At 45.3% G+C, this 72,089-nt stretch overlaps 1 protein-coding gene, 1 long non-coding RNA gene and 2 pseudogenes across 11 annotated transcripts; 3 read left to right on the forward strand and 1 right to left on the reverse strand.

Annotated features, from left to right (window-relative positions):
* Positions 1-574: 574 nt before the first annotated feature.
* LOC125516700 lies at positions 575-4,016 on the forward strand (annotated as a pseudogene).
* A 16,547-nt stretch (positions 4,017-20,563) lies between these two features.
* Positions 20,564-37,164, reverse strand: LOC125512404. Of its 7 annotated transcripts, none has more exons than XR_007285372.1 (9): positions 36,871-37,162; positions 24,925-25,158; positions 24,512-24,814; positions 24,346-24,404; positions 24,056-24,230; positions 23,808-23,956; positions 21,167-21,378; positions 21,002-21,046; positions 20,564-20,881 (listed from the first exon to the last, which is right to left on the reverse strand). It is a non-coding gene; the product is annotated as an uncharacterized LOC125512404 (long non-coding RNA). The 7 variants fall into 7 exon arrangements; XR_007285370.1 differs by having other exon boundaries at positions 20,564-20,900; XR_007285371.1 differs by having other exon boundaries at positions 20,564-21,046; positions 24,056-24,223; positions 36,871-37,164.
* On the forward strand, positions 24,411-26,586 carry LOC125512402 (cysteine synthase-like). Of its 4 annotated transcripts, XM_048677497.1 has the most exons (7): positions 24,411-24,561; positions 24,650-24,777; positions 24,887-25,089; positions 25,156-25,284; positions 25,587-25,745; positions 25,885-26,078; positions 26,191-26,586. In XM_048677497.1, the coding sequence occupies exons 1-7, from the start codon at positions 24,481-24,483 to the stop codon at positions 26,308-26,310; spliced, it is 1,014 nt and encodes a 337-aa protein (XP_048533454.1). In that variant the 5' UTR covers positions 24,411-24,480; the 3' UTR covers positions 26,311-26,586. The 4 variants fall into 4 exon arrangements, with proteins under 4 accessions (XP_048533454.1, XP_048533453.1, XP_048533457.1 ...); XM_048677496.1 differs by having other exon boundaries at positions 24,887-25,284; XM_048677500.1 differs by lacking the exon at positions 25,587-25,745.
* On the forward strand, positions 26,721-36,857 carry LOC125512403 (annotated as a pseudogene).
* Positions 37,165-72,089: the final 34,925 nt, after the last annotated feature.

The raw sequence follows: 72,089 nt of genomic DNA on the forward strand, positions 1-72,089 counted from the left end.
AGGAGGAATCTAACAGACTAGACAGAAGTGACCACCGCAGTAATGCGGTTCATAAACTTGAATCATCCATTTGGAGTCTGCATTCTTGGCCAGTGACAGTAAAATGGCTGTCAATTTTCCCGGTAGGCGGTATGAACGAAATAAACTTTGCAAGCATCTTAAGATTCCAAGTAGGGTGCTGTTGATGTCTTATCGCCATCAGGATACTTGGGCAGCCGGTATTTTCCATCCTGTATTGAATGGCTTCATGCACTACAAGTGTCACTTCCCTGTCAGATTGAGCTCATTTCTGCTAACTTACTTGTCAGAATGGTAGTGAGGGGAAGGTCGTTCATCAACGGGTCCCCCTCTTATAGAAGAAAATAAAAATATAATAAATGAGAGAAATGACAGAGTTCTATAGGCGTTTCATCAGTGCCAACCGTAATCACTAGTAAGATAAAGGCCGAGGCCAACCTGTGGGGTATGGCGGGCGCTAAACATGGGGAGTGCTTCGGTACAACCCCTAAAACGTATAATGACCAGGATGATCATTTCACATTAGGTCTAGGAATACCCATCCGACGCCGTACGTATGCGCGCGACGTCGTACGCCCGCCCGTGTATGCCGCACCCGTTGCTGTACGTCGCGCCCGTCGCCGTACGCCCGCCTGCATATGCCGCACTCGTCGCCGTACATCGCCGTTGTACGCCCGCACGTCTCCACATTGGCGTTTATGGAAGAAAAAAACGTCACGGGAGCCGCCGACGCCCGCCGTCGTAACCCTAAACCCTAAACACATCCATGCCGTCTCCACATTGCCGCCTGTCTCCACGTAGTCGCCGCGCGTCTCCACGTCGCCGCCCAAATAGGCCGCCGCGCGTGCCCTGGCGCCGTTGCTGCTGCCGCCGCGTTCCTTTGCCGTCGCCCAGATGGCCGCCCACCCGTGATCTCGGCCACCATCCTGACGCCGTTGACACCTGCCTCGGCCGGTCAGCAACATCACGTCGTCAGCGCATTGGTCATCGGACAAAATGGATCCAGCTGACATCCTCGCTGCCATGCAAGAGGTTGGTTTGAGACGTCGTTGTGCTTGATGAACTACTTATTTTAGGGATGATGTTACACGGTGTTCGATTGATCTTAGAATTTTCTTAAACATGTATAGATAGACGAGGAGGGCGATTATGATGGCGATGATTACGGCGACGACAACGGAACCTTGTCAATGAATATGGATGAACCTGCTAAGGAGAATTACATGAGTTTGGATGAATCTTATAGTGGAAATCTAAGTTTGACCAATATTGATAAAAACAATAAATACGATAAACCGCACGGACAATTACATGTTTTTTTGCATCATGCAGCGACATGGCGATAATGATGATGATATGGATATAGATAATTCATTTACTGAAAGTGCACTCCGGGTATGTTTTAAAAACAATAGGAGAAGAAATGACATAATAACCGTATGAGCGCTTACATGTATTTTTTTTAAATGTGCGCAGATGGACGAGGACGGGGACTTTGTGAGGAATATTGTGGACGATGAAAGTGACAAATCGTATGTTGATGCATCTCATGATGACAGCTCCAGCAAAGTAAGTTTTGAAACTCACATACATTACATATTAAAATAATAACTGACTGACATACATGATTTCATGCCTTAATTTACAGGGGGATGTAGATGGTCCTAGCGGGAAGGATGAGCATGTTGTTGATGATCTGTTTAATTTTGACATCGGATTTGATGAATATCAGCAAGATTCATTAGACACGCATTGGAAGGTCATGAGGAAGACGTTCGGGTCACTAGGAGAGGCTTACATTTTCTATAACCAGTATGCTACGGAGTGTGGTTTTAGCGTAAGAAAGGACTCGCTGAAATTTTCGAAAGGTCCTGAGGGAACTATGCGCTTGAGAAAGTATTTGTGTGCGAAAGCTGGGAAACACAGGCAAAACTTTGTACAATGGAAGGCAGGACCCACAGGCTCAGAGCGGAGACTCGTTGCTTCTGCGATGCGCATATAACTTTGAAGCTTGATAAGGAGCGTGACGTTTGGTATGTCAGCAGTTTCAGTGATGATCACAATCACGTTCCAGCTAGACCAGATGAAGTCACGTTTCTTCGGTCTCATAATCAGATAAAAGAATTTCAAAAAGCTGAGATCTTAACTATGGCAGGTGCTGGAATCAGGAAATATATGATTTATGATAACGTCGTTGGTAGGTATGGGTCATATCCAAAGGCTGATTTTGGGAGGAAGAAGCTTTATAACATGTGTTATAGAGAGAAAAATGAAGTTGCTTGCACAAGGTGATGCAGACACTGCCATATTGGGATCATGATAACCAAAAGAGAGAGGGATCTAGATTTCTTCTTTGAGCACACCGTCGATGATGAAGGAAGGCTGAAAAATCTATTCTGGTATGATTCTCAATCACGTCGAGACTATATTAACTACGGTGATGTGTCTGCCTTCGACAACACATACAGGATGAATAGATATGGCATGCCATTTATACCTTTTGTCGGTCTGAACAACCACCGTTGCACCACGGTATTTGGTTGTGCTCTTGTGTCTGACGAGACGGAAGATACATATATCTGGGTGCTTCAAACGTTTTTGAGGGCTCATTGTCAGAAGAGGCCCAGGTCAGTAATTACCGATGGAGTTGCATCTATTATTAAAGCCATCAGAAAGGTACTTTCGGAGGTTTGGCACCGTCTTTGCTCGTGGCATATTGAGAAGAACATGCAGAAACACCTTCATCATAAGTCTCTAAAGGAGTTCAGGTCTCTACTTTATTATGCCACTTCAAAAAAAGTATTTGAGGAGAGATGGGCAGCGTTTACCGCCAAATGGCAGTCGGAGAAAACAATAACATGGTTACGTAGGATGTACAAGAAGAAAAGGCTTTGGGCTGCATCATATCTATCTGGTGGGTCTTTCATAGGTATGCGAAGTAACCAGCAAAGTGAGAGTCTGAATGCATGCCTTCACTTGCATCTAGACTCCGGTATGACTATTGTTGATATGATTGTGCACTATGAGAACTGCATAGTTCGTCTCCATGAGAACGAGGCGCGTGACGATTACACAAACTCACAAACATACCCAGTACCAGTATTGGACGAGTGTAAACATATTGAGAAATTAGCTGCCCATGAGTTCACGGCGACAAACTTTTATATCTTACAGGAAGATATGAAGAAGGCACGGGAGCTTGAGGTCCTTGAGAGACTGAGAGGAGCAGACACTCACAGGTTCATACTGACATGGAAAGAAAATAGGGATATCAAATTCACACATGTACTAAGTTTCCGGTTAATACAATTCTAGCATGAATAATAAACATTTATCATGATATAAGGAAATATAAATAACAAATTTATTATTGCCTCTAGGGCATATTTCCTTCACAATTATAGTCCCTAACAGGACGAGAAACGCCATCCAAACAAATTCATCGTCCGTATTTTTATTTCTCACAATCTTTTGAATGAGATCATCAATCAAGATTTTACCAGTCTTTTTGTTAACAAAAATAACTGGAATTTTCTTTACTGCTTTCCCTTGGTCCATACTCAAAAAACTAGAAACATCCACTCCTTCATTCTTCAAACCAAATATAGGGAACACATCATCAGGCCTCAGTGAAATCAACCCTTTCTTTCCGGCTGCCTCTTGGACCATGGATTTTTTTAGTACTTAGATTGAAACCTTGAATCATAAGTGCAAGAAAATTATCACCCATCTTCACTGAAGGTATTCGTAACATGCCCTCCATCTCCGTTTCGTAAAATTTGAATCGCTGACTTGGTGTTAACTTATTAACAAGTTTAACCCACTTTTCTAACGAACATGCAATCACGCCATCGATGTCCATACTGCATATAATAATATCTATGTGACGTTGCATGCAGCTGAGATGTTATATTACAATGAAACATATTCAAAGAAATACCTATCTGACGGCGACCAGTGTGGGCGGCGGCGAGGCTGACGGCGACCAGTGCGGGTGACGGCGTGTGCTAACGGCGACCAGTGTGCGTGACGACGGGCGCTGACATCGACCACTGCGGGTGACGGCGGGGCGTTGACGGCGACCACTGCGGGTGACAGCGGGCGTTGACGGCGACCAGTGTGGGGTGGCGGCGGGCGCTGGGGGTGACGGCGGGCGGGATCAGATCTGGCACGTCGTCGACACGTACGAGGTCGAAAGTGCATGCATGATGTGATTGGGCACCGACGTCCGAGATTGTCGGGAATATTCTCTCAGGTAGCGATGGCTCGTGGAGATATTTACGGCGTCGGGCCCGCGGTGATCAGTTTGCAATCAATACACGCGGCGTGATATAACCGTCGGTCGTGCTTTAGTCCTACTCCGGTCGAGATTTTCTAATTCAATTTTAATAAGCGTCTATCTATGATTAACTCTATTTGAAGGAGATGTAGTGTCAATAGAGTCAGTGCATCTCTCCTTCGCATCCGCCAAACGGGCCCATTTTTTTCTACGTGCTACAGTGACCATGCAGAGCGCGCACGCAAAATTTTGTCGCGTTTCGATCCTGTATGAAATTTCTACGATTTTCCGGGCCGAAAACCTCTAAAATACTGCTCGGACGTGACGCAATGTGTGTTCGTTGTCGGATTTCGTTCATTTTTGGCGTGAGGTGCCTGGGTGGGGCCCCACATGCGGTGCCAAAAGTTGGGTGCATTCCATGAAACTGTTCAGGTACTTGGTGTGAAAGGTCGTGGTTTCTGTATGGGCGAAGGGGACCCTCAGTCGCACGTCTCTCCTTCGCATCCGCCAAATGGGTCATTTTTCCACGTGCTACAGTGACCATGCAGGACACGCACGCCAAATTTTGTCACGTTTCAAGGCTGTATGGAATTTCTACGATTTTTCGGGCCGAAAACCCCTAAAATACTGCCCGGACGTGACGCAATGTGTGTTCGTTGTCGGATTTCGTTCATTTTTGGCGTGGGGTGCCCGGGTGGGGCCCCACAAGCGGTGCCAAAAGTTGGGTGCATTCTGTGAAACCGCTTAGGTACTTAGTGTGGAAGGCGGGTGGTTTTGGTATGGGCGGAGGGGACCCTCGGTCGCACGTCTCTCCTTCGCATCTGCCAAACAGGCCCATCTTTTTCCACGTACTACAATGACCATGCAGGGCCGCACGCCAAATTTTGTCGCGTTTCGTGGATGTATGGAATTTCTATGATTTTCCAGGCAAAACCCCCTAAAATACTGTCCGAACGTGACACAACGTGCGTTCGTTGTCGGATTTCGTTCATTTTTGGCGTGGGGTGCCCAGGTGGGGCCCCACACGCGGTGCCAAAAGTTGGGTGCAGTCCGTGAAACCGCTCAGATACTTGCTGTGGAAGGGGGTGGTTTTGGTATGGGCGGAGGGGACCCTCGGTCGCACGTCTCTCCTTCGCATCCGCCAAACGGGCCCATTTTTTCCACGTGCTACAGTGACCATGCAGGGCACGCACGCCAAATTTTGTCGCGTTTCGAGGCTGTATGGAATTTCTACGATTTTCCGGGCCGAAAACCCCTAAAATACTGCCCGGATGTGACGCAACGTGCGTTCATTGTCGGATTTCGTTCATTTTTTGCGTGGGGTGCCCGGGTGGGGCCCCACACACGGTGCCAAAATTTGGGTGCATTCCGTGAAACCGCTCAGGCACTTGCTGTGGAAGGGGGTGGTTTTGGTATGGGCAGAGGGGACCCTCGGTCGCACGTCTCTCCTTCGCATCCGTCAAACGGGCCCATTTTTTCCACATGCTACAGTGACCATGCAGGACACGCACGTTAAATTTTGTCGCGTTTCGGGGCTGTATGGAATTTCTACGATTTTCCAGGCCGAAAACCCCTAAAATACTGCCCGGGCGTGACGCTACGTGTGTTCATTGTCGGATTTCGTTCATTTTTTACGTGGAGTGCCCAGATGGGGCCCCACACGCGGTGCCAAAAGTTGGGTGCATTCCGTGAAACCGCTCAGGTACTTGGTGTGGAAGGCAGTGGTTTCGGTATGGGCGGAGGGGCCCTCGGTCGCACTCTCTCCTTCGCATCCGCCAAACGGGCCCATTTTTTCCACGTGCTACAATAACCATGCAGGGCACGCACGCCAAAATTTGTCGCGTTTCGAGGCTGTATGAAATTTCTACAATTTTCCGGGCCGAAAACCCCTAAAATATTGCCCGGACGTGACGCAATGGGCGTTCGTTGTCGGATTTCGTTCATTTTTGGCATGGGGTGCCCGGGTGGGGCCCCACACGCGCTGCCAAAAGTTGGGTGCATTCCGTGAAACCGCTCAGGTAAATTGCTGCCGAATTTCAAAAACAGATTTGAAATAATATTCTCGGATTTCAAGAAATGTTAATGAATTTAAAAATTCTCGGATTCATAAAGTTGATGAATTTAAAAATATTCTCTGATTCATAAATGTTAATGAATTTAGAAATATTTCAGAAAATATTAATGAATTAAAAATTCTCGGATTCATAAATGTTAATGAATTTAAAAATATTCTCTGATTCATAAATGTTAATGAATTTAAAAATATTTCAGAAAATGTTAATGAATTTTAAAATATTCTCTGGTTCATAAATGTTAATGAATTTAAAAATATTCTCTGATTCATAATGTTAATGAATTTAAAAGTATTTCAAAAATGTTAATGTATTAAAATATCTCACTTTTTTATTTTATTTTTGTTTATTATTTCATATATTTTTATTTCAAACTTTTAGTTTTTTCATCCACCCGGCTTTATTATATGAACATATTTTAACACAATCTGAACATTTGTAATACACTTTATAGAATTTTAGATACACATTTGACATTTTATTTCAGTTTTGTTTTATATTTTTTGTGCTATGTATATTAGTTGGAAATTTTTGAAATATATTGTGAACATTTTTATGCATGGGTCAGAAATTTTTCAAATACATACTGACTATTTTTTTCAAATTAACGTTGAATATTTTGCTAGTTTTTCAACAAACTTTGAAGAGACATTAAAACAGCATTCAAAAAACTACATTGAACATAGAGATATTTTACATAGTTCATTCAAACCTAAACGAGTTCATCCAAACCTAAACGATTTCATACATAGTTCATACTTAGAATGATTTCTTTAAAACAACTACTCCTCGCCGTCGCTAGCCGCGAGATCGATGACCTCCACCTCGCCGTCACTGCCGCTGTCGTCGTCGTCGCTGCTCCGGGCTAAGCGGTCCCAGGCGATGTCGTCTTCCTCCGAGGACTCCTTCGCCTCCGCCTGCGGGACCACCGCCGGAATCGCCGCCGCCGCCTGGATCGTTGTCGCCTGCTCGGCGGCCTCCCTCGCAGAAGCCGCCGCTGCAGCCACCGACGCCCGTAGTGCGACGAGGTAGTCCGGCGTATCGTCGGGATCGCCGTCCTCCCGAAGAACGACCTGCTCCGGCGGCAGTTCCACCTCCGGCGGGGCGGGGGGATCGGCGGGCGCCGGCGCAGGTGGTGGAGAGGTCCGACGGCCGCGCGCTCCTAGATGGGGGCGTGGGGCAAGAAGGCGGCGGCGGTCACCGTTGAGGTCGGGCGTGAAGACCATCCTACCCTTTTAAGTTTTCAGGTGGAGGGGTATAAGGCGTGGCAGATGTTTCGGGATCGCCTGCCCTCCTCTAATAACATCGCTCGTAGGAACGGGCCTTCCGATGGCTCTTGCGCTCTATGCGGGCATCACGAAGATGCCAACCACATCTTTTTCAACTGCTACCTTGCACGCTTTGCTTGGAGTGCGGTTCGGGAGGCTTTTGATCAGAACTGGAACCCGCTCTTAGCTTCGGACCTTCGCGCTATTCTTGTAGCTCATAGGGGCGGTTTTGGTCATGTGTTCTGGAGATGTGTGGGTGCTTTGTTGTGGGCCATCTGGACTACACGCAACAAGATGACTATTGAGCACAAATTTCCTTCTCACCCGGCTGACATTATTTTCAAATGTCACTTGTTCCTTTAGACATGGACGCCGTTGGGGAAACGGCATGATGCGGATCGCATGACGGAGGCTATGGAGCGGATTCAGTTGATTCAGATCGGCGCCCGCCACTAGCTTGCCGTTGGATGCGATCTTTTGGACTGGCCGTCTGCACGCTGCTACTTATTTTCATTTTCTTTTCCTCGCAGGCTTCGGCCGGTAGCATGTAATGTACCTTGGTTGCGTCCGTTTTACTTTATGTGTTATGTGGTTAACTTGTTGGACTCTGCCTTGTGTGGGCTTTATTAATTTAAAGTTGGACGCCTTCGGCGTCTTTGTTCTAAAAAAAGGGGTATAAGACGATCTGGACCATTGATGTGTCCAGGGGTTGTACCGAAGAAGAAGTGCGTTAAACATTCTAGATATTTGATGGCGCAAGAGTAGACATGTTGTGCCCGACCATTTTTTTTTGAAAAGGAGGTCATCCCCCAGCCTCTGCATCGGATAGATGCATGCAACCACTTTATTAAAAAGACGATAAAACAAAGTCTGGAGTGCAAAGGACTGCTCACAAAAGGAGCCAAGTGAAAATAAAAACAAAAAATTACAAGTCTCAAAGCCGCATCCGGCTTAACGAGGATCCACTAAGGACCAATCCTATGCAGTGATCGCCATCCAAACCGGTTGAAGAAAACCTAAGCTGCCATCTCCCATCGGTTGCACCCAGTAGCCAGCTGCTCTCTGGAGGCCGTAGGAGTGATTAATGACCAAGTATGGATCCATGCCGTAGCCCGGAATATAACCTGCAAGAAATTAGTCATAGGTTTTCTCTTAAAAATTATATCATTCCTATAGTTCCATATAACCCAAATAAGTACGCATATTCCAATCCAAATATTACGCGCGAGATGTACATTCACTCCATCAAGCCACCTCCCAAACAAAGTCTCTATGCTATTAGGAGGTGAAATATTAAAGGCTACATGCACCGATCTCTAAAGTAACTTCGCAAGCGGGCAATCAAGAAATAGGTGTTGTATTGTTTCATCCTGATCACAATAGCAACACCTCGAGCCACCTACCCATCTCCGCCTAAGTAAGTTATCTTTGGTTAGGATCACTTGTTTGTGGACAAACCACAGAAATATCTTAATTCGTAGGGGTACTTTAACTCGCCAAATATGAAGCGATCGCGGGATTGGGCCAAAGTTGATGAGATCTAAGTACATAGACTTGACTGTGAACAAGCCATTATTCGTGAGCTTCCATCTAAAAGAATCCTTCTCATCGGAAAGGTGTACCTCCATTAGCCTCCTCACTAAGTGCAGCCAAGAGGTCCAGTGTTCCCCAACTAGAGATCTCCTGAACTGGATATTCAAGGTACTGTCTGCATCGCCACGTACTCTTCCTTACGTTGAGCAATATGAAGGAAATATGCCCTAGAGGCAATAATAAAGTTATTATTTATTTCCTTATATCATGATAAATGTTTATTATTCATGCTAGAATTGTATTAACCGGAAACATAATACATGTGTGAATACATAGACAAACAGAGTGTCACTAGTATGCCTCTACTAGACTAGCTCGTTAATCAAAGATGGTTATGTTTCCTAACCATGGACAAAGAGTTGTTATTTGATTAACGGGATCACATCATTAGGTGAATGATCTGATTGACATGACCCATTCCATTAGCTTAGCACCCGATCGTTTAGTATGTTGCTATTGCTTTCTTCATGACTTATACATGTTCCTATGACTATGAGATTATGCAACTCCCGTTTACCGGAGGAACACTTTGTGTGCAACCAAATGTCACAACGTAACTGGGTGATTATAAAGATGCTCTACAGGTGTCTCCAAAGGTACATGTTGGGTTGGCGTATTTCGAGATTAGGATTTGTCACTCCGATTGTCGGAGAGGTATCTCTGGGCCCTCTCAGTAATGCACATCACATAAAGCCTTGCAAGCATTGCGACTAATGAGTTAGTTGTGGGATGATGGATTACGGAACGAGTAAAGAGACTTGCCGGTAACGAGATTGAACTAGGTATTGGATACCGACGATCGAATCTCGGGCAAGTAACACACCGATGACAAAGGGAACAACGTATGTTGTTATGCGGTCTGACCGATAAAAGATCTTCGTAGAATATGTAGGAGCCAATATGAGCATCCAGGTTCCGCTATTGGTTATTGACCGGAGACGTGTCTCGGTCATGTCTACATTGTTCTCGAACCCGTAGGGTCCGCACGCTTAAGGTTTCGATGACAGTTATATTATGAGTTTATACATTTTGATGTACCGAAGTTTGTTCGGAGTCCCAGATGTGATCACGGACATGACGAGGAGTCTCGGAATGGTCGAGACATAAAGATTGATATATTGGAAGCCTATATTTGGATATCGGAAGTGTTCTGGGTGAAATCGGGATTTTACCGGATTACCAGGAGGTTACCGGAACCCCCCGGGAGGTATATGGGCCTTAATGGGCCTTAGTGGAAGAGAGGAGAGGTGGCCAGGGCTGGGCCGCGCGCCCCTCCCCCCTTAGTCCGAATAGGACAAGGAGAGAGGGGGCCGGCGCCCCCCTTCCTTCTCTCTCTCTCCTCTTTCCCACTTAACGAATCCTATTCCAACTAGGAAAGGGGGGGAATCCTACTCCCGGAGGGAGTAGGACTCCTCCTGGCGCGCCCTATGATGGCCGGCCGCCCCCCCCCCTTTTGATCCTTTATATACGGAGGCAGAGGGCACCCCTTGAGACACAAGTTGATCCACGTGATCATATTCTTAGCCGTGTGCGGTGCCCCCTTCCACCATAGTCCTCGATAATATTATAGCGGTGCTTAGGCGAAGCCCTGCGACGGTAGTACATCAAAATCATCACCACACCGTCGTGCTGACGGAACTCTTCCCCGACACTTTGCTGGATCGGAGTCCGGGGATCGTCATCGAGCTGGACGTGTGCTAGAACTCGGAGGTGCCGTAGTTTCGGTGCTTGATCGGTCGGGCCGTGGAGACGTACGACTACATCAACCTAACGCTTCCATTGTCGATCTACAAGGGTACGTATATCACACTCTCCCCTCTCGTTGCTATGCATCACCATGATCTTGCGTGTGCGTAGGAAATTTTTTGAAATTACTACGAAACCCAACAGTGGCATCCGAGCCTAGGTTTTATATGTTGATGTTATATGCACAAGTAGAACACAAGTGAGTTGTGGGCGATATAAGTCATACTGCTTACCAGCATGTCATACTTTGGTTCAGCGGTATTGTTAGACGAAGCGGCCCGGACCGACATTACGCGTACGCTTACGCGAGACCGGTTCTCCCGACGTGCTTTGCACAAAGGTGGCTAGCGGGTGACAGTTTCTCCAACTTTAGTTGAACCGAGTGTGGCTACGCCCGGTCCTTGCGAAGGTTAAAACAGCACCAACTTGACAAACTATCGTTGTGGTTTTGATGCGTAGGTAAGATTGGTTCTTGCTTAAGCCCGTAGCAGCCACGTAAAACTTGCAACAATAAAGTAGAGGACGTCTAACTTGTTTTTGCAGGGCATGTTGTGATGTGATATGGTCAAGACATGATGCTAAATTTTATTGTATGAGATGATCATGTTTTGTAACCGAGTTATCGGCAACTGGCAGGAGCCATATGGTTGTCGCTTTATTGTATGCAATGCAATCGCGCTGTAATGCTTTACTTTATCACTAAGCGGTAGCGATAGTCGTGGAAGCATAAGATTGGCGAGACGACAACGATGCTACAATGGAGATCAAAGTGTCGCGCCGGTGATGATGGTGATCATGACGGTGCTTCGAAGATGGAGATCACAAGCACAAGATGATGATGGCCATATCATATCACTTATATTGATTGCATGTGATGTTTATCTTTTATGCATCTTATCTTGCTTTGATTGACGGTAGCATTATAAGATGATCTCTCACTAATTATCAAGAAGTGTTCTCCCTGAGTATGCACCGTTGCGAAAGTTCTTCGTGCTGAGACACCACGTGATGATCGGGTGTGATAGGCTCTACGTTCAAATACAACGGGTGCAAAACAGTTGCACACGCGGAATACACGAGCCAAGCATATACAGATATGGCCTCGGAACACGGAGACCGAAAGGTCGCGCGTGAATCATATAGTAGATATGATCAACATAGTGATGTTCACCAATGAAGCTACTCCATCTCACATGATGATCGGACATGGTTTAGTTGATTTGGATCACGTAATCACTTAGAGGATTAGAGGGATGTCTATCTAAGTGGGATTCTGAAGTAATATGATTAATTGAACTTAAATTTATCATGAACTTAGTCCTGATAGTATTTTGCAAATTATGTTGTAGATCAATAGCTCGCGGTGTTGCTTCCCTGTGTTTATTTTTGATATGTTCCTAGAGAAAATTGTGTTGAAAGATGTTAGTAGCAATGATGCGGATTGGATCTGTGATCTGAGGTTTATCCTCATTGCTGCACAGAAGAATTATGTCCTTGATGCACCGCTAGGTGACGGACCTATTGCAGGAGCAGATGCAGACGTTATGAACGTTTGGCTAGCTCAATATGATGACTACTTGATAGTTTAGTGCACCATGCTTAATGGCTTAGAATCGGGACTTCAAAGACGTTTTGAACGTCATGGAGTATATGAGATGTTCCAGGAGTTGAGTTAATATTTCAAGCAAATACCCGAGTTGAGAGATATGAAGTCTCCAACAAGTTCTATAGCTAAAAGATGGAGGAGAATCGCTCAACTAGTGAGCATGTGCCCAGATTGTCTGAGTACTACAATCGCTTGAATCAAGTGGGAGTTAATCTTCCAGATAATATAGTGATTGACAGAATTCTCTAGTCACCATCACCAAGTTAGTAGAACTTCGTGATGAACTATGATATGCAAGGGATAACGGAAACGATTCCCAAGCTCTTCGTAATGCGGAAATTGAAGAAGGTAGAAATCGAGAAAAACATCAAGTGTTGATGGTAGACAAGACCACTAGTTTCAAGAAAAGGGCAGAGGGAAGAAGGGGAACTTCAAGAAGAACAGCAAGCAAGTTGCTGCTCAAGTGAAGAAGCCCAAGTCTGGTCCTAAGCCTGAAACTAAGTGTTTCTACTCCAAAGGGACTGGTCACTGGAAGCGGAACTACCCCAAGTTATTGGCAAATAAGAAGGATGGCAAAGTGAACATAAGTATATTTGATATACATGTTATTGATGTGTACTTTACTAGTGTTTATAGCAACCCCTCAGTATTTGATAGTAGTTCAGTTGCTAAGATTAGTAACTCGTAACGGGAGTTGCAGAATAAACAGAGACTAGTTAAGGGTGAAGTGATGATGTGTGTTGGAAGTGGTTCCAAGATTGATATGATCATCATCGCAGACTCCCTATACTTTCGAGATTAGTGTTGAACCTAAATAAGTGTTATTTGGTGTTTGCATTGAGCATGAATATGATTTGATCATGTTTATTACAATACGTTTATTCATTTAAGTTAGAGAACAATTGTTGTTCTGTTTACATGAATAAAACCTTCTATGGTCATACACACCAACGAAAATGGTTTGTTGGATCTCGATTGTAGTGATACACATATTCATAATATTGAAGCCAAAAGATGCAAAGTTAATAATGATAGTGCAACTTATTTGTAGCACTGCCGTTTAGGTCATATTGGTGTAAAGCGCATGAAGAAACTCCATGCTGATGGGATTTTGGAATCACTTGATTATGAATCACTTGATGCTTGCGAACCATGCCTCATGGGCAAGATGACTAAGACTCCGTTCTCCGGAGCGAGCAACTGACTTATTGGAAATAATACATACTGATGTATGCGGTCCGATGAGTGTTAAAGCTCACGGCAAGTATCGTTATTTTCTGAACTTCACAGATGATTTGAGCAGATATGGGTATATCTACTTGATGAGACATAAGTCTGAAACATTTGAAAAGTTCAAAGAATTTCAGAGTGAAGTGGAAAATCATCGTGACAAGAAAATAAAGTTTCTACGATCTGATCGCGGAGACAAATATTTGAGTTACGAGTTTGGTCTTCAATTAAAACAATGTGGAATAGTTTCACAAATTCATGCCACCTGGAACACCACAGCATAATGGTGTGTCCGAACGTCATAAACGTACTTTATTGGATATAGTACAATCTATGATGTTTCTTACCGATTTACCACTATCGTATTGGGGTTATGCATTAGAGACAGCTGCATTCACGTTAAATAGGGCACCATCTAAATCTGTTGAGACGACACTATATGAACTGTGGTTTAGCAAGAAACCAAAGTTGTCGTTTCTGAAAGTTTGGGGCTGCGATGCTTATGTGAAAAAGCTTCAACCTGATAAGCTCGAACCCAAATCGGAGAAATGTGTCTTCATAGGATATCCAAAGGAAACTATTGGATACACCTTCTATCACAGATCCAAAGGCAAGACTTTTGTTGCTAAATTCGGAAACTTTCTGGAGAAGGAGTTTCCCTCGAAAGAAGTGAGTGGGAGGAAAGTAGAACTTGACGAGGTAACTGTACCTACTCCCTTATTGGAAAGTAGTACATCACAGAAACCAGTTTCTGTGACACCTACACCAATTAGTGAGGAAGCTAATGATTTTGATCATGAAACTTCAGATCAAGTTACTACCGAATCTCGTAGGTAAACCAGAGCGAGATCCGCACCAGAGTGGTACGGTAATCCTGTTCTGGAAGTCATGTTACTAGACCATGACGAACTTGCGAACTATGAGGAAGCGATGATGAGCCCTGATTCCGCGAAATGGTTTGAGGCCATGAAATCTGAGATGGGATCCATGTATGAGAACAAAGTGTGGACTTTGGTTGACTTGCCCGATGATCGGCAAGCAATTGAGAATAAATGGATCTTCAAGAAGAAGACTGACGCTGACGGCAATATTACTGTCTACAAAGCTCGACTTGTCGCAAAAGGTTTTTCGACAAGTTCAAGGGGTTGACTATGATGAGACCTTCTCACCCGTAGCGATGCTTAAGTCTGTCCGAATCATGTTAGCAAGTGCCGCATTTTATGATTATGAAATTTGGCAAATGGATGTCAAAACTGCATTCCTGAATGGATTTCTGGAAGAAGAGTTGTATATGATGCAGCCGGAAGGTTTTGTCGATCCAAAAGGAGCTAACAAAGTGTGCAAGCTCCAGCGATCCATTTATGGACTGGTGCAAGCCTCTCGGAGTTGGAATAAACGCTTTGATAGTATGATCAAAGCATATAGTTTTATACAGACTTGCGGTGAAGCCTGTATTTACAAGAAAGTGAGTGGGAGCACTACAGCATTTCTGATAAGTATATGTGAATGACATATTGTTGATCAAAAATAATGTAGAATTATTTTGCAAAGCATAAAGGAGTGTTTGAAAGGAGTTTTTTCAAAGAAAGACCTCGGTGAAGCTACTTACATATTGAGCATCAAGATCTATAGAGATAGATCAAGACGCTTGATAAGTTTTTTCAATGAGTACATACCTTGACAAGATTTTGAAGTAGTTCAAAATGGAACAGTCAAAGAAAGAGTTCTTGCCTGTGTTACAAGGTGTGAAATTGAGTAAGACTCAAAGCCCGACCACGGCAGAAGATAGAAAGAGAATGAAAGTCATTCCCTATGCCTCAGCCATAGGTTCTATAAAGTATGCCATGCTGTGTACCAGATCTATTGTATACCCTACACTGTGTTTAGCAAGGGAGTACAATAGTGATCTAGGAGTAGATCATTGGACAGCGATCAAAATTATCCTTAGTGGAATAAGGATATGTTTCTCGATTATGGAGGTGACAAAAAGGTTCGTCGTAAAGAGTTACGTCAATGCAAGTTTTTGACACTAATCCAGATGACTCTAAGTCTCAATCTGGATACATATTGAAAGTGGGAGCAATTAGCTAGAGTAGCTCTATGCAGAGCATTGTTGACATAGAAATTTGCAAAATACATACGGATCTGAATGTGGCAGACCCATTGACTAAACTTCTCTCACAAGCAAAACATGATCACATCTTAGTACCCTTTGAGTGTTGGTCACATGATGATGTGAACTTTGGGTGTTAATCGCATAGAGATGTGAACTAGATTATTGACTCTAGTAAACCCTTTGAGTGTTGGTCACATGATGATGTGAACTATGGGTGTTAATCACATGATGATGTGAACTATTGATGTTAAATCACATGGCGATGTGATCTAGATTATTGACTCTAGTGCAAGTGGGAGACTGAAGGAAATATGCCCTAGAGGCAATAATAAAGTTATTATTTATTTCCTTATATCATGATAAATGTTTATTATTCATGCTAGAATTGTATTAACCGGAAACATAATACATGTGTGAATACATAGACAAACAGAGTGTCACTAGTATGCCTCTACTAGACTAGCTCGTTAATCAAAGATGGTTATGTTTCCTAACCATGGACAAAGAGTTGTTATTTGATTAACGGGATCACATCATTAGGTGAATGATCTGATTGACATGACCCATTCCATTAGCTTAGCACCCGATCGTTTAGTATGTTGCTATTGCTTTCTTCATGACTTATACATGTTCCTATGACTACGAGATTATGCAACTCCCGTTTACCGGAGGAACACTTTGTGTGCAACCAAACGTCACAACGTAACTGGGTGATTATAAAGGTTCTCTACAGGTGTCTCCAAGGGTACATGTTGGGTTGGCGTATTTCGAGATTAGGATTTGTCACTCCGATTGTCGGAGAGGTATCTCTGGGCCCTCTCGGTAATGCACATCACATAAAGCCTTGCAAGCATTGCGACTAATGAGTTAGTTGCGGGATGATGGATTACGGAACGAGTAAAGAGACTTGCTGGTAACGAGATTGAACTAGGTATTGGATACCGATGATCGAATCTCGGGAAAGTAACACACCGATGACAAAGGGAACAACGTATGTTGTTATGCGGTCTGACCGATAAAAGATCTTCGTAGAATATGTAGGAGCCAATATGAGCATCCAGGTTCCGCTATTGGTTATTGACCGGAGACGTGTCTCGGTCATGTCTACATTGTTCTCGAACCCGTAGGGTCCGCACGCTTAAGGTTTCGATGACAGTTATATTATGAGTTTATGCATTTTGATGTACCGAAGTTTGTTCGGAGTCCCGAATGTGATCACGGACATGACGAGGAGTCTCAGAATGGTCGAGACATAAAGATTGATATATTGGAAGCCTATATTTGGATATCGGAAGTGTTCCGGGTGAAATCGGGATTTTACCGGATTACCAGGAGGTTACCGGAACCCCCCGGGAGGTATATGGGCCTTAATGGGCCTTAGTGGAAGAGAGGAGAGGTGGCCAGGGCTGGGCCGCGCGCCCCTCCCCCTTAGTCCGAATAGGACAAGGAGAGAGGGGGCCGGCGCCCCCCTTCCTTCTCTCTCTCCTCTTTCCCACTTAACGAATCCTATTCCAACTAGGAAAGGGGGGAATCCTACTCCTGGAGGGAGTAGGACTCCTCCTGGCGCGCCCTATGATGGCCGCCCCCCCCCCCTTTTGATCCTTTATATACGGAGGCAGAGGGCACCCCTTAAGACACAAGTTGATCCACGTGATCATATTCTTAGCCGTGTGCGGTGCCCCCTTCCACCATAGTCCTCGATAATATTATAGCGATGCTTAGGCGAAGCCCTGTGACGGTAGTACATCAAGATCGTCACCACGCCATCGTGCTGACGGAACTCTTCCCCGACACTTTGCTGGATCGGAGTCCGGGGATCGTCATCGAGCTGAACGTGTGCTAGAACTCGGAGGTGCCGTAGTTTCGGTGCTTGATCGGTCGGGCCGTGGAGACGTACGACTACATCAACCTAATGCTTCCGTTGTCGATCTACAAGGGTACGTAGATCACACTCTCCCCTCTCGTTGCTATGCATCACCATGATCTTGCGTGTGCGTAGGAATTTTTTTGAAATTACTACGAAACCCAACACAATATGATACAGAGAAGGATACTGGAGAGCTAGCGGCCTATCACCTAACCACGTATCCTCCCAAAACCTTATTGTTGAGCCGTCCCCAACAGTAAACTTCACCCTATGGAAGAAAGTATCCTTCACTCGCATGAGTCCCTTCCAAAAGGGTGAATCATTAGGTCTTATAGCAACCTGGGCTAGAGTTTTGGAGTGTAAATACTTGTTGCATAGAATCTGGGCCCACATTCCTTCGGAATGCAGCGATAATCGGTATAACCACTTACTCAACAAGCATTTATTTTTCACCTCGAGGTTTTCAATCCCAAGACCCCCCTGGTCCTTTGGTCGACAAATAATATCCCATCTTGCCAGACGATATTTTGTCTTAACCTCGTCTGATTGCCAAAAGAACCGAGATCGATAGAAGTCTAATCTCCTGCGTACCCCTTTGGGTACTTCAAAAAAAGACAAGAGGAACATCGACATGCTCGTTAGTACCGAATTAATTAATACTAGCCGTCCTCCATATGACATAAGCTTACCCTTCCAGCAGCTACGTTTCTTCTCGAATCGATCCTCGATACATTTCCATTCTTTATTAGTCAATTTCCTATGATGTATTGGAATGCCAAGATAACTAAAGGGCAGCGATCCCAGTTCACAACCGAACAGTTGCTTGTATTCTTCTTGGTCCTCTTTGGCCCTTCCAAAACAGAAAAGCTCACTTTTGTGGAAATTAATCTTCAACCCCGATAATTGCTCGAAGAGACATAGGATGAGTTTCATGTTACGAGCTTGAGCAAGGTCATGTTCCAAAAATAATATTGTGTCATCCTCATATTGTAAGATGGATACCCCCCCCCCCCCCCCCCCCCCCGTCCACCAGATGGGGGACTAGTCCACCAATCAGCCCCTTTTCCTTGGCCCGGCCTATGAGTACTGTCAACATGTCCGCCACAATATTAAACAGTATTGGGGACATTGGGTCACCCTGCCTCAGGCCTTTATGCGTTTGAAAATAATGGCCAATATCATCATTAACCTTTATTCCAACACTGCCTTTCTGGACAAAAGAATCCACCTAATTCGTCTAGGACTCATTGAAACCTTTCATGCGCATAGCTTGCTGTAAAAAAGGCCACTTGACCTTATCGTACGCCTTCTCAAAATTCACTTTAAATATCACTCCATCGAGTTTCTTCGAGTGGATTTCATGTAAGGTTTCATGTAAGACAACTACCCCTTCTAGTATGTGTCTTCCAGGCATAAAGGCAGTTTGACTTGGTTGCACCACCGAGTGTGCCACCTTTGTCAGTCTGTTGGTGGCCACTTTCGTAAAGATTTTGAAACTGACATTCAATAAGCATATGGGTCTGAATTGTTCGATGCGGATAGCCTCCTCCTTTTTAGGTAGAAGAGTGATCGTGCCAAAATTCAAATGAAACAGTTGAAGATGCCCATTAAAAAGATCATGAAACATAGGCATAAGATCATCTTTCACAATATGCCAACATTTCTTATAAAATTCTGCCGGGAACCCATCTAGTCCCGGTGCCTTGTTTGGTTTCATTTGATCTATCGCCTCGAACACCTCCTTCTTAGTGAAAGGAGCAGACAGGATCTCATTCTCCTCTAACTGCAACTGAGGGATATCTGCCCGTACACTCTCATCTAGAGTCACGGTGTTATCTTTCGGAGGACCAAACAACTGCTTGTAATAGTTGGAGATATAAAGCTTCAAATTCTCGTGTCCAACAACCGTTTCCTCATCATGTTCTAGCTGAATGATTGTTTTCCTCCTATGCTTGCCATTCGCAATCATATGAAAAAATTATGTATTGTCATCCCCTTTTACCATCTTAAGAACTTTGGCACGCAATGCCCACTTCATTTCTTCTTCTTTAAGTAACGAATGTAATTTGGCCTCGGCTTCCGACTTGCAAGCTTGCTCGGTCCAGCAAATTCGTTTCCGCCCGTATATCTAGCGTCTGAATTAACTGGAGCAGCCTCTCCTTCTCTTTTTTTCCTCCTGAATTAACTGGAGCACGCAATGCCCGACCGTTAGTTGGCCGTTACTTGGCGACGATGAGCGTATTCAGGACCTCCATGACGGTGACAAGAACATTGGGGGCACTGAATCGACCAACACAAACGAACAAAATGGAAAAGGATGGCTCACATTCTGTGGATATTGGTTCAAGGGTTGACATGTTTTCTCCGGTGGCCATCCCCATCAAGGAAAGATTCTCTCCTACTACCAGGTCGTACCTTTCTCCGGAGGTTGTTAGCCAATGGAACATGGCTGCCATCTTACCGCGGTGATGAAATGAACATGGACCCCAGCCTGTTCTTTTCCACCCAAACAGGATTGCGCTTCTTCTATTTTATGTTAATATCGCGGTGCTTGCTTTCTTTTCATGTATCCAGCCTCGCTAACGAGTTAGCACAGATGAACAAGGGCTGTCTAATTCAAAACTTCGGTTTACCAACAGATGAATGAAACTATTTTTCCTTTCACTACTACATACATATGCAGGCGTTAGCACAATAAAATTCACAACTCCATGATTTTGTTTATGCCATAACTGCTCTCTGCTTGATGAGTTTGGAGCACAGTAATGTTTCACCAGTTTCAAAATCTTAAAGAAATATGGTTTAGTTTGGCATAAATTATGTGTTAGCGACTACCATCAAATGGGGATATAAGTGCAGAACTATCTACTCAAGAATAAGGGAAGAGTTTCGTACAAAAAATGAATAGGAGAAGAAGAAGAAGAAGAAGAAGAAGAAGAAGTGAAAGATAAAGCTATCATGAAGAGAAAATATCTTTTGGAACCTGTTCTTGCCATCCTCCCCTTCCCGGAACTTCAGGAACTCCAGGAACTTCTTAGGTTGCATCGAAGGTGGAAGAAGCAACAGCATAATATGATCGAGGTAACCTAAGAAGTTCCTGGCGTGCTATTATGATCGAGGTAATCATCAACTCCAGGAACTCGAAAAGGAACCCAATGAAATGAATCGAATGGAGAATAGCACACCAGTTCGCATGCCACTCTTACCCTGATTAACTCGATCATAAGCGCTGTGCAAAGATCGACTTGCCCCTGCACAAACATCAAATTAGGATAGTTAACAGAAAGCACCCCTGGAGATATTTTATAGGTTGATAGGCTCCACCAAGAACTTCAAATATACTTGCGCACCGACAAGAGGCAGGAACATACCCCTACTGCACATTATTCTTCGTTAGAAATTCCGATGAGGCGATGCACGAACCACCAGAGGTGACATAAAAACATGCCACCTTTTGACCTGATGCGCAGTAGTACCACACTGAATTGATCAATGATCATCACAGTTAGATAAATCCCAACTGGAGCAGTCTCTTGTGAACAACCTCTTGATTGTGTGCTACAAGTCTACAAGTGTCCTGATGCTAAAACAGAGTTCAAAACTGAGCAGAGTAAGTGCTGCTTCATGGTTAGTTAACATAATTGACGGCGCAATGTTTCCATTACCACCCCCGAGTAACAAGTGAACTTACTATATGAAAATTACCGTAGAAGAATTGTTCTATAGTTCCGGGCTTAAAAAAAGCATTTTTCTGCTACTATGTTAAGCTCTAGAGCAGAGCTGCATGACATTGTTCTAATGTTAAGTTTCAACGTAGCATCAATATTTCAACAAAAAGATTTTGGTCGGGTCTCACCAAAAAAAAACTATATAGCATGCTATGGTAGCAGTTTATAGACGTTCCTTCCAAAATTAGGGTTGATGGATACAGTAGGACTAGCCGGACAACTATTGCTCCATCGCACGAAGAGCTGCCTTTCTGCATGCCATGTGACTTGTGTTCTGTGATGTGTATTAATACCCTGAACTTTTGCGCCTTCTTCCTTTTGTGAAAATGATGTGTAGAAAGAAGAAACCCTCATTTCTGGACATGCAACCTGATGGCTCAGTGTTTGGAGGCGATTGCTGGGGAGGCTCAGTGGATGTATCTCGGCAGGTAAGTAGCCAGGTAGGCACGTACAACTTCGTGTGGATGCCAAGGACCGAGGCCTGATGACTGAAAGTGAAACATTCATCATATAATGTGATGGCATTTCGCATCGGCTTCTGTTGTGGGACGATATTTGATGTCCATTTCCATTCGTTTATCGATTTTGGCGGTGCCATCAGAAGTGGCCAGATTGTCTGGGGCCTGTTTGGAACATAATAATTTCACAGGAGACACAAAAAGCCCTCCAAAATCCGCACGCAAATCATTCATTCCCTATAAGAGGTCTAAGGCTACCAGATCAATGATTTCGCAATTTGGATGGACAAAGGAAACTGTGGTACAGTTACCTTACAATTATTTGTTGTTGATGTTTGAAAAGACTTTTGTTATCGATGTGACTTCTATTAAGAACCTAATGTGCGAGCATGTCCTAAATGGATTCGAAAGTGAAAAGTGGACACAAATCTAAAGTTTCCTAGTCTCCTAGATAGTGTAGAATCTACTGAATAATGAACAGGCTGCAGACTCCTCGTGAATAAGTGTCCTGAAGTTGTCCCACCATTTCTCGGTCTGAATCTGGAAAGAGCCCTTTTTCCTGCCAAGCCAGTACTTATCATGCCAGGTGATCATCTCAGGTCTCCCATGCCATGATAAAGTACCCCTTTTGTCTTTGAATTTTCCTTGGCCTAATTATTCCAGTTACTTGGGTGCCACAGGAAATCATAATGATATACTTCTAATTATCATGTATGTACCCCCTCGCATCGCCACAGGAACTCCCTCTCTTGATGCACCGTACGTATACATGGCAAGGCTGCGTGCGGATCCAGTCAGCGATGAGATCGGTGTGCAGGGAGTTCTAATGAAAACCGTGCCAACTTAGGTCATGGAGGACGACGACGACGTCTCCGATGTTGTTTCCTTGTTAAGACATCGTCGTTGCAGGTTGCGTCACCACACTCGGGATGTTTCGGGGGAAACCTTAGATCTGGGTCTCCCGAATCAGATGATGACGACATCTATCTTCGATACAGTGCTCCCTCCTGGGGGCATCGTTTTGGAGCAGGTGTTGGCTAAAGGGAACAATAGGTGGAGCAGTGTTGCATCTTCAACATTAACGACAGGCGGTCTCGGTGACATAGCGCAATTGGGTCTCGGTGCTGGACGCGTGTTGATGGGCGCGCGCAAGAGGGTGGCACTGTCTGGCGCCATGGTGGTGTCGACAGCAGAAGGGTTTGGCAAGGTCAGTGCATGGGTCACTCCTGAAGATGGAACGGCGGAAGATGGCAGCGACAGAGTATAAAGCGTGCGCATGTGGTGCGTGTTGTGGGTCTGCTAGACCGGTTGGTGCTCCTGGCTAGCCGGCGGGTGGCTTGGTTTGCCCACCGAATTACTTGATCTGCGTTGGCGCGAGGTCAAGGCACATCATCAAGCTTGGGTGCCATGGGCATTAAGTGACATAGGAGTAGTCGCCCACTGGGTAAAAAAAATGCTTATGATCTCACAATGCTTCTTTTAGGGTATGATCTCACAATGTAATTGTCACTCTTATGATACTTTGGTAAACAGATTCAAATGATTTAATTGACTACAATGGTTGGTCATCTTTTGGTTTTTTATTTACCAGAAATTATAAGTTTATTTGCAGTATGTACGTAGAATCCAAGCATCAGCCTCCTTGTAAGCACAACAATGTAGATGAAAGACAGAAAAACTCTGATGAATGTTTTCTTTCCTATGTAATAATCCGATACACCATGAACGTGAGAAACAAACGTTTCTTAAAGACACTGACTAAAACAGTGGAGGTTTGATAGCAAGGCCATGAACAAAACAACAGCGAGTTGTTTTATAGCACACACCTTAACTAATTATCTTTTCAGAGAGCAGGGAAGCTTGCCAAATCTGTGTTGATTACCCCAGCATCTTCAGCTCATGAATACGTAACCAGTCGTCTCAACTTGCAGCGAAGTCACAGACCACGAGTCTAATACATTTGGCACTTTGTGACCTGGTAAATTGCGAAATAATCCATCACTGCCTTGAGTATTTAATAACATATACAGCAGGATGATCGATGGTTCAGTTCAGATTAAAATTATTTACTTACCCTCTGCATAATGGTTGATTGTCTTGTTCTATAAGCAGGGAAACTTGGGGTTCAAGTTCCAGGCTTCCAACCCATCGGTGGTTTCTTGGCATACAGGGAAACTTGTGTTCCAAGTTCTAGGCTTCCAACCAATCGGTGGTTTTCTGAATTTAGTATCTCATTGGCATGCTGCAAACTGATGTAGTGTCATATGTCAACAGATTTTAATTAAAAAAAATGTCTGGATGGAAGTTTCAGGGACACTTCCCTGAAACCTCCAAACTCAGTATTAATTTATCCATGTGGTATACCATCAGAATGGGACTTCTCAGCTATATAACATCATTGAACGCTGGAGCGCCTCCTATTTCTGTGCATCCATTTGTTCAAGACGTACGAGCTTGTTAAGTTCTAGCTTTACTTGTTGTAGAATAAGTACCAGAGAAATGGAGCCGCAGGAAGGAAGGAAAGGGATACCATCTCTGCTGTCCTCGCAGGGGGAGTGCATCGCCACCAACATCACGCAGGTGCCTACTTTCTCTGTATATAGTCATTATTCCTTCACTGTACAAAGCTTGTTATCTTTAATCTGCAAGTAAATTCTATGCCTTCCAGCTCATTGGTTGGACACCACTGATAGAACTGAGAAACATCACTGAGAAAGACGGCATAGGTGCTCGGCTTATTGGGAAGATTGAGCCGTACCAGCCCCTTTCCTCTGTGAAGGATCGGAGTGCTCTCAGGTGGCTGCTCTTTTTACTCCCTTCCGAGGAAGACATTCTTCACCTCAAATGTACCATACATAACGTCACGAGTTTCGACAACAATATGAATGAATGAAACTTTTTGCAGATTGATCGAAGATGCAGAGGAGAAAGGCTTGATCACACCTGGCATCACAACGCTGCTGGGGGTCACGAGTGGTAATCTCGGCATCGGCGTGGCGTTCATTGCTGCTCAGAAAGGATACAAGTTCATCGCCCTCATGCCTGCTAAACTCTCGCTTGATAAGCAGATACTAATGCGATTCCTTGGCGTAGAAGTGGTATTAGTTGGTAAGGACCTGAGGTACCATGACCCTCATATCACGTGCCAGATGGTAACATCCTTGTCTCCTGCAGATGCTGTACAGCATGGATTCAAAGCTTTACTCGATAGGGTAGAACAGATGAAGAAGGATGTGGAAGATGTGTATGTTCTAGATCAATTCACCAACCCTGCAAATCCCGATGCCCACTTCAGATGGACTGGTAAGTGGTAACACAATCTATTTGAACTAAATTGGATGCAGTAGCAGTAGCGTTTGAGTAACTTTAGATTGTTTGACTATAAGGCCCAAAACTCAGTCGAAGACTATGAACTGACTAACTTATAAGATGTTGAAATAAATTGATGGATGATATGCAATAAATGTTGCTATGTGGTGTTGGCCTCTGCAGGATCACACTTCCATGCAACGTTCTACTCTTTATTTGTATTTTATTTTATTTTTGAGATTCCTGACTAAAAAAAGAACCTCGGCACTAATGCATCGAACTAAATATGTCCTTAGGACCTGAGATATGGAAAGATACAGCAGGCAAAGTGGACATATTTATAGCTGCTTCAGGTTCAGGCGGCACCATCACAGGTGTGGGGAGGTATCTCAAGACGAAGAACCCATTTGTAAAATTAATATGCGTTGAACCAGCTGAAAGTCCAGTGATTTCAGGCAAGAAACTACTACTACTATGATAAATATATTGAATAAATGATACTCCTGCTAGACATGCTTGGCTATGCTCATCAGTAACCTGGCTACCTTTCTTGGATTGTAACTCAGTAAGACCTTCCCTGCCTATGATCTGTAGGTGGCGAGCCAGCCTTCCACAACATCCTAGGAATAGGGCCAGGTTTTGTCCCAGAAATACTGGATAGATCCCAGATAGATGAAATTGTAACAGTAACTACTCAAGAAGCTATGGACATGGCTAGAAGGTTGGCAAGGGAAGAAGGGTTGCTTGTTGGCATATCTTCAGGCGCAAATGCAGCCGCCTGCTTAAAGGCAAGCTCTCTTTTTCAAGAGTCTAGGATCTTTTCTCATTTGCAGATGCTACAGTGAATGCTATATAAATCCACTTATTATGCAGTCCTCTGATTCGGGTACTTCCTCATAGGAGGAGAACAGGGGAAAGATGATTGTGACAATGTTTTCCAGTGGTGCAGAGAGGTATCTGAATTCAGAGCTCTTTGCGCAGGTGAAGGAAGAGTGCGTCAACATCAACATGACCTTCTGATGTTCAGGTCGAGGCAATGACAGCTTAGGGATGATCCAGAAGGGTAGTCTTATCATAATACCAGATACTGTTTAATAATTAAGAGATGAAAGAAAACACGCTAGTGTCATAAGTACAAACCATATGGTTGCAGGTTACAGAGGATAGCGGTATAATACTATGGTTGAGGAATCACCTCAAACACACTATGGTTGATCCATCATGAGCCCTCATTTGTACTAGCCTTACGCTTGTATGAAGGATGACATGGTGATATAGACCAACCCATTGCATTCCTCGAAGTGAGTTAAGTTCAGAGCTAGAATCTCATGGTCCATTCGGTATTAATTACTAAAACCAAACACCCATACTTGTCCATCACCATACTGTTGATATAAAAGAAACATTTTTTTGTAGTATAAAACAAATCAAATTTACTGAGACATCCAGTTAACCTTCTGGTATTCTGCCCAACATGCAACGACGAGGGTGACCCTAACTGTCACATGACCTAGCATGGTTACATAGTTCCAACTTCCATGGCTGGGATCACTTGAAGCAGGGCCGTCCTCAGAAATTGGGGGCCCTGCGCGTCTGCAATTAGGCCCTAAGTATGGAAAAGGTAGTTGTAGCTGTGTGCATCGCAATGATGCAGAGGCCAGGGATTAAGCCTCCTTTTCGGGAAAAAGAGAAAAATTATTTATCATGCTAGTAATACAATTTTATGCAAGAATTATATCTTGCCAAAAGGCAACTCTTCGAACCCTTAATAATTACTCCCTCTGTAAACAAATATAAGATGTTTTCAGAGGGAGTACTAAACTAATTTTTACTTGAAAAGCGGCATCCTTCTGGCATTTAATTACACAGTTTCTTCCACCTAGTTGCTGCAATTGTCAACTGGGAATAGAGGAAATAATACCAGGCGAGTTCGACGGATATCCATGAAAGAATAGGGCAACATTATTGCTAATGTGATTCTCTAAGAGCAACTCCATCAGGGCCCCTAAACACAGCCCCCAAACAGTTTTGGGGGGCTAAGGCCAAAAAATCGGCTCCAGCAAGGCCCCTACTGTTTGAAAGGAGGTTAAACCAAAAATTCAGCTTCGGCAGGACCCCTACTGTTTGAAGGAAGATGCCGGATGAGTCCAGGAATAACAAAAAGCTTTCATCTCCTGTTTGAAAGGAATCTCGACTAGTCTTATGAAGAGAGGAGGAAACCTTGAGTAGTGTGGCCAGGAGACCTGCTGGTCAAGCGAGTACTCCAAAATGTGTGGATGCCCCCCCACCCCACCGTGGCCCCTCTTCTTTATTGACGCGTCAATGGCGGGCTTACGCCTGCCTGAACATATATTAATAATCACCAGCCAATTAGAAAAGCAGAGTAGAGATACAAAGAGGGGGGAGGGGGCTACAAGGACAGGGTGATAATTAAGCTAAAATCTCGCAGTGATACAACATGGAGCCCGAGTCCCTCTCTAACCAGAGCCCCGTGAGTTCCTCTTCCTTCCAACCAAAATCCAGCTTCTTCCTGTTCTTTACAACAATACTGGTGTCTCTGCTGCCCAAATCTTGCCTATACAGTGCACAAACCAATCTGGTGATGAACTCCAAATCCTACTGGGACCAAAAATCCATGGATTCCTCTTGCTTTCAACCAAAATGCTCCAGCTTCTTCCTGTTATTCACAATACTGCTGTCTCTGCTGCCCAGATCTTCTTGCCTACAGTTCACAAACCAATCTGGTGATGAACACCAAATCCTCCTGGGACTCGAGAGATATTGGGGGAGATCACCTGTGCTTGGCAGATGGAACCTCACTTCTTCTAACCACTGTAAATGGGGAGGAGTTACATGCAAAGATGGTTTGGTCACTGCCATTTCCCTTCCACGGCAAACCTTTAGGAAACCAATCCCACCGTCCCTTTGCCTCCTCAAGAATCTTACCTACTTGGACCTCTCCTACAATAACTTCTCCACTTCATTCCCTACCATACTCTACAATTGCTCCAATCTGAAGTACCTAGACCTTTCCAACAATGCCTTTGGTGGGAAACTCGCAGCTGACATAAACAGTTTATCAGCAAAGCTCGAGCATCTCAACTTATCAAGCAATCATATCATGGGGGAAATTCCACCATCGGTTGGATGGTTTCCAAAGCTCAAGTCGCTGCTCCTCGACACCAACCAGTTTGATGGAAGTTATCCAGCAAAGGACATCAGCAATCTGGCCAACCTCGAGGTGCTGACACTAGCGGAAAATCCATTTCTGCCAGCTCCATTTCAAGTTGAGTTTGGCAAGTTGACACGCCTCACATACTTGTGGCTGTCAGGTATGAACATGACAGGTGAGATCCCTGAGAGCCTGTCAAGCCTCACAGAGCTCAGTCTCTTGAGTGTGTCAAATAATATGCTGCAAGGCACAATTCCGACATGGGTATGGCAGCATAAGAAGCTTCAGTACTTGTACATGTTTGCCAACAGTTTCACAGGCGAGATTTCCTCCAGTGTCACCGCCGTAAACTTGGTAGAGCTTGATGTGTCCTCAAACAATCTGACAGGGACAATACCAGATGACTTTGGTAGGCTCATCAACCTTACCATGTTGTTTCTCTACACGAATCAACTTCATGGGTCAATACCGCCAAGCATTGGGTTGCTGCCGAATCTCAGCGATATACGGCTATTTGAGAACATGTTATCTGGTTCCCTTCCACCAGAGCTTGGTAAGCACTCACCACTAGGTAATCTTGAGGTCTGCAACAATAACCTCTCGGGCGAGCTGCCAGCTGATCTTTGCTCCAACAGGAAGTTATATGACATCGTTGTGTTCAATAATAACTTTTATGGAAAGCTTCCACAATCGCTAGACGGCTGCTACCGGTTGAACAATTTAATGCTGTACAACAATCATTTTACTGGAGAGTTCCCCAAGAGCATCTGGTCAGTGGTGACAAATGAGCTAACGACAGTTATGATCCAAAACAACAATTTCTCTGGGACCTTTCCTACCCAGCTTCCATGGAACTTTACACGTCTTGAGATGAGCAATAATAGATTCTCTGGTCCCATTCCAACTTTAGCAGGCAAAATCGAAGTATTCAGGGCAGCAAACAACTCTCTTTGTGGCGAAATTCCCTGGAATTTGATGGGTATTTCACAGGTAACAGAACTTGACCTTTCTGGAAATCAAATTACTGGATCAATACCCATGACAATTGGAGTGCTAAAGCTCAATGCACTTAATCTAAGTGGAAATCAGATATCTGGTACTATACCTGCAGCGTTTGGATTTATGTCAGGGCTAACCATCCTTGACCTCTCCTCGAATGCGCTATCTGGCGAGATCCCAAAAGCGATCAATAAGTTGAAACTGAACTTTCTAAACCTCTCCATGAATCAACTCACGGGGGAAATTCCAACATCATTGCAAAACGAAGCATATGAGCGAAGCTTCCTCTTCAATCCAGGCCTCTGTGTCTCATCGAATAATTCCATCCCTAATTTCCCGATTTGCAGTGCAAGAGCAAATAACAACAATGATATCTCCAGGAGGCTTATAGCCCTCTTTTTTGTTCTTGCCAGTATCATGCTTGTGGGTTCGGCAGTTGGTGGTTTCTTGCTATTAAAGAGGCAAAAGAATACCCAAGATCCTCTATCATGGAAGCTGACCCAGTTCCATGCACTGCATTTCACAGAGTATGATGTTCTTTCTGGGCTCTGTGAGCAGAACTGGATTGGAAGTGGCAGGTCTGGCAAGGTGTACCGAATTAGTGTTGTGGATGGAGAAGGTGGTAGTAGAATGGTGGCTGTTAAAAAGATATGGAACGCCCAGAACCTTGACAGCAAGCTCGAGAAGGACTTCCTTGCAGAGGTCCAGATATTGGGTGAGATCCGGCACATAAACATTGTCAAGCTGCTCTGCTGCATCTCAAGCTCAGAGGCAAAGCTTCTTGTCTATGAGTACATGGAAAATGGTAGCTTAGACAGGTGGCTCCATCAGAGGGATAGAGTTGGTTCACTGGCACCTTTGGATTGGCCCACCAGATTGCAAATTGCCATCGACTCGGCAAGAGGTCTCTGCTATATGCACCATGATAGTTCACCCGCCATAGTGCACTGTGATGTTGGTAGAATCAAGTACTCTACCAGGTCTAGGGCGTAGGTGGTAAGGGAAGGATGGAGGGGGACGTGGCGAGGAACGGGCGCGCCGGCGGCAGGGCGCCGTCGCGAGCTAGGAGAAGGGTGGCGGCGGTTAGGGCTGTTGGCGGCTAGGGTTTCCGGCTCCTCAGGGAGTCGGACAATAGGAGATAATATTCTTCTTATTGCCTGATCTGAAAAGAGTCTTACAACTTATATTTATAACCTAGATAACTTGCACACGAATTAACCTAAGATAACTTGTGGGCTAAGATTGCCCGATGGGCCTTCCATATGACAGGCCGGACATAACACTTCTCCCCGCCTGCACAAACAGCTCGTCCTCGAGCTGTAAGGTGGGGAAGCGCTTGCTTGAACTCCTCGAGGTAATCAACCAGCGTCAAACACCTTCTCGACATCTGGGGCGGCCAGGTCGGCGGCGACGGCGTCCTCCGGAATGTAGTCTGCCACCTCCAGGTAGAAGAGTCGCGGGCAGGCGTGGCCGGGCTTGTAGGGTTCGTCGCAGTTGAAGCACAACCCTTGGCGGCGACGCTCGAGTATCTCAGCTGGGGTGAGCCGGCGGAACGGGCGCCCCGCGGTCGCGGCGAGGGGTGCCGCAGAAGCCTGCACAGGCCGACCCTGCGCGGAATCCGGTCCGGGTAGCAACCCGGCAGTCTGGGACGGTGATTCCTGCTGGATGGCCACCGCGCGTCGCTCGAACGCGCGGGCATAATACATGGCCGACTGGAGATCCTGGGTGGTCCGGCAGACCGCCCACAAATAACTCGGCGCGCTGAGTTGCGGAGACGCCCGGCGCGTGGCACGCCAGGGCCTGGAAGCGGTTGGCATAGTCCCGCACCGTGGATGTGAAAGGTAAGCGGCCGAGGGCCGCCAGTCGGCTCCCGCGGATAGGAGGCCCGAACCGGAGGAGACAGAGCTCCCGGAAGCGCTCCCATGGTGGCATGCTGCCCTCGTCCTGCTCGAGGGCGTAGTACCAGGTCTGCGCCGCGCCTCGGAGATGATAGGACGCGAGCCAGGTACGATCCGAAGCGAGCGTCCGCTGCCCTCGAAAGAACTGCTCGCACTGGTTGAGCCAGTTGAGGGGGTCCTCCGTGCCCTCGTAAGTGGCGAAGTCCAGTTTGGCGAATCGAGGGGGTGTTGGCCCGCCGTGCCCGGGGGCGGCCGCAGTCGCCGCCAGCGCGTATGCTGGGTCGGGAAGCGCTGGGGCGTAGTTCGCCGAGCTGGAGGGGTGATCAAACCGCAGAGAGGGCGTCGGGTGTTCCGGCGCCGTGGAGTAGACCGGGCCCGGAGACGAGCCGGTCGCCCAAGCGGGGATCGGCGATGGTGACGGTGGAAACTGCACCTGGTGCAGGGGCCGACCCGTAGCCCTAGGCGCGGGTGGTGGTAATGTCGATGGCGGCGGCGCCTGGTGGATCTGCTGCACCGGCGCCTGCGACGTGGGGGCCGGCGGTGACGCCGGAAGAAGCTGCTGGGTCTGGCCCCCCAGCGGCGCGGTGGAGGCCGGCCATGCTGGCCACGGCTGTCCCGCAGCCGAGTAGTGCGGCAGCAGCGGCGGCGGCTGGGACGCCCCTCCGTAGGGTGCCTGGAAGGTCGGGGCGGGCCACTGTAGCGGCGGCGGCCCGTAGGCGGTGGTGCTCGGTGGCGGGGGCTGGTTCCCGGCGAGGTAGAGGGTAATACCCCTGACCGCCTGGACAAGCTCCCGCAGGGTGCCCGACATCTCCTCGGGCGAGAGGAGCGGAGGCGGGTCCGCCGTGATGGTGATGGGCGTGGTGGTGATGGTGGTGCCGGATGCGATCTCCGCCATCGCGGTGGCAGTGGCCGGCGGCAGCGAGAGCGGGGTGGAGGTGGATGGTAGCGGCGGTGATGGAGATTGTGACATGATCGGCCTGGTGTCTCTGGATACCAAATTGGTAGAATCAAGTACTCTACCAGGTCTAGGGCATAGGTGGTAAGGGAAGGATGGAGGGGGACGTGGCGAGGAACGGGCGCGCCGGCGGCAGGGCGCCGTCGCGAGCTAGGAGAAGGGTGGCGGCGGTTAGGGCTGTTGGCGGCTAGGGTTTCCGGCTCCTCAGGGAGCCGGGCAATAGGAGATAATATTCTTCTTATTGCCTGATCTGAAAAGAGTCTTACAACTTATATTTATAACCTAGATAACTTGCACACGGATTAACCTAAGATAACTTGTGGGCTAAGATTGCCCGAAGGGCCTTCCATATGACAGGCTGGACATAACAGATGTCAAGTCTGCCAATATCCTTCTGGACCCCGAGTTCAGAGCAAAGATAGCTGACTTCGGGCTTGCTCGGATTCTTCTCAAAACCGGAGATCCTGAGTCAATTTCTGGCATAGGTGGTACCTTTGGCTACATGGCACCAGGTAAGAAATAGAAATGCAGACTCAAACTAGTATATATTTAGGATGTACCATGCGCTAATCGCAGACTAGCTTTTTTGCAGAGTACGGATACCGGCTTAAGGTGAATGAGAAGGTCGATGTCTACAGCTTCGGAGTGGTCCTGTTGGAGCTCACAACGGGGAGGGTGGCAAATGATGGAGGCTTGGAGTACTGCTTGGCAGAATGGGCATGGAGACAGTATCAAGAGTATGGCCTGTCAATTGATCTTCTTGATGAAGACATTCGAGATCCAGCCAACATTGAAGATGCATTCGCAGTGTTTACGCTAGGTGTGATCTGTACAGGTGGGCAGCCTTCAGTGCGGCCATCAATGAAGGATGTGCTGTACGCTCTTCTCCGGTTTGAACATAAATCCAGGGAAAGAAGCCCGCAGCATGTTGTCTCTGAAGAAATGTCACTTCTAGAATCCTAGACTAACTGAAGACGTAGAGGAATAACGATATTCCAGTTGATGGAGTATAATATATAGAATTTCCGGGTGCAAATGATGTACTAGGTGATTTTCTGTTTCGCTCTTTCACATGCTAGTTTACCTTATCCATTTTGTGTCGACATAAAGCTTGTGAAGTGTATAAGTATTTTTTTGACCGGAATGGCAGGTGCTCTGCCTTTTCATTTAAGGGGGGGGGGGGGGGGGGGGGGGGGGGGATTGTACAACGAGTTGAGAAATCAACCGGGAAACCTATCTAAAGAACCAAAAACAAGGTAAGCCAGGCCGCCAAAAACAGCATGGCAAAGACAGAGGGACTACTCCCATGCCTCCTTCAGGAGGCCTAACTCGTCCCTAATCAAAGACTAATTCCGGGCTAAATGCTGAAAATGCACGCAGTTATTATTCTATATACAGACCAAATATTCGCTGAAAATGTACATAATGATATGGATGTTGGACTACAAAATTACTGGTTATTTTTGGCCTGTGTGTGTGTGTGTGTGTGTGTGCCGCATTTAGCTCTTTAGAAGGCTGGTACTGATCAAAGTGGGTGGGAAATTAGCATATTATCGTGAGAAGAATAGATAGGTCATGCTCTAATGTGCTAAAGGAACACTTGGCATTTACAGGGTAATGTTTAGGCCACGACGCTTGCTTACGAAGAACTACTGGTAAAAAACACAACAAAACATCTGAACTTCTAGCTGCCTCTTGAAAAAAATATCTAAACTCACAAGGTCAACACAAATTGCAACTCTTTCTTCAAGAGAGAAACATAACTGGAGCAAGAGCATGTATGGAAGAGTCTAGAATAGAGTAGAAGTGTGTGAATGTAATGTAAATCTGTTTCAAAAAAACATAATAATTATATTCTCCATTAGAAGAGGTGTACTAAGTTTAATCATGAAATCTTCTATATACTACACATGGCAGGATCTGATTCTGGTGTAATTAAGGCCAACTCCATCGCATGACCCCAAATGGTCCATGCGGCTCGACATTGAATCGGCCAAGAGGAGGGCCCGGCGAACCGTTGCGGCGGAGAAGAAAGCCGCTGCCGACTACGCCGCCGAGGCCGCGGCCGCGCAACACAAGGCCGCTGTTGACCAGAACGAGGCCATCCTCGCCAAGGCCACGCAGGCAGCGATGACGCAGGCCCTCGTCATGCTAGGGTTATGCCGACCCGGGCCGGCCATTCTCTTCGCCGCCGCCATGGCCGCAACGAGCACAGGATCGTCGTCCGTCCGTCCTCCGCAGTTCCAGTCGCCGAGCTCCTATAACACCGGAGACGGCCGGTTTTCATGTGCCACGGCAGAATGGTCAGACCCGGTTCTCCACATTGCCGGACGGCAGCGTGATCGCGCCGGCTAGTCCCGCCAACCAGGCCGTCATCGACATCAACGTCACACCTGGATTCAGTGGCGCTGGCCAGTCGTCCGACGGGATGCAAAGGAAGCAGCCCTCGTCGATTCCTACGGCCAACCTTCCCGGCGCCCGCAACCTATTCGACAAAATGCCAATCCCGACGCCGACGGGCGACGATCCTGACTACACCATGTTCATGGAGAGCGTAATCTTCGAGGGTCGTGGCCAGGCCTTCCACCCCGACGGCCAAGGCCAAGGCTTCGATCCCGACGAGACCCAAAGTCAAGATGGCCGCGGCCAAGATGGTACGGACCACTACGGTGTCCACATAGAAGAAGAGGCTGACGACCATGGCAACTCATGGCATGAAGATGACGACATGTATTGCGAAGATGAGGAAGAAGAGGTTGACATTGCGGAGGAGCCATTGTTTATCGATGAGCTGGCCCAAAGAGCCGAGGCACAAAGGAGGAAGCAAAGCATTCGCACAGGATCATACAACAAAGAAGAGGGCACGTTGATTTGCGAGAGTTGGATGGAGATAGGCCAAGATCCCAAGACCGGTGCCGAGCAAAAAGGATCCGTCTTTTCGACGAGAGTTCATAAAACCTTTCACGAACGGAGGAAGTTTGCGCCCTACAAGCTTGCGAGCAACCGTGGCATCAACTCAATCCAAAAGAGATGGGGTTTCATTCAACAAGAATGCAATAAGTATTGTGCCGATCTTGAGAGCATTGAAGCCCGTCCCGTGAGTGGCCTAGGCGCGGGTGACTTGGTATGACCTCTCCTATTTGCATTGCTATGCCATGTTCATGTTTGTTGTATCTTGTGTCCTTCGCATATTTGTGGCCTTCTTTTTGATTGTGTAGGCATTCCAATCTTTGGAAGCCTTCAAGGCCCGGCATAAGAACAAGCCATTCACTCTCACTCATTGTTGGTCGCTCATCAAAGATTGTCACAAGTTCAAAGATCAATATGCCGCTCTAAAGAAGAAAGGAGGGACAGTGGCCGTGGCTGCTAATGGAGATGTGCTCAAGAGGCCGAGGGGCAAGACCAACTCGAAGCTTGACGAGAAGCGTGATGTGGCATCTATCGCCTTGCAAGAAACTTTGCACGGCATGATGACTCAAAAGGAAGTGAGGGAGGAGAGGAAGCGCCAAGGAAAGGAGGAGCAAATGAAGATATACTTGGAGCTCCAAATGAAGAAGCTTGACATGGAGGAGGCCGCCAAGAGGAGGAAGCTCGACATGAAGGAGGCTGCCCAATTGAAGAAGCTCGCGATCGAGGCCACCAGTGCCGACACCAAAGCAAAAGAGGTGGTGTTAGCAATCATGAGCGTGAACTTGACCAACATGTCCCTGAAGAGAAGAATTTGGTTCGCGAACCGGCAAAAGGAGATGTTCGACCAAGACGGCCTGAACTAGGGAGGCCTCGGCCATGGACTATGGCCGTTCTTTTTAAAGGCTGGCAAGTGTGCCAACCGCTGGCTATGTTGCCAGCAAGAAAGTTGTTCATTTTGAAGGCTGACTAGTGTGCCGGCCGCTGGCTTTGTTGCCGGCGTGAAGACTTAGGGCTTGACCATTTTGTAGGCTGGCATATGTTTGCTGGCCGCTGGCTTTGTTGCCGGCATGCACTATGAACTACGGCCGCGGTGGACAAAAAATTCATTTGCAAAAGATTTCAGGCAGCCAGACCCAGATGCGTCCGCGCGTTGGGCGCATCCAGAAAAATGGCCGGACGCCGCCCCATTGCCCTACCCAAACGGACGTTCGTTCGCGGTCGATGGTTGGAGTTGGCCTAATGGTAAATCGAACGGCCCGCAACACTCAGATTTGCCAGATCTTGACCATGGATCAAGTTCATCCAATGATATACATTCAAAGTTATTCATACACTATATAGATGATACAGATATAGAAAACACACAGAAAAAGGAAAGCATCTAAAATTCTAGCTGCCTCTTGAAAAAAATATCTGGATCACAACAACGATGGTCTGAATTGACTCTGAACTTTCTTGTGGTGAGGAAAATTGTCTTCGAATTTCACACATCACAATAATAAAAAAGAGTATTCAGTATATAGACTACTAAAAACTGAACCTCGGTATGGCATCCGGACATTTATTTTTTCTGAAAAGGAGGGTGACCCCCAGGGTATGCATCCAACACAAGTGTTTGATAATTGGACGAGAGTTACAGGGCTTACTTGCTGATCTCGTACAGGCTATAGAAGCGAGGGGCGAGGGGTGTGACGCAGCTGGGGAGACGGAGGAAATCCCTTCTCGGTGCGGCGTTGGAAGCGCTAGAAACTGTCGTCGCCAGCGACGAATGAGTAAGAGGAGAATCAGGAGATGGGCATTCAGCCGTGGAGTCCAGACTAACCCCCTGTGAACAGGGACGCACGGATGGCAAATCCGTGTGCTCTGCCCGCTCGTACCAAGGCCAATATGTCGCCCGAAGCATCGGCGACTATCAGGCCGGTCCAACACTGTAGCAAGCGTGAGCCTTTTCTGTTTTTTTTTCGGTTTTCCAATGTACACAGTACTGCTACGATTTTTCTAGGGTTTTCTTTGGTTTTCTCTTTCTCTTTCTGTTTCTTTCTACGATTTCATCATTTTTTGTTTATTTACTCGGTTTTTCTTTTTTTTAAACACATATCTACTTTTTATACACATTTCAAATATACATGATTAATTTCTTTTACAAAATTTATGTTTTCATGTCTATTTCTTTCGTATACATTGTACCTTTTTCATGTACATCTACATGGTTTCACATTTTATTCAATACTTTTTAAACATTTTTTCAAATAGGTGTTAAACATTTTTTGCCAAATACATGTTAAAAAAATTGTGTGCTATGAAACATTTTTTAAACTATGCGAATATTTTTCTACATTGGATAAAAAATTTAAATTTGAAAAAAATTGTTTGAAACGCTTGAACACTTTCCTAAACGTAATGTGCATTTTTTGAATGGATCAAAACTCCTTTTAAAATAAAAACTTGTTTATAAAATATTTTAATAAATGTCACCTACATTTTTTGAAACACGTGAGCATTTTTACATTTTTGAAATGTTCATACATTTTTTTGAATGGTAGAAACATTTTCTTTGAGTGGGTCAAACATCTTTTTTGCACCACATTTACATTTTTTACACTGCATTTACCTTTTTCATAATATATGTATTTTGTTTCTTAAAATATAAACAAAAAGGAAAAAAAACGTGTGACAGCAGGCATGACGAGAGCATGCCGTACAGCTCGCTTCGAGTGGCACATAGCCGCGCCCGGTACCAGCGTCAGCGCACGCTTACGTCTCCGTACCACACCGGCCCATTAGTCACCTCCTCGCCTTGCACTGCCAGTGCCTAATAACCACTAGTACTAGCACACGTTGTGCTAAAGACAGTAGTACACACACACACACACACACACACACACACACACACACACACACACACACAACATTAAGAAAAAAAGGTAAAAATCTGATCAAGTATTGCAAGAACAAAAATGTTCACGTATACAATCAGAACATTTTTATAAGTATATCATGAATGTTTTTCTAAAATAAATCATTTTTAAAAAGTACACGTTTAACCATTTTTTGAAATATACACAATGAACAGTTTTTAAAATACATGTTGAATAATTTCTCAAAACATGATGAACATTCTCACCAACAAAATGAACATTTTGTAAAAGTATGTGATTAAAATTTTCAATATGCACGACACACATTTTTGAAAAACACTATGATTTTTTAATATATGTGATAAAAGAACTGAAATAACTACAAAGGAAAATAAAAAAACATTTGCTGCAAATCAGTAACATTTATTACAATATGCGTAAACATATTTGTTGCAACAGATGAACAATGTTTTCACAAGAAAACATTTTTGGAAAATACATGAACTTTTTGTTACGCGTGTGGAAAAATTATTTTTGCAATACATGGACATTTATTACAGTATGCGCACAGATTTTTGTTGCAACATATGAACAATTTTTTCACAAGAGAATTTTTTTAAAAAAATGCATGAACGATGAGAACAATTATTAGCAAAAGTTGAATAATACAATAACCGATTTGAGAACAATTTCTCGTATTTTAGAAAATTGTTTACATGTTCCAAAAAAACCTAGTTGGGATCCTTCATCTCGATCTTCCTGGTGGTCCATGATTCAATTGCCTTTGGATTGGATTTCAAACATGGCACGACTTTTGGCCCGCGAGGTCATCTTGTTCCTCCTCCGTGCGCCCCATGGAGGCGCTCCTGTCACTTCACCGGACGATGTTTTGCCCTTGTGAAGGCGTCGGCAAGGTCCCTCAACGTGAACTTGTCATGAATACTTCCCGCAAAAAAGAAGTTGCATTAAATACTCTTTTTTTAGTTGAATGAATGCTTCTCTTCTTGATAAGGACATATTGAGCATTAGGCCATCTCCAATGCCATACGCTTAGACATGCGCCAGGATCAATTTTTGACCGATTTCCCAACTAATTAGCGGTTGGGCTGTGCCAATCGTGGCATCGATGCAAAGGCTGGCATCCGACGCTTGGCCCTTTTCTTCGCTGCACCAAGCACCCCTGGTTGCTTCTATACCTAATGATAAAGAACTGCGCGTTTCTATGATCTTTTGATCTATCTGGAAGTTGATATTAATTACCCACTAGACCACCCATAAGTGAAAAAAATAACCCTTTGTTTTGTAGGTTTCATTGCACTCAATGTTTCGCCTCAGAAAAGAAATAGCAGAACAAGGACTTGAACCATGACCGCGTTGAAAGAGCCTGCATGCATGAAGTCATTTAGCCAACTTTGCTAGAGAAATAAAGGGAGATACTCTTTTATTGGTTAAGTTGGTTTAAAAAAAACTTAGAAGCCACATATCGATGTTGTAAATCCGTCGCTCGCGATGGGACTCCCGTGCGCGACTCCCGTCCCGTCTGCGCCGCGCATGCACTCCTCGGCCTTTGCCTACACTATGTAGCAACTCCGCTGGGCCTTTTTGGGTGTCATCGAACTGGGCCACGCTGAGCCAAAACGAAAATAATTGCTAGTGTGCAGGATTTAGTGAGTTCAACTAGCTTTTGGTTGTGATAAAAGACATGCTTCACTTATTAATCAATAGCCCCACCTCACTATTTTACACCGGATCTCACCAATTTATATATGTCTGTCGATAGACAATCAACAAGCACCTTCGAAGGAAAGGAAAGAATTAAGATAAACAGGATGATGTGTGGAACATATATGGCCAATTGACTCTAATTTAAGCAGGGTCATGGGGAAAAAATATTTATGGGATGGTATAGGCTGCGGCCAAAATATTTAAAGAAGAGAGCATATATGACTGATTGGCTCTAACTTAAGCGGAATTGTGGGAATAATATTTCAGAAATAGGATGGGCAAAGTTGATCTTTAAAGAAGAGAACAAGACCAGTGACGACCTGCCAGGTATTCAATCAAACAATACTTCGATTCATGTGGCAGTGTCAGCCAATTTAGTATTGGGTCGTCGCCCCATTGAGGACGTGTATAAGGTGTGGATGGGGCGCGGCATGGCCTCACGTCTTCAGTAACAATCATGTTGAGCAATGGGCACCCATCACCAACACGCTCTAATCCTAGGTGCCGCCTCGCAAATGCTTGCCTTGCTCGACCAATTGTTGTCCGTCACCACGCACGACAAGAATTTGATCGGAATCAAAATCAAAATCTAAAAGTCCTTGTTGCGTCTGACATAAAATGTTTTTCAAATTTGGAAGGACTTATTATTTTTTCCATTGCAACACACGACCTTTTTTGCTACTAATTGTCTATGATAGTTAGCGCGTGACATGGGAGCTAGGGCGTTTAAACATTTTTTATTTATGACATCTATTTATTTCCCCTTATAAAGGGTCTGAAGAGTCTAGTGTTGGACATGCCCTTAGATATGCGGACCAAGGCATTGTAGTTGTTCTTTTTATTCAAATCTTCAGTCCTCAAACAATGGCCATATCATTTACAATTTGAGCCAAAATAAAGTCAGGCACATTAGAGTCCCAAGATTCAGATAAGCTAACTCTAAAGCAATGCTTTGCTAGACTATCAACAACTAGATTTGCTTCCATACAACAATGAATATAATCAGCGCTTGAAAACTCAAACGCTAGGAGAGTAGCATCTGTAATGATTGGCGTGTCCGGACCCATATATCCCTTCGGATTCGGAATTGCATCCAAGGCACTCCTACTGTCCGATTCGATGACAACTTTAGTGCAGCCGATGTTAGCCGCTAGGATCAGTTCGTTGCGAATGGCGTTGATCTCTGTTGAGACCAGAGTTGAATCATGAGGTAAGGTCTGTGTTGCCGCTGCGATGAAGTTACCGTGATCGTCCCGAGCCACAACATCACATGCCCCTGCCAATGTTTCTGCATAAATGACGCGTCAATGTTGATTTTAACATACCATGCATTTGGTTTCTTCCACACATGCTCAGATTTTCTATCGATAGATTGGTTCGGTGTATAGCTCTAAATAAAATTTGTAGCTAGAACTCGGGTGGTTATCGTTGTTCTCTCTGAGTTCTGGACGGTTTCACATTTTGCTCCTTGGCGTCTTTGCCACCAAATATACCACATAGCTACAAGAGTCAGCCCCACTACCGGTAGTTCATGCACCACCGAACGATAGTCGGAGAAGAGCGTCCAGGTTGATAGAGCCCGAGTGGTGCTAAGCCACTGCATGATGAATTGCATCGACTAGATTTAGTTCGATCCATACCTCATTCGCTCGAGCACAAGTCAATAGACAATGTTGGATATCCTTCAATCCAATCTTACACAATGGGCATTGAGGTATAACAGGGATGTGTCGTTCAGCTAACACACATCAGGACTATCTGCTCTAGAAAAGTGGTGTCCCAATTGTTGGTTGAACGTCAAGACTATTTATATATAACAAAGATTAAAACTAGTCCATGCAACAAAACGTGAGGTTTCCAAGATGATGACGGGCGAGAGAGCGTCAAAAGACGTCAAAGTCTCCGTAACCCGAACCGTCAGATCGGTCAGGTGCTGAGATATATTTATCCAAGGGTCTCAAATCAAAGGACATCCAGCTTTCAACTGTACACGCGGGACGTACGGGCGCCTTCCCGTCCTCCTCGATCGTAATCGTCGTACCCGGTGGACTGCTGCCGTGCTAGTACCGACTGACTATCCGGAGCACAACACACAGCAGGCATACAAACAAGGATGAAGCAATCAAGCAGGTCTCGCTTTCGGGGTCCCGGGCAGGGAAACAAGGGATCGAAACAGCTCTCCTCGCTGGCCGCCACCCCCAAAACTTGAGGCGCCTCCGCCACTGGATGCATAGCGACGCGTACTATAGCCCCCGGACTTTGCAGTCCTGCCATGCCATGGGGGCTGCATGTGCTCCAACCCATCGGCGGATGCATCGATGACCAGTAACCAGCCATGGACCGCGCCGCTGGATGCCCGTCGCCTGCCGGCAACGGTTTTGTCCGCACCCGAAGCCGCAGCCGGGCAGCGAGAAGGACACCGGCAGAGCTCGATCGACCTTTTCGGCGCGACGCACCAACCAATCTAGGGATCAAGCCGTGGATTCGCGGAGCTGATCGCTGTGGCCCACCCAGCATTGATGTTTGGTGTTGGACCCCCAGTGTTCTACTTCTCGAGAAAGAAAGATTACCACGAGTGCTCCGATCATGTCATTAGGGTCGCTGTATGTAATGAGCTGACACAGGGATCACAGAGATGACGCTGCTGATCATTGTTGACAAACCATCACTCGAGGAAGAAGAATGTCGTGAGCTACCAGTGGCTGATCATTTGTCAACAATGATCGATTGATGGGCTGGAGCTGTAGATGGAGTAATGTTGTTGCAGTGACAAATGATCCTGGCTGCCCGCGGTACACCGGCAGATGAGACGCCAAATCAGCACCAAGCGGCATAGCGCGGTAGCAGTTGTTGGGCTGGAGCTGTAGATGAAGTTATGTTGCTGCTGGAGGTTTTTCTTTTCACGAATAGCGTTTTCCCCACTTTTTTGATCTTAAAGACGTGGAATAGGACACGTTCGTAATGTGGTTGACATGTTGCCTAACAAAAGGACACCCTGTACGGAGCCCGTTACAAGTACCGCACATATCGTCATCAACTAAGGGCAACTCCAACACGCGGATCACCTATTTGCCAGCAAATGTTCCGATCAGTCAGTTTCAGCACTTTTAGCCATTCAAGCCACTCATCAAAAATGTCCGGACGATCCGAAATCCCACAAACCGGCTTTAAACTGGGGGAATTTCTGGGGGAGTCTCGACATCCACCATGTTGAAGTTCGATACCCTGGAACAACTCAGAAATCATCTCCGCTTCCGCTCTCAAACTCTCTGTGCATTCACACTCTGGCCGACCGGCCTCCGGGCATCACTTCGACGAACCGGCTACCCGCCTACCTGCGTTCACGACAACGCGACGATCGAGAAGGATACTCCGACTTTAAAGACGATCATAATCAGGCTCCTCCGTATCCTCCTACCTGCACAATCCCCCCTCCTCCTCTCCCACACATCCACTGTTCGCCACACATCGCCAAACCTCCGGCCGTGATGGGCAAGAAGTTTGACAACGAGAATTGGTGGCCGGCGCATGACTCCGGATCTGGGGGCATCTCCGGATCGAATTGGCGTTGCCGCCCTATGTCTCCGGTGGCCTTGTTGTTCATGCCTCTGTCCGCTATCATGGTGGAGCTGATCTCCTCGGATGACGAGGAGCAGAAGCCACCACCACTCAGTGTTGCGGCCATGGCAGATGGAGATCGCACTGCGTCGCTCATTGATCAAATGTGATTCGTCGCCGCCGTCCCCTTTACGTAGTCACGGAGTCCAAATCGGACATCACGTGAAGGAGGATCCGCCCACCCCGTGTCGCCACTGCGGCGTCCAAATCGAGCGTTGCGCTAAGTAGGAGCCGCCCTCCCTGCCGCATGGTCACGTCAAGGAGGAGCCGTCCTTCCTGCCTCGTTGCCATCCTGGTAACCAATGGAGCCCGTTTATCGTGAAGAAGGACGAGGCGGCTTCTGCTCCGTCCAAGCCACGTCCACGCGTGAGTACTACCTCCAAGGCGCTGGAGCCGGCGGCGCATCCTCCTTCGTGGCCAATAAATGCCTCGTGCGGGGAGAAGTGCAATGCGGCGCACAAGGCGACATTACAAAGAGCCAGGTGGCCTCGACCTAAGTGCTCACGGACACTGTGCTTGTAGAGACTTGTTCCGTCGAACGATCTAGGATCAGCGAGCAGTCAGACGCCTGACACCGGTGCCATCTCAATGACCAACTCCTCAAAGTGGGGTTGGCGGAGTCTAAGCTCCCCCTATTCATTTGAGCCATCGGCGCCACCGAAGACAAGCGACGCAAGGCGGGGGAGAATGCGGCGAAACGCGGGGCGACGACAACGATGATGGCTCAGATGGCGGCAGACACGATGGAGCATACAATGACACAAACGACGTCGAAGGTGCTGGTGGCCTCGAAGGCCATGCCTACGAGGTCACCATTCGGTACCTCGCTCTAGTTTGTTTAGTTTGTTTTAAATTTAGATTTGACTTTTTAAATATTGTATATTTGTGTGAAATATATGAAACTTTGTTAAATTCCGTTTGTTTAGCTTAAATTTTATTCATTTTTGCATTAGTTCTGAAATGGGTTCAACATTTGGTGACTAATGGCCGGCACCCGGCCAGCTGTCCATAGACATTTGATGATGTCCAATAGGTGATCCACGATTGAAGTTGCCCTAAGGCCATCTCCAAGGGCATTCTTGAAATGGACGCCCTCAAATATCTACGGACACGTGCGGACATGTCCGCAGATACCCTCATTTTTTCAGGCAATCCAACATTGTCACCTATCTTTTCCCTATTTGTCCATGGAGTGAGAGGTTTTCACGTGGATCTAGATGGCTTTTTGGGTGGGTCTGGACGTGTCTGCAAACTCCCCGATTTCTCCCTTCATTTGATGTTACAACAGGGGATTCCGAGTAGTCACCCCTGTCCGGACATAAATGAGGGCTGAATAAGCGTCTGTGTTGGAGGCCTAAAAATGCCAGGCCGTCCGATCCGAACATTTGAGGACGGAGTAGGGGTCAACGTTGGAGATTCCCTATAGGCATATCTACTTTGCAAGACTTTGAGTGCAAAATGAAAATAGGACAAGTGTGCATGTGCAAAATAAAAGATTAGAAACATATATGATGTCTGTTTTCCTTAGGGGAATATTGTGTACACCGGAGGTATTAGGCATATTATAATGCACTACAGATGTAATTAGCATCTCTAGTGATCACACCAAATTGATAGAAGGAACATAACATTTACACAACATGTATATAAATTGTGACACTTCATCTTGGAGAAGGGATCCATTCCCAATTCGACAAGGTCGGGGGCTTAGGGGTCAGTTTTCTGGGAAGGGAAGGGAGCAAGCACAAATACACCATGATTAGATGGCAGTGATTTGCTGGACTAAAATCTTGGAGGCTTGGGCATAACCGTCTCTGGGATAATTAATAATTCCTTGCTCGTCAACTAGGTTTGGAAACTTAGCCCAAAACTCTACGGGTTTATGGGCAAAAATTCTCGTGGATAAATATTTTCCTAACTCTCCGGTGGTTTTAGCAACAACTTTGGACTCGTCATTCTAGAAAAGGGTCCAGGAGGTTCTACTAGGGTTTGACATGAGGGTATGCTTCTCGATGAAAGACAGACAAAACACTAGGTTTTGGACAAACAAGTGGATTAGGAATTCCTGCTATATGTAAAATTTCGTGACATTTATGCACTTGCAACGGAGTCAGACATCTTGGTTGCGGAGGCATTTAAAAGTAGGAGCCCTAACATTGCCTTTCAACGAAACCCTTCAAACACATAAGTTGAGATTCAGAAGGCTCACCTTGACGCCATGATGTTCTGCAAGTGCACGGGCCTATGTAGCACAATTCATGGGAAATAAGTGTCGAAACCTAAAGAAGCTAAAGAAAGGCACTACCAGTCCCGCAACTACGTTATCACATACACAACTACGTTCACCCAAACCGTAGTTTGGAAATAGTCTATTCTATCATTCGCTAGGAAAACAGGAAGGAGGGATTTTAACTAAGTACTACTAGGATGTAAAATAAATACTTAAACTACAATGAAGTAATAAACTAATAAATTAATGTGATGTTTTATTCAAGCAATGGTGGTGTCTAGGTACGAGTATCTAGTACCTCAGGACATTTGAGGGCGTTAAGCTGTCAACCAAAAACATAGTTGGCTCACTACCATGTATTTATACGATAAAGTAATTTACATATGATGGGCGGTCCATCACATAACGTCGCTTCTCATGCATGACCTTATTGATATGACTCAATTGTCCTACGCCTTGTGGCATAGCAATATGTCTCAACTAAGGAAGACATTAAGTCAGAAGGACCGGACAAAAGGCATAATTTTTATGTATAGCTGTGCTTCCTAGATATGTCGTGCTCCTCTAAATATACCAATTCATGTAATCCAGAGGTCTACCGGATCACACAAAGTACCTATCAAATTTATGTGTGGCTTGGAGTGTTGGATGTCTCCAGCTACGTCGGTGGATTGCACATCTACAATCACTAAGTTACCACATGTAAATAATAACACAAAGAGACACACATGAATAAAACTACATCTGTCAAAATAACAAGCCTACTAGATTACCACGCCTATAACCAACAATTACTAAAGTAAACTCCCATTAATAAGGAGGTTCAGGAGTAATTACAACCCATCACGGAGATTGTGACGGGGAAGGAAGGAGTGGTTGTGCTTGAGTCGACAACATCACATGGCCTAGCCCCAACGGTAGAGGCTCCTTCGATGGCTTTCTTTTGGGCCTCCTCTTGACATGATGTGGATGATGACTTGAACATGGGAGAGATCTAATGAATGACAAGACGATGTCTGGCAGCTAGGGTTGAACGTGCATGTATAGTCAGCCTTCATAGGTTTCCTACATGGATGTAACTTTTGTTCTTTGGTCCAAGGTCACTAGATGAGCCTAGACCTACCCAAATACCTTTCTTGATGTCCAAGGATCTCATAGGAAGAATCATGAAAGTTATTGTGATTCCCGTCGCCCAGATCGTCTGGTACGACCTGATACGTATCCATCGTATTTACTTTTAAAAACACTTTTGCTCTTGTTTTGGACCCTAATTTGCACGATTTGAATGAAACTAACCCGGACTGAGAATGTTTTCAGCAGAACTACCATGATGTTGTTTTTGTGTAGAAATAAAAGTTCTCAGAATTGGACGAAACTTTTTGGAGATTTTTGATGGAATAAATAAAAAATATTGGAGCGAAGATCCACAAGAGGGGAGCCACCAGTGGCCCACGAGCCACATGGGTGCGATCACCCTCGTGGGCGCGCCCATGTAGCTTGTGGGGCCCATGTTCCTCCGCTGACCCTAATCTCAAGCCTATAAATTCCTATTTTCGAAGAAAATAAAAGAGAAGAAGTTTCATCGTGTTTTACGATGCGGAGCCACCTCAACTCATGTTCTTCATCGGGAGGCCAGCTCTAGAGTCCGTTCAGGGCTCCAGAGAGGGGGGTTCGTCTTCATCATCATCACTAACCTTTCTTCATCACGGATTTCATGATGCTCACCACTGGAAGTGAGTAATTCCTTCGTTGTCTTCCTGGACGGTGATGGGGTTGGATGAGATTTATCAAGTGATCAATTAAATTTGTTAGGCTTGATCCCTAGTATCCACTATGTTCTGAGATTGATGTTGCTATGACTTTGATATGCTTAACGCTTGTCACTAGGGCCCGAGTGGCATGAATTCAGATCTAAATCCTTTATGTTTTCATGAATTTATTTGAGTTCTTGATGCTATCTGTAACGCCCTGAGACCGATGTGCCAGGTGTCTTCCAGTTATTCGCTGTCTTTGCCATGTCATTCGCTTGCGTGTTGCATCTTGTCATGTCATCATGTGCATTGCATCATCATGTTTTCAAACTTGCATCCGTTCGGGTTCCCCAGTTCCGTCCGTTGTCCGTTCTGAGCCCACACACACTTGCACGCGCCCGCGGCACCTCCGAAATATTATTTTATAAGTGGCCGGAAAATGTTCTCGGATTGGGTTGAAATTTGGCATGCGGTGTTGTTATAGTGTTAGTAGGTCGCCTGCCAAGTTTCACCACTTTCGGAGTTCGTTCGATAGCCCAACCGTTAAACTATAGCGGCAGTATAGCCGGTTAATCGTCGGACGTTTTCGGTCTCCGGAAACCTTGCCGGGCTGCATCTCTCCCCTCTTCTCTCAGCCCAACCCGCTCTCCACAATCCACCTAGGCCCATGCTTACCCCTCTTTGCACAGTGCATTGACCCCTCGCGCGTGTCCGAAACTTACCCGAACCCGACCCGGACTGTCGCCACCGTTGTGTCCGGATCATCCCCGAACATCTACAAAATATCTCCGTTTTCTTGTTTGGACTCCCTACCTATTTATTTCTCGACCGTCCGATTACAATTGGAGGGACCGAGTAACCCTAAGCTAACCCTTCCTATAAATAGACGACTAACCCTAGATCCTAGGGGCTTGTCCCATCCACCAAATCCTCTCACCCGCCACCGCCACTCTCTTCATCGGGATCCAACCCGCAGCCAGCCTCTTCCCCCTCGTTTCTTCCAACAGTCCAACCGCATCCACCCAAATCAAATCCTGTCTTCCTTGATTTCCGTGCCAACCCAATCACCCATAGCCTCGCTCGATCCAGATCGAGGGAATCGTCCCCAAGCTCCGATGGCTCCGTAAACCTTCCTCGATTTGCGCCACCGCCCAACCACTTCCTCCTCGCCGGAGATGAGTTCCCCGCCGTGCCCTGCTCCCTTCCTTCCCCATCTGCTCTCTCTTTTCTCTCTCTCTCTCTCTCTCATGCTGCTCTCTCTCTCTGTTGTCCTCGCAGCACCGCCATGGAGGCCCCAGCTCCAACCCGTAGCAGCTGCGCTGCTGAAGTCGCCATCACCTCGTCCGGTGCATCCCGGCGACCCACAGGACCAGGACCTCCGCCCTCACGCTCCTTCTCCCACCGGCACCGTGTCCTGCTTCTCTCGTTCCCTTCCTCCTCTTTTTTTCTCCTTCGCCCATGCCTGGCCTGACTCTCTCCCCGTCGCCTACAGGAACCCGTCGAAGAGCACCTCGACCATGCGGGATCGCAGGAGCGCCGGCCACCGTGGTCCGCGGGTTGCACCGCACCTCTGCTTCGATCTCTGATCCGCGCCTCTCCTTGCCGGATCTGAACTCAGGCGTCTCCCCACGCTCCGTTCCACCCGTTCCGGCCGGCTTCCGTCGACCCCGTCGCTGAAACCCCACTGCATCGTCTTCCGCATCGCCAGACACCTGCTGATGTTTCAGTTCTTAAGAACGAGAGTAGCAGCGCCTCGTCCTCTCATCGTCTTCGCCCCTGGTGTAACCCACGTCGCCGTCTTCGCTGCTCGTGGGCTCCCCTGCCCGACGCCATGGATGGTCGCCGTCTCGCTGCTCCGAGACCAAGTCGCCTGGCGCCGCCAAGTTTCCCTGCCTCGCCTGCAAGTCCCTGGCGCTGCATCCTCTGCTTCCTTCGAGAGATGCGGACGACCGCGTTGACCCTTCTCCGATCGAACTAGCAGGTCGGCCCAGTGCGCCCCTGTCGGCCTCTCCCTCTCCACAGGTCTGGGCCGAGCCCATGGTGAGGCCGCCCCCCAAGCGCCCTCCTTTTTTTCTTTCTCTGTTGGGCCAACCAGTTTCGGCCCAATTGCTATTTTTTTAGCAGACGAATTTCTCTATTTTTGTAAAAACTGCATGTTTACAGATTAGGCCCTTAACTTCATGCATATTATAACTCCTCAACCGTGCATCGGTTAAAAATAAGTTATATATGTAAAATGCTTACATTCTCGTCTAGTTTCACAATATTCAACTTTCATGCATGTTAAAAATGTTTAAACATGCTGTTTGTGTAATTTTTGTCCATATGCCATGCTAAAATGCTTTAAATCATAACTAAATAACCGTAGCTCCGAATTTAATAAACTTTATATGTAAATGGGGTAGAAAAATGCCTAGTTTAACATGGTGTACTTGTCTTGCATGTTTAACAACTCTAAAATAATGTTTAGGGCAGAACAGTACCAAATCTATAATATGCTCATGAGGAGTTTCCGGACTTGTTGTTCGTTGCTTCCGGCCTCATTGAAACTTGCCTAGATAGGTAGTTTTCATTTGCTTCACCCTCTTGCCATGTTTAACAACATTTAATATTGTTGGGTACATAAACGAGATCGAACTAAATAACTTGAACGTGGTGTTTCGTCAATATGCAACGGAGTTGCATATTGAGCTCCACTTAATTTGTAGGATTGCTTGTGCACTTTTCCATGCCATGCTTCATTAAACCGGACATGCATCATACTTGATTGTGCATCATGCCATGATTATGTGGTGGTTGTTTACTATGTTGTTTGCTTTCTTTCCGATGTTGCTTCTTCGGGTTGGTTCCGATAACGTCGCGTTTGTGAGGAACCGTTCGACTACGTCCGTTCGTCTTCTTCATGGACTCGTTCTTCTTCCTTACGGGATCTCAGGCAAGATGACCATACCCTCGAAATAACTTCTATCTTTGCTTGCTAGATGCTCGCTCTTTTGCTATGCCTATGCTGCGATACCTTCCACTTGCTTATCATGCCTCCCATCTTGTTAAGCCAAGCCTCTAACCCACCTTGTCCTAGCAAACCGTTGTTTGGCTATGTTACCACTTTGCTCAGAGCCTCTTATAGCGTTGTTAGTTGCAGGTGAAGATTGAAGTTTGTTCCTTGTTGGAACATGGAGATCGTTCCTTGTTGGAACATTGTTTACTTGTTGGGATATCACAATATCTCTTATTTAATTAATGCATCTATATACATGGTAAAGGGTGGAAGGCTCGGCCTTATGCCTGGTGTTTTGTTCCACTCTTGCCGCCCTAGTTTCCGTCATATCGGTGTTATGTTCCCGGATTTTGCGTTCCTTACGCGGTTGGGCTATTATGGGAACCCCTTGACAGTTCGCCTTGAATAAGACTCTTCCAGCAATGCCCAACATTGGTTTTACCATTCGCCACCTAGCCTTTTCTTTTCCCTTGGGAGTCGCACTCCTGAGGGTCATCATTGTTTTACCCCCCGGGCTAGTGCTCCTCTGAGTGTTGGTCCAAACTAGAGTCATGTGCAGCGCCCCCTCGGGGAAACTCGAGGTTTGGTTTTAGTTCTATGGAGAGCTCATCTGAGTGTGCCCTGAGAACGAGATATGTGCAGCTCCTATCGGGATTTGTCGGCACATTCGGGCGGTGTTGCTGGATTTGTTTTAACTTGTCGAAGTTGTCTTGTAGAACCGGGATACCGAGTCTGATCGGAATGTCTCGGGAGAAGGTATATCCTTTGTTGACCGTGAGAGCTTGTCATGGGCTAAGTTGGGACTCCCCTGCAGGGATTTGAACTTTCGAAATCCGTGCCCACGGTTATGGGCAGATGGGAATTTGTTGACGTCCGGTTGTAGAAAACCTGAAGTTGATCTTAATTAAAACACATCAGCCGCGTGTGTTACCGTGATGGTCTCTTCTCGGCGGAGTCCGGAAGTGAACACGGTGTTGGAGTTATGCTTGACGTAGGTTGTTCTAGGATCACTTCTTGATTATAGTTGTTCGACCGTGCTTTTGCTTTCTCTTCTCGCTCTCTTTTGCGAATATGTTAGCCACCATATATGCTAGTCGCTTGCTGCAGCTCCACCTCATCCTTTTACCTTACTCATAAGCTTAAATAGTCTTGATCGCGAGGGTGTAAGATTGCTGAGTCCCCGTGACTCACAGATACTCCCATAACCAGTTTGTAGGTGCTGATGTTACTGAGCAGGTGACGCAACCGAGCTCAAGGAGGAGCTCAATGAAGATCTTGTCCCTTGTGTTGTTTCATTCTAGTTGATCAGTAGTGGAGCTCAGTTGGGGTCGATCGGGGATCTTGTCGCATTTGGGGTAGTCTTCTTTTATTTTGGCTCCGTAGTCAGGCCCTGATTGTATCTGGATGATGTAATGCTTTATTCTTGTATTTGTGTGAAGTGGCGATTGTAAGCCAACCATGTATCTTTTCCCTTATGTATTACATGGGTTGTGTGAAGATTACCTCACTTGCGACATTGCTTTCAATGCGGTTATGCCTCTAAGTCGTGCTTCGACACGTGGGAGATATAGCCACATCGAGGGCGTTACAAGTTGGTATCAGAGCCTTCCCCGACCTTAGAAGCCCCACTGCTTGATCGAATTAGCAGCCGTTGTTGAGTCTAGAAAAAAATGTTTTGAGTCATTTAGGAATTATATATCGGAGAGTTTAGGAATTCTTTTTACTCCCCAGTCCCTTCATCGCTCTGGTAAGGCATCCTGACGTAGAGTTTTGACTCTTCTCTTCTCAAATTTCACTAAATTTTTTTTAGGATCACGCGGGTATCTTGGAATCGTTCCGATCGATTTGTGAAGAGAACATTGTTCTTGGTGCCTCCTGTCATTTAGGGGTTGTGCCAGTGTCCCGGGGAGTTGAGCTCCGAGGTGTTGTCGTCACAATTTTATCGTTGCAGTTCTGGAATACCTGAGTTTAGTTCGCCGACATCGAAAATCTCTTTTATGCAGTTGTTGGTGAGATAACCTCGACGCCACCTAGTACTGGGGCGAGAGTTCGGGAGTATTGCCATAACTCGTATAACGGATGGTTTTCGAAGGTTGAGGTAGACGATTTCCGAAGGTTTCTTTGTTATGTGTTGAAGGATGGATACATCTGGATGTAGGATTTGCTAGATTTGGGTGAGATATTATGCTTCCCCTGTATCCCCAACACCTGATTGCATAACCGGAAAGTTTTGGGAGTTTATAAGTGGGAATTCAAGTAGCTCCTAGGATATGTTTCCGTCATATGTATTATATGAAATTGGGGTTCGACGTCTAGTGGTCCACCTGTCCACGGTTGGTTTTACAGTGGTCTCGTTGTGTCTTAAAGAGTCCTTGGCTATGCCGACTCGGGGACGCTTCGTATGTCATGTGCACTGCCTTGTACATGATGGTGCTGTACGATCGAGCCCGTGTAGGCCCCACCACGAAAACTTCGGACGAAATCTCTATCATATGTTTGTTCCGGCTTATTCTGCAAGCCAATCCATTGTTTTATTTTGAGTTGTGGTATTCGAGTTGCTTCAATGTCAAGTGTTGATTCCATACCTTTCCTAAGCGGCGTTCTCATATTCCTATGGGAATACTAATCCTCCTTGATCATCAAGTGTGTCATCTCAATTTCTTCTCAACCGGTGTGATTCTCTTCAAGATGATCCTATCATTTTTCCCATCCGCAAGATCAACTCAAAGTCTTCTCAACGTTATTTGTTTCATTCGTCCCAAAGTTGTCTTTGTTTTCCCGCCCTCCCACCCTTTTTCTTCAAGGACTCAGACTTCTTAATCAAGCATCCTTTTATTCATGTGAAGTCTCTTCTTTCTTTTCAATCAATGTTCTTATCCGGTGATTCTCATGAAGATTCTAACGGGGCCTCAAGTTCATCATTCTCCGTTCTCTTTCTTCTCCGGTGGATTCAATTCAAGCTTTGTCGAGCTTATCCTCTCCTCGTTTCAAATGCTCTCTCATGCCGGTGCACCTCTTAATCATTCACCTCTCGCTATTCATTTGTTCCGGAGTGCTGAAGATATTTCGAAGATTTGTGTTTTCACTTTGCATCCGTTCAAGCTGTTTCCAGGTCCTATCTTATTCAAGCAATTTAATTCAACCGGTGCAATCTCTCCTTCAAATCGTTCTATGGTGTATCTTTTGAGTGGGCCCTAACCCACATGCCTTTTTCCCAGGATCTTACCTGACTCTTCTTATTTTCCCGGAGCTATCCTCAAATTTCTTTTTGAAGTTTGACGTAAGAATGATTTATCATCAGTCAAATGTCTTTCTCCAAGATCTTCCAAATTGTTTTCATCATTGGTTCAACTTTTCTATTCTTCTTTATTCCGGAGTGTCTCATTAATTCACGGTGGTGTTACTCATCGTCTTTTCCAACTTTTGAAGACCGAAGAAGAGTTTCTCCTCAATCTTATCCGTTCTCTCAAAGATTCATGATGCTAGCCTTATGCCATCCTCTCATAATTGTTTTCGATCGTGAGAATTCTTTTCACCCATCCGAAGCAATTCAAGAGTCTTCTCAGTTTGTTATCCGGAGTCCATCAATTCAGGTTTATTCATTCTCAGCTGTCAGTTATCATTCTCCTATCTTACCGGTGCTTCGTTCAAGTAATCTCTAATCAGTTCGTGATCCCTTCGTTCTCTTGTATCTAAATTCTCTCAAGCATCTTCGTTCATTTGCAAATTCTTTCGGGTGTTTCGTTATCTTCTATTCGTTTTTTTTCAATCCTTATGGTGGTTCGTTCAAGATTTCTCTTCCTTATCAATTCATTCGTGGTTTCAATCCTACCGGTGGTTTGTTGAAGACCTTCTCAAGTTTATGTTATATCTTCTTAATCCCTTCTATGAGAATGAGTAGTATGCCAAATCCATTGTTTGTCATCAATTTAATTGGTGAAGGATGAGCATAAGGTAATTCTTATTCTTGTTTTATCCAAGTGATTAATTCCTTACTCCGGAGGTTCATAAAAATTCTTGATTTTTCTTTTGATCATCTTTTCTTTCTCGGAGACCAAAGCTCTAATTATCACGGAGATCCATCTAAATCATTACAAGGTTTCACCTTGTGTTTTCAACTTCGCTTTCTTTTCGTTATCCTTTTTATTACCGGAGTTGTCCATGAAGGTTCTACATGATGGTTCATCAAGGATTTAATTCATTCTTGAAGTTTTCATCGAGATTCTTTTCTAAGGAGCTCAAGCATTCTTCATCTTGCATCCGAAGTGCAATTCTTTCTACCGTACCATTTCAGGTGGTATTATGCCATTCTTCATAATTTTGAGTTCATGTTTCATGATTCACATGTTGTTAAGAATGAGATATTTTAAATCCATCTACCTTTTCGTTGGAGTTATCTTTGTGTCATGTTTCACCTAAAGCCTTCCCTAAGGATTGTTTCTATCTATGGTGCTTATAAATGATCCAAGTTCTTCTTTTATCCTTCTGGTGATAAGTTTATCGTCTCCTTGTTCATTCCAATCCAATTCTTTTTCCGTGAGTGGCAGGTTGTCACCTCATAATTTGAGATGTATTCCATAAGACCATATCAAGCTTATTCTTTTCGTTGTTGGTTTTCCAACAACTCCGTTCTAGCTTTTGTTGTAAGCGTGCTCCCTCGAGATCTTGTTTCCCTTCATTCATCCAATTCCATTCTATTCTTTTGGTTCCGGAGGTAGTGTGTTTTTGATTTCATCAAGTATCCTCTCATCTTGTAAAGTTCTTGTTAATTCCTTCCATTTTCAGTCAGAGTGCTGTCCAAATTATATCATTCTTAATCCTTCTCTATCTTGACTTAACCGGAGTGGTTTCAATATATATCTTGCCCTTCAACCTCAAGTTTTTTTCGCAATGTTCTTCTTCCCTCTTTTCTAATGGAGTGTTTTCGACTTTGTTCACCTTTGTTTTATTCTTTTCTCGAATTTGTTCAACCTCGCAAGGTTCTTTGGTTTCACTCGTTTGTCGAAGAAGCAACTTAGTTTTACCTCTTCTCCTACTCTTATTTTCCCCTCCGATGCCATCCTAGATCTCGGGACGAGATCCTCTTGTAGTGGTGGAGTGTTGTAACTCCCCGAGACCGATGTGCTAGGTGTCTTCTAGTTATTCGCTGTCTTTGCCATGTCATTCGCTTGCGTGTTGCATCTTGTCATGTCATCATGTGCATTGCATCATCATGTTTTCAAACTTGCATCCGTTCGGGTTCCCCAGTTCCATCCGTTGTCCGTTCTGAGCCCACACACACTTGCACGCGCCCGCGGCACCTCCGAAATATTATTTTATAAGTGGCCGGAAAATGTTCTCGGATTGGGTTGAAAGTTGGCATGCGGTGTTGTTATAGTGTTAGTAGGTCGCCTGCCAAGTTTCATCGCTTTCGGAGTTCGTTTGATAGCCCAACCGTTAAACTATAGCGGCAGTATAGTCGGTCAATTGTCGGACGTTTTCGGTCTCCGGAAACCCTGCCGGGCTGCATCTCTCCCCTCTTCTCTCAGCCCAACCCGCTCTCCACAATCCACCTAGGCCCATGCTTACCCCTCTTTGCACAGTGCATCGACCCCTCGTGCGTGTCCGAAACTTACCCGAACCCGACCCGGACTGTCGCCACCGTTGTGTCCGGATCATCCCTGAACATCTACAAAATATCTCCGTTTTCTTGTTTGGACTCCCTACCTATTTATTTCTCGACCGTCCGATTACAATCGGAGGGACCGAGTAACCCTAAGCTAACCCTTCCTATAAATAGACGACTAACCCTAGGTCCTAGGGGCTTGTCCCATCCACCAAATCCTCTCACCCGCCGCCGCCACTCTCTTCATCGGGATCCAACCCGCAGCCAGCCTCTTCCCCCTCGTTTCTTCCAACATTCCAACCGCATCCACCCAAATCAAATCCTGTCTTCCTTGATTTCCGTGCCAACCCAATCACCCACAGCCTCGCTCGATCCAGATCGAGGGAATCGTCCCCAAGCTCCGGTGGCTCCGTCAACCTTCCTCGATTTGCGCCGCCGCCCAACCACTTCCTCCTCGCCGGAGATGAGTTCCCCGCCATGCCCTGCTCCCTTCCTTCCCCATCTGCTCTCTCTTTTTTCTCTCTCTCTCTCTCACGCTGCTCTCTCTCTGTTGTCCTCGCAGCGCCGCCATGGAGGCCCCAGCTCCAACCCGTAGCAGCTGCGCTGCTGAAGTCGCCATCACCTCGTCCGGTGCATCCCGGTGACCCACAGGACCAGGACCTCCGCCCTCGCGCTCCTTCTCCCACCGGCACCGTGTCCTGCTTCTCTCGTTCCCTTCCTCCTCTTTTTTTCTCCTTCGCCCATGCCTAGCCTGACTCTCTCCCCGTCGCCTACAGGAACCCAGCGAAGAGCACCTCGACCATGCGGGATCGCAGGAGCGCCGGCCACCGTGGTCCGCGGGTTGCACCACACCTCTACTTCGAGCTTTGATCCGCGCCTCTCCTTGCCGGATCTGAACTCAGGCGTCTCCCCACGCTCCGTTCCACCCGTTCCGGCCGGCTTCCGTCGACCCCGTCGCTGAAACCCCACTGCATCGTCTTCTGCATCGCCAGACACCTGCTGCTGTTTCAGTTCTTAAGAACGAGAGTAGCAGCACCTCGTCCTCTTATCGTCTTCGCCCCTGGTGTAACCCACGTCGCCGTCTTCGCTACCCGTGGGCCTCCCCTGCCCGACGCCATGGATGGTCGCTGCCTCGCTGCTCCGAGACCAAGTTGCCTGGCACCGCCAAGTTTCCCTGCCTCGCCTACAAGTCCATGGCGCTGCATCCTCTGCTTCCTTCGAGAGATGCGGACGACCGCGTTGACCCTTCCCCTATCGAACTAGCAGGTCGGCCCAGTGCGCCCCTGTCGGCCTCTCCCTCTCCACAGATCTGGGCCGAGCCCATGGTGAGGCCGCCCCCCAAGCGCCCTCCTTTTTTTTCTCTGTTGGGCCAACCAGTTTCGGCCCAACTGCTATTTTTTTAGCAGACAAATTTCTCTATTTTTGTAAAAACTGCATGTTTACAGATTAGGCCCTTAACTTCATGCACATTATAACTCCTCAGCCGTGCATCGGTTAAAAATAAGTTATATATGTAAAATGCTTAGATTCTCGTCTAGTTTCACAATATCCAACTTTCATGCATGTTAAAAATGTTTAAACATGTTGTTTGTGTAATTTTTGTCCATATGCCATGCTAAAATGCTTTAAATCATAACTAAATAACCGTAGCTCCGAATTTAATAAACTTTATATGTAAATGGGGTAGAAAAATGCCTAGTTTAACATGGTGTACTTGTCTTGCATGTTTAACAACTCTAAAATAATGTTTAGGGCAGAACAGTACCAAATCTATAATATGCTCATGAGGAGTTTCCGGACTTGTTGTTCGTTGTTTCCGGCCTCATTCAAACTTGCCTAGATAGGTAGTTTTCATTTGCTTCACCCTCTTGCCATGTTTAACAACATTTAATATTGTTGGGTACATAAACGAGATCGAACTAAATAACTTGAACGTGGTGTTTCGTCAATATGCAACGGAGTTGCATATTGAGCTCCACTTAATTTGTAGGATTGCTTGTGCACTTTTCCATGCCATGCTTCATTAAACCGGACATGCATCATACTTGATTGTGCATCATGCCATGATTATGTGGTGGTTGTTTACTATGTTGTTTGCTTTCTTTCCGGTGTTGCTTCTTCAGGTTGGTTCCGATAACGTCGCGTTTGTGAGGAACCGTTCGACTACGTCCGTTCGTCTTCTTCATGGACTCGTTCTTCTTCCTTGCGGGATCTCAGGCAAGATGACCATACCCTCGAAATCACTTCTATCTTTGCTTGCTAGATGCTCGCTCTTTTGCTATGCCTATGCTGCGATACCTTCCACTTGCTTATCATGCCTCCCATCTTGTTAAGCCAAGCCTCTAACCCACCTTGTCCTAGCAAACCGTTGTTTGGCTATGTTACCGCTTTGCTCAGCCCCTCTTATAGCGTTGTTAGTTGCAGGTGAAGATTGAAGTTTGTTCCTTGTTGGAACATGGAGATCGTTCCTTGTTGGAACATTGTTTACTTGTTGGGATATCACAATATCTCTTATTTAATTAATGCATCTATATACTTGGTAAAGGGTGGAAGGCTCGTCCTTATGCCTGGTGTTTTGTTCCACTCTTGCCGCCCTAGTTTCCGTCATATCGGCGTTATGTTCCCGAATTTTGCGTTCCTTACGCGGTTGGGCTATTATGGGAACCCCTTGATAGTGCGCCTTGAATAAGACTCTTCCGGCAATGCCCAACATTGGTTTTACCATTCGCCATGTAGCCTTTTCTTTTCCCTTGGGAGTAGCGCTCCTGAGGGTCATCATTATTTTACCCCCCGGGCCAGTGTTCCTCTGAGTGTTGGTCCAAACTAGAGTCCTGTGCAGCTCCCCCTCGGGGAAACTCGAGGTTTGGTTTTAGTTGTATGGAGAGCTCATCTGAGTGTCCCATGAGAACAAGATATGTGCAGCTCCTATCGGAATTTGTCGGCACATTCGGGCGGTGTTGCTGGATTTGTTTTAACTTGTCGAAGTTGTCTTGTAGAACCGGGATACCGAGTCTGATCGGAATGTCTCGGGAGAAGGTATATCCTTCGTTGACCATGAGAGCTTGTCATGGGCTAAGTTGGGACTCCCCTGCAGGGATTTGAACTTTCGAAAGCCGTGCCTGCGGTTATGGGCAGATGGGAATTTGTTAACGTCCGGTTGTAGAAAACCTGAAGTTGATCTTAATTAAAACACATCAACCGCGTGTGTTACCATGATGGTCTCTTCTCATCGGAGTCCGGGAAGTGAACACGGTGTTGGAGTTATGCTTGACGTAGGTTGTTCTAGGATCATTTCTTGATCATAGTTGTTCGACCATGCTTTTGCTTTCTCTTCTCGCTCTCTTTTGCGAATATGTTAGCCACCATATATGCTAGTCGCTTGCTGCAGCTCCACCTCATCCTTTTACCTTACCCATAAGCTTAAATAGTCTTGATCACAAGGGTGTAAGATTGCTGAGTCCCCGTGACTCACAGATACTCCCAAAACCAGTTTGCAGGTGCTGATGTTACCGAGCAGGTGACGCAACCGAGCTCAAGGAGGAGCTCAATGAAGATCTTGTCCCTTGTGTTGTTTCATTCTAGTTGATCAGTAGTGGAGCCTAGTTGGGGTCGATCGGGGATCTGTGTAGCATTTGGGGTAGTCTTCTTTTATTTTGGCTCCGTAGTCAGGCCCTGATTGTATCTGGATGATGTAATGCTTTATTCTTGTATTTGTGTGAAGTGGCGATTGTAAGCCAACTATGTATCTTTTCCCTTATGTATTATATGGGTTGTGTGAAGATTACCTCACTTGCGACATTGCTTTCAATGCGGTTATGCCTCTAAGTCGTGCTTCGATACGTGGGAGATATAGCCGCATCGAGGGCGTTACACTATCTTGCAAGTTATACACACCTATTACGTGTTATGATCCGCATACCCCAAGGTGACAATAATTGGGATTCTTTCCGATGATTACCATAGTTTGAGAAGTTCATGCATTCACTATGTGTTAATGCTATTGTTTCGGTTCTCTATTAAAAGGAGGCCTTAATATCCATTAGTTTCCTTATGAACCCTGCTGCCACAAGAGGGTAGGACAAAAGATGCCATGCAAGTTCTTATCATAAGCACATATGACTATATACGGAATAAATGCCTACATTGCATTGATGAATTGGAGTTAGTTCTGTGTCGCTCTAGGTTGTGACTGTTACAAGATGAATGTCATTCAAAACAATTATCCATCATTGATCCAATGCCTATGCTTTTTATTTATTGATATTCGCTAGGTTACTACTGCTGCTGCTACTGTTACAATCACCACAAAACTGCTATTGTTACTGTTATTGTTGCTATTGCTAATGTTACCATTGCGTCAAAACATCATATTATTGTGCTACTGATCACTCTGTTGCTGATATTTAGTTCTCTAGGTGTGTTTGAATTGAAAACTCAACTGCTAATACTTGCAAATATTCCTTGGCTCCCCTTGTGTCGAATCAAGAAATTTGGGTTGAATACTCTATCCTCGAAAACTGTTGCGATCCCCAATACTTGTGGGTTATCAAGACCTTTTTCTGGCGCCGTCGCCGGGGGGCATAACTCTATTTGCTGAGTGATACATATCCAACGTATCTATAATTTTTGATTGTTCCATGATATTATATTATCTGTTTTGGATGTTTAATGGGCTTTAATATGCTCTTTTATATTATTTTTGGGACTAACCTATTAACCGGAGGCCCAATGCCAGTTTCTGTTTTTTTTTGCCTATTTTAGAGTTTTGCAGAAAAGGAATACCAAACGGAGTCCAAACAGAATGAAACCTTCGCGATGATCTTTCTTGGACCGAAAGCAATCCAGAATACGTGGAGTCGAAGTCTGGAACTCCGCGAGGAAGCCACGAGGCAGGAGGGCGTGCCCAGGGGGGTAGGCGCGCCCCCACCCTCGTGGGCCCCTCGTAGCTCCACCGACGTACTTCTTTCGCCTATATATACTCTTATACCCTAGAAACATTGGGGAGAGCCATGAAACCACTTTTCCACCGCCGCAACCTTCTGTACCCGTGAGATCCCATCTGGGGGCCTTTTCTGGCGATATGCCGGAGGGGGAATCGATCACGGAGGGCTTCTACATCAACACCATTGCCTCTCCGATGAAGCGTGAGTAGTTTACCACAACCTTCAAGTCCATAGTTATTAGCTAGATGGCTTCTTCTCTCTCTTTGATTCTCAATACAAAGTTCTCCTCAATGTTCTTGGAGATCTATTCGATGTAATACTCTTTTGCAGTGTGTTTGTCAAGACCCGATGAATTGTGGATTTATGAACAAGATTATCTATGAATATTATTTGGTTCTTCTCTGAATTCTTATATGCATGATTTGATATCTTTGCAAGACTCTTCGAATTACCGGTTTAGTTTGGCCTACTAGATTGATCTTTCTTGCAATGGGAGAAGTGCTTAGCTTTGGGTTCAATTTTGCGGTGTCCTTTCCCAGTGATAGTAGGGGCAACAAGGCACATATTGTATTGTTTCCATCGAGGATAAAAAGATGGGGTTTATATCATATTGCTTGAGTTTATCCCTCTACATCATGTCATCTTGCTTAATGCATTACTCCATTCTTATGAACTTAATACTCTAGATGCATGCTGGATAGCGGTCGATGTGTGGAGTAATAGTAGTAGATGCAGAATCGTTTCGATCTACTTGACACGGACGTGATGCCTATATTCATGATCATTGCCTTAGATATCTTCATAATTATGCGCTTTTCTATCAATTGCTCGGCAGTAATTTGTTCACCCACCGTAATACATGCTATCTTGAGAGAAGCCATGAGTGAAACTTATGGCCCCCGAGTCTCTTTCCTATTATATTACATCTCTTTTATTTACATCGCATCTTGTTTACTATTTTGCAATCTTTACTTTCCAATCTATACAACAAAAATACCAAAAATATTTACTTTACTATCTCTATTAGATCTCACTTTTTCGAGTGGCCGTGAAGGGATTGACAACCCCTTTATCATGTTGGTTGCAAGGTTCTTGATTGTTTGTGAAGGTACTAGGTGACTTGTGCATTGTCTCCTACTGGATTGATACCTTGGTTCTCAAAACTGAGGGAAATACTTACGCTACTTTGTTGCATCACCCTTTCCTCTTCAAGGGAAAACCAACGCATGCTCAAGAGGTAGCAAGAAGGATTTTTGGTGCCGTTGCCGGGGAGATGTACGCCAAGTCAAGACATAACAAGTACCCACCATAAACTCTTCTCCCCCACATTACATTATTCGCCATTTGCCTCTCGTTTTCATCTCCCCCACTTCTAAAACAATTTTCAAAAACCTTTGCCTTTTCTTCACCTTCTTCCCGTATGTATCTTTGTTTGTGTTTCCATGTGCCTTCTATTTGCTTGCATCTTTGCTTGCTAAAAATCTATTGATATGGATCCACTTAAAGTGTTCTACTTGGATCATCTTAGATCCTTATGCGCTCATGCTGAAACCCCAACTAGCCTAGTTGATGGGAAATCTTTAGATGAGGATGCTCATTTTGTGCGTCACCGTTTGTCTGAAAAAGGGAGACTCTTATGTGATCAAATAAATAGATTGATGTGTTATGCTTGGAATCTTTGTGAAATTTATGATTTTACTTGTTGCTCCAAGAACCCTAAAAAACACCTCCCCTACCTATGTGAGTTTAATGACAATGAAATCTTATCTTCTTACGCAAATGGTGTTTATAGTTACTACGATATCGAACAAATTAAAGAATTTGTTGCTTTTAAGGGTGCTTATGAAGTTGCTTCTTTAATTGAAAAGTATGATATTACTCTCTACGAATCTGAAAATTTTGACATACTAAATATTGCTATGAAAACTATGCTCATAATGTCTATGTCAAATAATTTATTGAAAGAATGACCTTTGCTTTGGAAGAAAATAATGATATGCATGAATCTATAGATAATTATGATTCCAATGATTTGATTTAAATATCCCTTGATGAACATGATGCTTGCTATTCTTGTGGCCATGATGCCAATATTTATGAATATGAATTTGCTATAGTTCCTTATGTTAAAGATGAGATCGTTACTATTGCACCCATACTTGATAGTTCCTTCGATGAAAAGCATGATTGCAATGATGTTATTATAAATTCTCTTAATGTCAATTGTGTTAATGATATGCAAACCTCAAGCTTGGGGATGCTAGTTTTGCTATGACTACTATTGAAGGAAATATGCCCTAGAGGCAATAATAATGTTATTATTTTATTTCCTTATATCATGATAAATGTTTATTATTCATGCTAGAATTGTATTATCCGGAAAAATAATACTTGTGTGAATACATAGACAAACTAAACGTCACTAGTATGCCTCTACTTGAGTAGCTCGTTAATCAAAGATGGTTATGTTTCCTAACCATAGACATGTGTTGTCATTTGATTAACGGGATCACATTATTAGGAGAATGATGTGATTGACATGACCCATTCCATTAGCTTAGCACCCGATCGTTTAGTATGTTGCTATTGCTTTCTTCATGACTTATACATGTTCCTATAACTATGAGATTATGCAACTCCCGTTTGCCGGAGGAACACTTTGTGTGCTACCAAACGTCACAACGTAACTGGGTGATTATAAAGGAGCTCTACAGGTGTCTCCAAAGGTAAATGTTGGGTTGGCGTATTTCGAGATTAGGATTTGTCACTTCGATTGTCGGAGAGGTATCTCTGGGCCCTCTCGGTAATGCACATCACATAAGCCTTGCAAGCATTGCAACTAATGAGTTAGTTGCGAGATGATGTATTACGAAACGAGTAAAGAGACTTGCCGGTAACGAGATTGAACTAGGTATTGAGATACCGACAATCGAATCTCGGGCAAGTAACATACCGATGACAAAGGGAACAACGTATGTTGTTATGCGGTCTGACCGATAAAGATCTTCGTAGAATATGTGGGAGCTAATATGACCATCCAGGTTCCGCTATTGGTTATTGACCGGAGACATGTCTCGGTCATGTCTACATTGTTCTCGAACCCGTAGGGTCCGCACGCTTAAGGTTTCGATGACAGTTATATTATGAGTTTATGAGTTTTTATGTACCGAAGTTAGTTCGGAGTCCCGGATGTGATCACGGACATGACGAGGAGTCTCGAAATGGTCGAGACATAAAGATTGATATATTGGACGGCTATATTCGGACACCGGAAGTGTTCCGGATGATTTCGGAGAAAACCGGAGTGCCGGAGGGTTACCGGAACCCCCCGGGAGAAGTAATGGGCCTCATGGGCCCTAGTGGAGAGAGAGAGGGGCGGCCAGGGTGGGCCGCACGCCCCCTCCCCCTCTGGTCCGAATTGGACTAGGAGAGGGGGCGGCACCCCCCTTTCCTTCTCCCTCTCCCCCTTCCTTTCCTCCTCCTAGTAGGAGTAGGAAAGAGGGGAGTCCTACTCCTACTAGGAGGAGGACTCCTCCTCCTTGGCGCGCCCAAGGGCCGGCCGGCCTCCTCCCCTTGCTCCTTTATATACGGGGGCAGGGGGCACCCCTAGACACACAAGTTGATCCACGTGATCATTTTCTTAGCCGTGTGCGGTGCCCCCTTCCACCATACTCCTCGATAATATTGTAGCGGTGCTTAGGCGAAGCCCTGCGACGGTAGAACATCAAGATCATCACCACGCCGTCGTGCTGACGGAACTCTTCCCCGACACTTTGCTGGATCGGAGTCCGGGGATCGTCATCGAGCTGAACGTGTGCTAAAACTCGGAGGTGCCGTAGTTTCGGTGCTTGATCGGTCGGGCCGTGAAGACGTACGACTACATCAACCGCGTTGTCATAACGCTTCCGCTGTCGGCCTACGAGGGTACGTAGATCACACTCTCCCCTCTCGTTGCTATGCATCACCATGATCTTGCGTGTGCGTAGGAAATTTTTCGAAATTACTACGTTCCCCTTCAGTGGCATCCGAGCCTAGGTTTTATGTGTTGATGTTATATGCACGAGTAGAACACAAGTGAGTTGTGGGCGATATAAGTCATACTGCTTACCAGCATGTCATACTTTGGTTCAGCGGTATTGTTGGATGAAGCGGCCCGGACCGACATTACGCGTACGCTTACGCGAGACTGGTTCTACCGATGTGCTTTGCACACAGGTGGCTGGCGGGTGTCAGTTTCTCCAACTTTAGTTGAACTGAGTGTGGCTACGCCCGGTCCTTGCGAAGGTTAAAACAGCACCAACTTGACAAACTATCGTTGTGGTTTTGATGCGTAGGTAAGATTGGTTCTTTCTTAAGCTCGTAGAAGCCACGTAAAACTTGCAACAACAAAGTAGAAGACGTCTAACTTGTTTTTGCAGGGCATGTTGTGATGTGATATGGTCAAGACATGATGCTAAATTTTATTGTATGAGATGATGATGTTTTGTAACCGAGTTATCGGCAACTGGCAGGAGCCATATGGTTGTCGCTTTATTGTATGCAATGCAATTACGCTGTAATGCTTTACTTTATCACTAAGCGGTAGCGATAGTCGTGGAAGCATAAGATTGGCGAGACGACAACGATGCTACGATGATGATCAAGGTGTCGCGCCGCTGACAATGGTGATCATGGCGGTGCTTCGAAGATGGAGATCACAAGCACAAGATGATGATGGCCATATCATATCACTTATATTGATTGCAGGTGATGTTTATCTTTTATGCATCTTATCTTGCTTTGTTTGACGGTAGCATTTTAAGATGATCTCTCACTAATTATCAAGAAGTGTTCTCCCTGAGTATGCACCATTGCGAAAGTTCTTCGTGCTGAGACACCACGTAATGATCGGGTGTGATAGGCTCTACGTTCAAATACAACGGGTGCAAAACAGTTGCACACGCAGAATACTCAGGTTATACTTGACGAGCCAAGCATATACAGATATGGCCTCGGATCACGGAGACCGAAAGGTCGAGCGTGAATCATATAGTAGATATGATCAACATAGTGATGTTCACCAATGAAACTACTCCATCTCACGTGATGATCGGACATGGTTTAGTTGATTTGGATCACGTAATCACTTAGAGGATTAGATGGATGTCTATCTAAGTGGGAGTTCTTTAGTAATATGATTAATTGAACTTAAATTTATCATGAACTTAGTACCTGATAGTATCTTGCTTGTTTATGTTTGATTGTAGATAGATGGCCCGTGCTGTTGTTCCGTTGAATTTTAATGCGTTCCTTGAGAAAGCAAAGTTGAAAGATGATGGTAGCAATTACACGGACTGGGTCCGTAACTTGAGGATTATCCTCATTGCTGCACAGAAGAATTATGTCCTGGAAGCACCGCTGGGTGCTAGGCCTGCTGCTGGAGCAACACCAGATGTTATGAACGTCTGGCAGAGCAAAGCTGATGACTACTCGATAGTTCAGTGAGCCATGCTTTACGGCTTAGAATCGGGACTTCAACGATGTTTTGAACGTCATGGAGCATATGAGATGTTCCAGGAGTTGAAGTTAATATTTCAAGCAAATGCCCGGATTGAGAGATATGAAGTCTCCAATAAGTTCTATAGCTGCAAGATGGAGGAGAATAGTTCTGTCAGTGAGCATATACTCAGAATGTCTGGGTATAATAATCACTTGATTCAATTGGGAGTTAATCTTCCCGATGATTGCGTCATTGACAGAATTCTCCAATCACTGCCACCTAGCTACAAGAGCTTCGTGATGAACTATAATATGCAAGGGATGAATAAGACTATTCCCGAGCTCTTCGCAATGCTAAAAGCTGCGGAGGTAGAAATCAAGAAGGAGCATCAAGTGTTGATGGTCAACAAGACCACTAGTTTCAAGAAAAAGGGCAAAGGGAAGAAGAAGGGGAACTTCAAAAAGAACAGCAAGCAAGTTGTTGCTCAAGAGAAGAAACCCAAATCTGGACCTAAGCCTGAAACTGAGTGCTTCTACTGCAAGCAGACTGGTCACTGGAAGCGGAACTGCCCCAAGTATTTGGCGGATAAGAAGGATGGCAAGGTGAACAAAGGTATATGCGATATACATGTTATTGATGTGTACCTTACTAATGCTCGCAGTAGCACCTGGGTATTTGATACTGGTTCTGTTGCTAACATTTGCAACTCGAAACAGGGACTACGGATTAAGCGAAGATTGGCTAAGGACGAGGTGACGATGCGCGTGGGAAATGGTTCCAAAGTCGATGTGATCGCGGTCGGCACGCTACCTCTACATCTACCTTCGGGATTAGTATTAGACCTAAATAATTGTTATTTGGTGCCAGCGTTGAGCATGAACATTATATCTGGATCTTGTTTGATGCGAGACGGTTATTCATTTAAATCAAAGAATAATGGTTGTTCTATTTATATGAGTAATATCTTTTATGGTCATGCACCCATGAAGAATGGTCTATTCTTATTAAATCTCGATAGTAGTGACACACATATTCATAATGTTGAAGCCAAAAGATGCAGAGTTGATAATGATAGTGCAACTTATTTGTGGCACTGCCGTTTAGGTCATATCGGTATAAAGCGCATGAAGAAACTCCATACCGATGGACTTTTGGAACCACTTGATTATGAATCACTTGGTACTTGCGAACCGTGCCTTATGGGTAAGATGACAAAAACACTGTTCTCCGGTACTATGGAGAGAGCAACAGATTTGTTAGAAATCATACATACAGATGTATGTGGTCCGATGAATGTTGAGGCTCATGGCGGATATCGTTATTTTCTCACTTTCACAGACGACTTAAGCAGATATGGGTATATCTACTTAATGAAACACAAGTCTGAAACATTTGAAAAGTTCAAAGAATTTCAAAGTGAAGTTGAAAATCATCGTAACAAGAAAATAAAATTCTTACGATCTGATCGTGGAGGAGAATATTTGAGTTACGAGTTTGGTGTACATTTGAAACAATGCAGAATAGTTTCGCAACTCACGCCACCCGGAACACCACAGCGTAATGGTGTGTCCGAACGTCGTAATCATACTTTACTTGATATGGTGCGATCTATGATGTCTCTTACTGATTTACCGCTATCGTTTTGGGGTTATTCTCTAGAGACAACCGCATTCACATTAAATAGGGCACCATCAAAATCCGTTGAGACGACGCCTTATGAACTGTGGTTTGGCAAGAAACCAAAGTTGTCGTTTCTGAAAGTTTGGGGCTGCGATGCTTATGTGAAAAAGCTTCAACCTGATAAGCTCGAACCCAAATCGGAGAAATGTGTCTTCATAGGATATCCAAAGGAAACTATTGGATACACCTTCTATCACAGATCCGAAGGCAAGACTTTTGTTGCTAAATTCAGAAACTTTCTAGAGAAGGAGTTTCTCTCGAAAGAAGTGAGTGGGAGGAAAGTAGAACTTGATGAGGTAATTGTACCTGCTCCCTTATTGGAAAGTAGTACATCACAAAAACCGGTTTCTGTGACACCTACACCAATTAGTGAGGAAGCTAATGATGATGATCATGAAACTTCAGAACAAGATACTACTGAACCTCGTAGATCAACCAGAGTAAGATCCGCACCAGAGTGGTACGGTAATCCTGTTCTGGAAGTCATGCTACTAGATCATGATGAACCTACGAACTATGGAGAAGCGATGGTGAGCCCAGATTCCGCAAAATGGCTTGAAGCCATGAAATCTGAGATGGGATCCATGTATGAGAACAAAGTGTGGACTTTGGTTGACTTGCCAAAAGATCGGCAAGCAATTGAGAATAAATGGATCTTCAAGAAGAAGACTGACGCTGACGGTAATGTTACTGTCTACAAAGCTCGACTTGTCGCAAAAGGTTTTCGACAAGTTCAAGGGATTGACTACGATGAGACCTTCTCACCCGTAGCGATGCATAAGTCTGTCCGAATCATGTTAGCAATTGCCGCATTTTATGATTATGAAATATGGCAGATGGATGTCAAAACTGCATTCTTGAATGGATTTCTGGAAGAAGAGTTGTATATGATGCTGTCAGAAGGTTTTGTCGATCCAAAGGGAGCTAACAAAGTGTGCAAGCTCCAGCGATCCATTTATGGACTGGTGCAAGCCTCTCGGAGTTGGAATAAACGCTTTGATAGTGTGATCAAAGCATTTGGTTTTGTACAGACTTTTGGAGAAGCCTGTATTTACAAGAAAGTGAGTGGGAGATCTGTAGCATTTCTGATATTATATGTAGATGACATATTACTAATCGGAAATGATATAGAATTTCTGGATAGCATAAAGGGATACTTGAATAAGAGTTTTTCAATGAAAGACCTCGGTGAAGCTGCTTACATATTGGGCATTAAGATCTATAGAGATAGATCAAGACGCTTAATTGGACTTTCACAAAGCACATAACTTGACAAAATTTTGAAGAAGTTCAAAATCGATCAAGCAAAGAAAGGATTCTTGCCTGTGTTACAAGGTGTGAAATTGAGTAAGACTCAATGCCCGACCAATGCAGAAGATAGAGAGAAAATGAAAGATGTTCCCTATGCTTCAGCCATAGGCTCTATCATGTATGCAATGCTGTGTACCAGACCTGATATGTGTCTTGCTATAAGTCTAGCAGGGAGGTACCAAAGTAATCCAGGAGTGGATCACTGGACAGCGGTCAAGAACATCCTGAAATACCTGAAATGGACTAAGGATATGTTTCTTATATATGGAGGTGACAAAGAGCTCATCGTAAATGGTTACGTTGATGCAAGCTTTGACACCGATCCGGACGATTCTAAATCACAAACCGGATAGATGTTTATGTTAAACAGTGGAGCTGTCAGTTGGTGCAGTTCTAAACAGAGCGTTGTGGCGGGATCTACATGTGAAGCGGAGTACATAGCTGCTTCGGAAGCAGCAAACGAAGGAGTCTGGATGAAGGAGTTCATATCCGATCTAGGTGTCATACCTAGTGCATCGGGTCCAATGAAAATCTTTTGTGACAATACTGGTGCAATTGCCTTGGCAAAGGAATCCAGATTTCACAAGAGAACCAAGCACATCAAGAGACGCTTCAATTCCATCCTGGATCTAGTCCAGGTGGGAGACATAGAGATTTGCAAGATACATACGGATCTGAATGTTGCAGACCCGTTGACTAAGCCTCTTCCACGAGCAAAACATGATCAGCACCAAAGCTCCATGGGTGTTAGAATCATTACTGTGTAATCTAGATTATTGACTCTAGTGCAAGTGGGAGACTGAAGGAAATATGCCCTAGAGGCAATAATAATGTTATTATTTTATTTCCTTATATCATGATAAATGTTTATTATTCATGCTAGAATTGTATTATCCGGAAATCTAATACTTGTGTGAATACATAGACAAACTAAACGTCACTAGTATGCCTCTACTTGACTAGCTCGTTAATCAAAGATCGTCATGTTTCCTAACCATAGACATGTGTTGTCATTTGATTAACGGGATCACATTATTAGGAGAATGATGTGATTGACATGACCCATTCCATTAGCTTAGCACCCGATCGTTTAGTATGTTGCTATTGCTTTCTTCATGACTTATACATGTTCCTATAACTATGAGATTATGCAACTCCCGTTTGCCGGAGGAACACTTTGTGTGCTACCAAACATCACAACGTAACTGGGTGATTATAAAGGAGCTCTACAGGTGTCTCCAAAGGTAAATGTTGGGTTGGCGTATTTCGAGATTAGGATTTGTCACTCCGATTGTCGGAGAGGTATCTCTGGGCCCTCTCGGTAATGCACATCACATAAGCCTTGCAAGCATTGCAACTAATGATTTAGTTGCGAGATGATGTATTACGAAACGAGTAAAGAGACTTGCCGGTAACGAGATTGAACTAGGTATTGAGATACCGACGATCGAATCTCGGGCAAGTAACATACCGATGACAAAGGGAACAACGTATGTTGTTATGCGGTCTGACCGATAAAGATCTTCGTAGAATATGTGGGAGCCAATATGACCATCCAGGTTCCGCTATTGGTTATTGACCGGAGACATGTCTCGGTCATGTCTACATTGTTCTCGAACCTGTAGGGTCCGCACGCTTAAGGTTTCGATGACAGTTATATTATGAGTTTATGAGTTTTGATGTACCGAAGTTAGTTCAGAGTCTCGGATGTGATCACGGACATGACGAGGAGTCTCGAAATGGTCGAGACATAAAGATTGATATATTGGACGGCTATATTCGTACACCAAAAGTGTTCCGGATGATTTCGGAGAAAACCGGAGTGCCGGAGGGTTACCGGAACCCCCCGGGAGAAGTAATGGGCCTCATGGGCCCTAGTGGAGAGAGAGAGGGGCGGCCAGGGTGGGCCGCGCGCCCCCTCCCCCTCTGGTCCGAATTGGACTAGGAGAGGGGGGGGGGCGGCGCCCCCCTTTCCTTCTCCCTCTCCCCCTTCCTTTCCCCCTCCTAGTAGGAGTAGGAAAGAGGGGAGTCCTACTCCTACTAGGAGGAGGACTCCTCCTCCTTGGCGCGCCCTAGGGCCGGTCGGCCTCCTCCCCTTGCTCCTTTATATACATGGGCAGGGGGCACCCCTAGACACACAAGTAGATCCACATGATCGTTTTCTTAGCCGTGTGCGGTGCCCCCTTCCACCATACTCCTCGATAATATTGTAGCGGTGCTTAGGCGAAGCCCTGTGATGGTAGAACATCAAGATCGTCACCACACCGTCGTGCTGACGGAACTCTTCCCCGACACTTTGCTGGATCGGAGTCCGGGGATCGTCATCGAGCTGAACGTGTGCTAAAACTCGGAGGTGCCATAGTTTCGGTGCTTGATCGGTCGGGCCATGAAGACGTATGACTACATCAACCGCGTTGTCATAACGCTTCCGCTGTCGGTCTACGAGGGTGCGTAGATCACACTCTCCCCTTGTAACGCCCTCAATGCGGCTATATCTCCCACGTGTCGAAGCACGACTTAGAGGCATAACCGCATTGAAAGCAATGTCGCAAGTGAGGTAATCTTCACAACAACCCATGTAATACATAAGGGAAAGAGATAGATAGTTGGCTTACAATCGCCACTTCACACAAATACATGAATAAAGCATTACATCATCCAAATACA

The sequence above is a fragment of the Triticum urartu genome, chromosome 6, assembly GCF_003073215.2.
Source record: "Triticum urartu cultivar G1812 chromosome 6, Tu2.1, whole genome shotgun sequence".
Classification (NCBI taxonomy): domain Eukaryota; kingdom Viridiplantae; phylum Streptophyta; class Magnoliopsida; order Poales; family Poaceae; genus Triticum; species Triticum urartu.

Excerpts from the sequence above, each read along its gene's own strand:
- LOC125512402 (XM_048677496.1), top strand. The coding sequence starts at position 24,481 with ATGGAGCCGCAGGAAGGAAGGAAAGGGATACCATCTCTGCTGTCCTCG. Across the intron at positions 25,285-25,586 it reads TGCCCACTTCAGATGGACTG|GACCTGAGATATGGAAAGAT; the intron begins GTAAGTGGTAAC and ends ATATGTCCTTAG. Across the intron at positions 26,079-26,190 it reads ATGCAGCCGCCTGCTTAAAG|GAGGAGAACAGGGGAAAGAT; the intron begins GCAAGCTCTCTT and ends ACTTCCTCATAG.